General features: G+C 35.7%; 3 protein-coding genes across 6 annotated transcripts; 2 read left to right on the forward strand and 1 right to left on the reverse strand.

Annotated features, from left to right (window-relative positions):
* The first annotated feature begins 28623 nt into the window (after window positions 1-28623).
* On the forward strand, window positions 28624-31374 carry LOC132034074 (NAC domain-containing protein 2-like). Of its 2 annotated transcripts, XM_059424299.1 has the most exons (4): window positions 28624-28904; window positions 29449-29726; window positions 30435-30608; window positions 30682-30973. In XM_059424299.1, exons 1-4 carry the CDS (start codon window positions 28742-28744, stop codon window positions 30739-30741), a joined length of 675 nt encoding a protein of 224 aa, XP_059280282.1. In that variant the 5' UTR covers window positions 28624-28741; the 3' UTR covers window positions 30742-30973. The 2 variants fall into 2 exon arrangements, with proteins under 2 accessions (XP_059280282.1, XP_059280281.1); XM_059424298.1 differs by having other exon boundaries at window positions 28625-28904; window positions 30435-31374.
* Window positions 31375-34531: 3157 nt separating this feature from the next.
* Window positions 34532-48499, reverse strand: LOC132034073 (protein CELLULOSE SYNTHASE INTERACTIVE 3-like). 3 transcript variants are annotated; one of them, XM_059424296.1, is made up of 8 exons: window positions 48395-48499; window positions 47899-48047; window positions 46850-46951; window positions 43395-46455; window positions 40142-42686; window positions 38547-39001; window positions 35267-35383; window positions 34532-35154 (listed from the first exon to the last, which is right to left on the reverse strand). In XM_059424296.1, exons 3-8 carry the CDS (start codon window positions 46912-46914, stop codon window positions 34993-34995), a joined length of 6405 nt encoding a protein of 2134 aa, XP_059280279.1. In that variant the 5' UTR covers window positions 46915-46951; window positions 47899-48047; window positions 48395-48499; the 3' UTR covers window positions 34532-34992. The 3 variants fall into 3 exon arrangements, with proteins under 3 accessions (XP_059280279.1, XP_059280280.1, XP_059280278.1); XM_059424297.1 differs by lacking the exon at window positions 48395-48499 and adding an exon at window positions 48223-48276; XM_059424295.1 differs by lacking the exon at window positions 48395-48499 and having other exon boundaries at window positions 47899-48262.
* A 12517-nt stretch (window positions 48500-61016) lies between these two features.
* LOC132034963 (uncharacterized) lies at window positions 61017-65589 on the forward strand. The gene is made up of 6 exons (XM_059425287.1): window positions 61017-61250; window positions 61407-62150; window positions 62574-63076; window positions 63223-63340; window positions 64649-64844; window positions 65267-65589. Exons 1-6 carry the CDS (start codon window positions 61017-61019, stop codon window positions 65587-65589), a joined length of 2118 nt encoding a protein of 705 aa, XP_059281270.1.
* Window positions 65590-72089: the final 6500 nt, after the last annotated feature.

A 72089-nucleotide genomic window follows, 5' to 3' on the forward strand; every position in this document is an offset into this window, starting at 1 on the left:
ATAAGTCCATTATAAACGAAAATCAACTGAAGAAAATCCACATATGAACAACTTGTTAAAGAACAACTTTAAAGAAAATCTGAAGAAAAAAATGCTGAAGAAAGATACGAAAAAAAATAAGGATGAAAAATCTAATCTTGTTTTTTTGGAGTTATTTAAGAATTTATTAAACTCCATTGCTAAGTCTGGAGACTAAGAACACCAAATGGGAATTTTTGAAATAATCAAATTAATGGATGAACTTTGTTCTATTTAGTGTTCTCTTCCTATTCACATTTGGGTTTGTTTCATTGAGCAAGTTGTGTGATTTTTTTTTTCAATAGTTGATTTTGATGATAACTGTTGATAAATATCCTTTGGGAATCCTTAAAAAAAATGGAGTATGGAGAGATATTGGGGGTAAATAATTTGTGCCATTTAATAGGGGTAACATATGCAAAAAGGGCCATTTTGTTGCGAAAAATTAACGAGACCCAAGGTTATGTAGTTGGCATTTTGGTCAAACGTTGGGGGGTATTCTCTATTTCTCAACAATCATTATACCAAATCTTTTACAAAAGAGCTGCAGAGAACACCCTTGCAACCCAAGGGGATTGGATTAGGATTCACATTGAATGCGAACCAGTATAAAATATCGGTGTCATTTAGTTTTTCTGCAAATTTAGCTTTACGTTACTTTATAGTCGACTAGTCTGTTCGTATAGTCCGCATAACGAAAAAAAATTACAATTCACCCTCCCTCCCTCTTGCACTTTCACATCTATTTTTCAAATGGACATACTCAACATAGGTGTGGGATAAACTACTCACATGGCAAGGTATTTCAAAAGGGACACTAACTTGGGCTGAAGAAGTTAATGGAGCTGTTAGATATGCAAAAAGGATAAGTTCTAAAGCAATTTTGTGTAGGACGGTGCTGGCAAGAGTAGTGTATCACCTATGGTTAGAACGGAATCAAACAATTTAATTTCCAGCAGAAGAGTAGACCACATGATGTTTTAACATGGAGGATTATCCACCAAATTTGAAAGTGCAAGAGGGGGAGGGGGGGTGAATTGTAACTTTTTCGCTCAGACAGTCGACTAACTTGGAACCCTAGTCGACTATAAAGCAATGCAGTAATAAAAGTGCAGAAAGTAAATGACACCAAGTATTTTATACTGGTTCAGATTCAATGTGAATCCTAGTCCAGTCCCCTTGGGTTGCAAGGGTGTTCTCTGCAGCTCTTTGTAAGTGGATTGGTACAATGGTTTGTTTGAATGGAGCTCCTATGTCTACACTCAAACACTCGTGATCTTTTTGATACAATGCCTCACAAACTATACTATATCTCTCCTTTCTTTTTTTGTTTACACTATATCACTCAAGAATACAATGTTTGTGAAAAGTAAAGCAGAGAGCTTGAGAGTATGAGACCAAAGTATGTTTTTCTTCATCTCTAGAGTCTTGAATATATAGTCTTCAAATCAACTAGCCGTTTAGACTCTTTTTCAGCAGAGATGTCAACCCAAGAGAATTGATCCTTGTAAATTAGGAATATTGAGGATCCTAATTTCCAAGAATAAAGCAAGAGCTCATTAAGTCTGTAACATTTCTTTCCTTCTGTGGCATCACCCTTATTTGGTAGATACTCGTTTCCTTGTGCGTCCTTGATAGATAATCAATGTTGTACAGCTGTCTTCCTTATGCGTCATTTGCCTTGTTGGAATGGTACTTGTTTCCTTGTATATGCAGATTTGATTTAATGCTTGATTTTCATGATTGTGCTGATTTGATTGCTTGAGTAAAATCTAATCCTTGTTCCAAAAATAAGCAATAGCTTATTTTCTTCATGCCTTGAATTACTTTCCTTATGCAGCTAAATTGGGCTTGTACTCCTTTGCAGCCGACTAAACTCTTTTTGTCCATTGGGCTTTTCTGTCCAATGGGTTTGGTTGAACCTTTGAGTATAGTACCTACACAACAATTTGTCATCATTAAAATCATAACACTAACAATCTCCCCCTTTTTGATGATGACAAAAAAATACTCAAAGTGAGTGTAAGTGTAGTCAACTTCCCTATTTAACTTGTTGATTCTAATCCATGAATAATGCTCCCCCTGAATAGTTGAGTAGTTGACTTCTCCCCCTGAATAGTTGACTCATCCAGACTAGACTTTTTCTCCCCCTTTGGCATCAATCAAAAAGAGAGACACACAGCAAACCCAAAATAATAACAACACACAGAATGGAGTGATAATAGGGTTAGATCAGATGGCTGGATAGACCAACACCAAAGGAGTCCAAAAAGGGCTGATCAAACAGCCACAAACTATAGTCTAGTTCTAGTAAGGACAAATAAGCAAAAAGAACATAGTCAAGATGGACTTATGTCCAAAACCAAAAGATTGTCTTAAACAAATAGGTCATAACATAACTAATCTGCTGCCCCTTCCTTCTTATTGTTCCTCCCTAGCTTTTCAAAGAGCCGAAGGAGAAATACGCTAAGGTGTTAACCATAGCATCCTTCATGGCATCCGAGTTTCGAGTCAACTTAGCGGCAAAGACCATCAACACTACCTTGCGGTTTGGTAGCCAACCCACTTTCTTCCCTTAAGCCACCATCAATCTTTATACGATGTCGAGCAACATCAGCACTTGCTTCCTTAGAGACATCCCTGACTTTTTCCATATGAAAATGAGTGGACACAAGGAGATCTTTGAGGGAATCAAGTTTGTCATCAAGGGCTGATAGTTTAGCAAGAATATCAGAAGAGTGATCAGATGGGAGGTTCGAGGAGGAAGGTTTGGATTGTTGGAAAACAGGAGGACAGGGTTCTCGTGTTCTTATCCACGTCCTTTTGAGAACCCACGCATCATCCATACAAACATATGCCATACTGAAAAATGCTCTAGAGCCATAACATTGTTTAATAGAGATAGGAGGATGGTCATCAAGATTAACATGATAGGCTTCCATAATGCGAGTAATGAGCATACCATAGGGCAAATTAGTGGGATCAGAAGCAGATTCTAACATGTGGTTCATGGTAGGGAGAGAGATTGAAGCTTACGTTTTTTAACCAGACAATAAGTAAGGAGAGTATCACGCTGAGTAAGAGTCGACAAAGAGCCTACACGAGGCATGATGGTGGTGGCAACAATGTGAGCAAGTACACGGGTTTCAAAAGACAAAATTTTGGGGCCTAAGTGAGGGGGCAGAGAACCAGTTGATTCAAGAGAAATAGACCGCTTGGCCTGTTCATAAGAGACCTCAAAATCAGACGGCCATGAGTTACGAGGTAAAGCAGAAAAACCAGAGCTTTTGATATTAAACATTTCATCAAAGCCAGAATTGTCAAACAAAATACGAGTGCCAAAAACAAGGGTTTCAAGTTCATCATCCTTTGTAGCTCTAAGATTAGCATAAAACATGCGAATATGGTGTTCATAAACTCGAGGAGGTGCATAGGAGAAAAGATTTACCCAGCCTTGAAAGTCAAAAAACTGTTGAATATGACAATGCAATGAAGAGATGACATCAAAATCCACAATTCGACCATGAGCAAAAGATTTACCTTTAAGGGAGTGAAATAGGTCAGAATTTGGGGTGGACCAGAAGTTTCGACGGTCAAGAAAGGCATTTTCATAATCGAACTTAAATTTCTTGGAAGACTCACCACACGCTTCATCTGCATGGTCACATTTACTGGAGGAACGAAGAGACAACGAATTTGCAGAGTTGTGAGGAGAGGAATCAGAGCCATCAGAGTTTATCTGAATAGGGGATGAGGCTTTACTTTTGTTCTTGTTTCTCGAGCTTTTGCGAGTGGAAAGAGAAGAATGTTTTTGTGTTTTGGCCATGGTTTGAAATGAGTAAAAAGAGAAGAAGGCTGTTGAGTGAAGAAGAATGGAAGGATGGACGGTTTTAATGGAGTTTTTGGGGATAATGAAAAGTCATGGAAGAGGAAAGGTTTATGGGGAAGTGGGAGACGTGGTGGAAGAATGAAAAGACGGTAGAAAAGAGGGAAAGGGGTAATGATGATATTTATGAGAAGGCGTGAATTGGGGAAAGTTTAGGAGGCGGTAATTAATGAAGGGACTGAAGCAATTCAGTGAAAGGAAAATCAAACAAGTTACCAAAAATAACGCAGCTATATAGGTTTATTAATAATTCCTAGAGATTCTCTAAGCATGCAAAATCTTTCCTCAAGTAAGGGTTTTGTAAAAATATCAGCAAGTTGATTTTCAGTGGAAACAAACTGTAATTCAATAGACCCTTTGATAACATGATCTCTAATAAAATGATGTTTAATATCTATATGCTTTGCTCTAGAATGATGCACAGGATTTTTAGACAGACATATAGCACTAGAATTATCACAGAAAATTTTAACAGGCTTAAATAATAGATCATAATCACTTAGTTGATGCACCATCCATAGGAGTTGAGCACAGCATTGCCCAACAGCAATATATTCAGCTTCAGTAGTAGAAAGGGAAACACATCCCTGTTTTTTGCTATGCCAAGAAATTAATGATTTTCCAAGTAGTTGACATGAACCACTTGTGCTCTTTCTATCATCTTTATCACTTGCAAAATCAGCATCAGAGAATCCTTCTAGTTTGAAGGGATTAGTTTTGGGATACCATAATCCATAGGAAATTGTTCCAAGTAAATATATAATTATTTGTTTTACAGCACTAAGATGAGATTCCTTAGGGGCTGACTGAAAACGAGCGCATTTGCAAACATTAAACATGATGTCCGGTCGACTAGCAGTAAGATACAGTAGAGAGCCTATCATTCCTCTATATTTAATTTCATCAACTGCTTTACCTGTATCATCTTTGTCAATGGAACATGTGGGACTCATAGGAGTTTTCATAGCTTTAGCATCACTTAAGCCAAATTTGTGAACAAGCTCCTTTGTATACTTACTTTGACAAATGAATATTCCTTTGTCAGATTGATGAATTTGAAGTCCCAAGAAAAATGTTAGTTTGCCCATCATACTCATTTCGAATTCACTTTGCATGAGATCAGAAAATTCCTTACACAAAAAGGGGTTAGAACTTCCAAAAATAATATCATCTACATAAATCTGTATAATTAGATTTCCAGAGGAAGATCTTTTAATGAAAAGTGTTGTATCAATCTTTCCTCTAGAGAATCCATGTTCCACTAAGAAGGTGCTTAGTCGATCATACCAAGCTCTAGGAGCTTGTTTAAGACCATATAAAGCCTTACTTAGCTTGAACACATGATATGGGAATTTGGGATTTTCAAAACCAGGTGGCTGTTTTACAAAGAGCTCTTCTTCAATAAATCCATTTAAGAAAGCACTTTTAACATCCATTTGAAATAGTTTAAAACCTTTAAAGGCAACATAAGTAAGAAAAATTCGAATAGATTCTAACCGTGCAACAGGAGCGAATGTTTCATCATAGTCGACTCCTTCCTGTTGTGAGTAGCCTTGGGCAACCAGTCGTGCTTTGTTTCTCACAACTTCGCCTGCTTCATTTAACTTGTTTCTGAAAACCCATTTTGTTCCTATTACTGATCCTTTTTCAGGCCTGGGAACTAGATTCCATACTTTATTCTTGTCAAACTGATCCAGTTCTTCTTTCATCGCCTTAATCCAATGATCATCCTTTAAAGCCTCATCTACTTTCTTTGGCTCGAGTTGAGATATGAGTGCCAAATTTGCATTATTTTTACAAGATGCTCGAGTCTTCATTCCTTCATTTATTTCCCCAATGACAAACTTTTTAGGATAATCAGGCTCACTCCTCCATTTGTTTGGAACAGGTCCAATTGTAAGATTAGTCGACTCATCAACAGAGGTAGTTTCTCTTAATGAGAGATTTTGATCAGTTGAAGGAGTAGTCATAGTGACTGAAGGTTGGCAAACATCTTCATCTGCAAATCTTTCTTTCTCGACCAAACGGTTAGTATCATAAAAAATAACATGAACAGATTCTTCAATAGATTTAGTGCGTTTATTGAAAATTCTATAGGATCTGCTATTATTTGAGTAGCCAACAAAAATACCTTCATCACTTCTAGGATCAAACTTACCAATGTTGTCCTTTCCATTATTGTGCACAAAACATTTGCACCCAAATGAGTGAAAATAACTAATATTGGGTTTCTTACCATTCCATAGCTCATAAGGGGTTTTCTTTAGAATAGGTCGAATCGGACACACATGTTCAATACATGACATCTTTTTATGCTTTTCTACCCAAAAGTGATGTTGTAGATCATGTTCTAAAATCATTGTTCTAGCCATGTCTTGTAAAGTTCTATTCTTTCTTTCAACGACACCATTTTGCTGAGGAGATCTTGGTGAGGAAAAATTATGAGCATAACCTTGTTCATTGCAGAAATCCTCAAAGGCCTTGTTTTCAAATTCTCCTCTCCATGATCACTCCTTATGGAAGTAATGTAGTATCCTTTGTCACGTTGAACTTTCTCACGGAAAAACTTAAAATTCTTTAGAGTATCATCCTTATGAGCAAGAAATATAACCAAGTAAAACGAGAGAAATCATCAACGATAACGAAAACATACCTTTTTCCTCCAATGCTAGCAGTTCTAGTAGGACCAACAAGGTCCATATGTAGAAGCTTCAATGGTTTAGAAGTGGATACAATATCTTTGGAATTAAAAGAACTTCTTGTTTGCTTACCTTTCTGACAAGCATCGCATATATGATCTTTTGAATAGTTTATTTTAGGCAGGCCTAAGACCAAATCGTGTTTGGCTAATTTTTCAATTGCTAGCATGTCTAAGTCTCTTGTGCCAAACCCAAGGATCTTCTCCCATTGAAGCCAAACAAATGTGTCCAGCTGGACTTTTAACAGAGTCAAGCACATACACATTTTTTGTTCTGCTGCCAGGAAGAATTTCTTTTCCAGTTTTGTCTTCTATGACACAGCCTGTCTTTTTGAATCTTACCTCTAAATCAGAATCACATAGCTGACTGATACTTAAGAGGTTATATTTGAGTCCTTCAACAAGATAAACATTAGTGATATCACAAGAATTATTAAAAGAAATAGTTCTTGTACCAATTACTGTTCCTGTTGAGTTGTCACCAAAAGTAACTAGTCCTCTATCAAAAGTGCGTGATTTGAACAAGCTTTTGTGCTTTGTTATGTGACTGGAACACGCACTATCTAGATACCTTTTCCCTTTTGATTTCTTCTTGTGGTGTTCCTGCAAAACAAGGTAGTTACTTTCTTTTAGGTACCCAAGCTTCCTTGGGTCCTTGAGAGTTAATGCTTTGATGATTGGTCTTGGGCTTCCATATCCAACTTGGAGAAGGTGTGTAGCGAAATCTACATTGAAGATATTTATGACCCGTTTTTCCACAGCAAAAACAATTTTGAAAAGAGTGTTTTTTTAGAGAATGACTGAGTAGTCAACTTATGAATGTTTCTTGGAGACTTCCTTTCAGTTGTTTGAAAGCTTTTATTAGACTGATCTGTCTCCTCATAATTGGTCGACACACCCTTAGATTTTTCAAAGGTATTACTATCACTGATAGGTCTTTTCCCAGTTGACTTGTTGTTACGAGTTAATTTGTTAGATCTAACATAGCTATGACTGGTGGACTTACGCAACCCATTAAGCTGCAATTTCAAGTCCTCAACTTCTTCTTGAAGAAGATCCCTTTCTATTTCAACTACTTCTAGTTTAAGTTCCCAGTCCCTTCTTTCTCTCTTAAGTTTCTTATACTCATTAAACACTCTATTTAAATCCTCAAGTGTTTGATCAAGCAATTCTTGAGTTTCACTACAGTTAGAACAGTGATAAGGTCTTACCTCGCTAGTTTCGCCAATTGCCATGAAGCAAATGTTCTCCATTCCTTCTTCATCATCTTCAGAGACTTCATCTTCACTCTAACCGCTGAATGCTCTTTGTTTTTGATAGTTTTTTGATGGTTTCCTTTTTGCCTCAGGGCATTCAGATGCAATGTGACCATATTTTCCACATTCGTAGCATTTTCCATCATTTCTTTGAACAGTGGAAGTTTTACCTTTTCTGAAATTTGAACTTCCTTTTCTATTGTTTCTAGATCTTCTCATGGCTTCAATCACATGCCTAGAAATCATGGCCACTTCTTCTTCCTTAAACTCATCATCAGATTCTTCAGCCTGAGATTTGAAGGCAACCATTTTCTTCTTTTCATCCTTCTGATATCTTTGAATATGGTTCTTTTCAAAAGCCATCAGATTTCCTCTTAGTTCGTCATAGGTAAAATTGTCCAGATTTCCATCTTCCAAAACAATCGCCTTGGTTTCCCAAGTCTTTGGTAGACTTCTGACAAGTTTTCTCTTTGTTGAGAATTGGTGTAAGTCAACTCAAGAGATTTAAGTTCATGATGATCTTGCTAAATTTGGTGAACATTGATTCAATGTTCTCATCATCCTTCATGCTAAAAGCTTCATAATCATGCCTTAGTGCATCAATTTTGGTTTCCCTCACTTTTGATGTTCCTTCATAAGTGACTTCAAGTTTATCCCACATTCTTTTGGTCTCACAGTTGGATATTTTGGCATACTCTTCTCCGTTGGATCACGATGCACAAAGCTATTGCTCTAGCATTTGTTGATAGAGTCTCCTGTTGTTCTTTAGTCACATCATGTGACTCCAGATCAATTTTTGTATTTGTATCCTTTGCATCCACATTTGGGATAGGCTTAGGTCCTTTCTTGATCACGATCCATGCTTGATAGTCTGTTGATTGCACAAAGATCTTGAACCTTTCTTTCCAATGACAGTAGTGTTCACCATTGAAGTAGGGTGGTCTTGTTGTGGAGTGCCCATCTTGTAAGATTGCTCCAGGAATTTGATATGCAGCCATTTGATCTTTTCTCACTTGCTGTTAAGCAATGAAGTGTGAGACCTTGCTCTGATACCAATTGAAAGTGCAAGGGGGGGGGGGGGGGGGGGGGGTGAATTGTAATTTTTTTGCTCAGACAGTCGACTAACTTGGAACCCTAGTCGACTATAAAGCAATGCAGTAATAAAAGTGCAGAAAGTAAATGACACCAAGTATTTTATACTGGTTCAGATTCAATGTGAATCCTAGTCCAGTCCCCTTGGGTTGCAAGGGTGTTCTCTGCAGCTCTTTGTAAGTGGATTGGTACAATGGTTTGTTTGAATGGAGTTCACTCCTGTCTACACTTAAACACTCGTGATCTTTTTGATACAATGCCTCACAAACTATACTATATCTCTCCTTTTTTTTTGTTTACACTATATCACTCAAGAATACAATGTTTGTGAAAAGTAAAGCAGAGAGCTTGAGAGTATGAGACCAAAGTATGTTTTTCTTCGTCTCTAGAGTCTTGAATATATAGTCTTCAAATCAACTAGCCGTTTAGACTCTTTTTCAGCAGAGATATCAACCCAAAAGAATTGATCCTTGTAAATTAGGAATATTGAGGATCCTAATTTCCAAAAATAAAGCAAGAGTTCATTAAGTCTGTAACATTTCTTTCCTTCTGTGGCATCACCCTTATTTGACAGATACTCGTTTCCTTGTGCGTCATTGATAGATAATCAATGTTGTACAACTGCCTTCCTTATGCGCCATTTGCCTTGTTGGAATGGTACTTGTTTCCTTGTATATGTAGATTTGATTTAATGCTTGAATCTCCATGATTGTCTTTGATTTGATTGCTTGAGTAAAATCTGATCCTTGTTCCAAAAATAAAATAGCTTATTTTCTTCGTGCCTTGAATTACTTTTCTTATGCAGCTGACTTGGGCTTGTACTCCTTTGCAACCGACTAAACTCTTTTTGCCCATTGGGCTTTTCTGTCCAATGGGTTTGGTTGAACCTTTGAGTATAGTACCTACACAACAATTTGTCATCATTAAAATCATAACACTAACAATTCACCGTAGAGGTGTTTCATGCCCTAGATTAGCTAGTTTAATGCAGTCCTTCACCTATTATTATCCTTTTAGTTGTAGTGTTACACAGATGAACATGGCACGAAGTTGGGGTTTGTGTACTTCAATTGCCAAAATTATATCTGTACATATTTGCACTAGTACTAGAAGGATTGCGACCACTCAAAAAAAAAAAAAAAAAAATAATAAAAAAATTGAATCCATACACGGACATGGTCCCTTAAATTTTGCCCGGCATATATGCTAAAACTCGTAACTACTGAATACTTAATTTCTACTAAAAATATGCCAATTAAACACCTTAAAAAATAATCAACCAGAAATATAAAACGTGTGGATCATATGTGGATTTGAAAAAAAAACACCAAGCAAGAAAAGACATGTCACAAGGGAGAAAAACTGAAGAATTTTTTTTTTTTCTTTTAAAAAGAAAAAAAAACACCAAGCAAGAAAAGACATGTCACAAGGGACAAAAACTGAAGAATTATTATTTATTTATTTTTTTAAAAGAGAGACTAAACGTATGGATTAAGTCTTGGAGCGACTCTCCGGCCATGTTCCACAAATATTCTTCGATGGTGCTTCTGATATCCCTGCTTTGTCTGCTAAAACAGAAAGGATAGACATTAGGAAAAGGGGGTAGGTTAGAGTTTAATTATTGCCATTTATAATATACTTTTTTACATAATTTTTAAATATATAAATTTTGTTTTTAAAAAATTTAAAATTTTTATGTTCGAATTCACAGTCAAAATTTAAAAATTTGAATATCTAAATTCCAACGGTCTCACATAGTTGAGATAGAAAGAATATATAATAATAATTGGGTTCACAATAAAAAACTAATAAATATTTAATGATATACATATTCAAGATATGGACAAAAGCAATTGATCAATCCACCTCAATTTGTAACTTATATGATAGATTCGTCCTTTAACGGGAGAGGATGTTTGAAATCAAATATTCAATAGGCACAAGTCAAAATTGAATAAATTTAGAGATAAAAAAACAACTATCACTTTTTTTTTAGTTACCTAAACTATCGAAGGTTAAAACCTAAACTATCACTATCTGATTTTGAAAACACAACTCAAATTATTCTTGAATGGCATGTGATCTAAACTCTCGATTTTATATAAAAATGTTGCCCAGTGTTATCCATGTGGATAAATAATGTCACAAAGGCACTTACATGGAAATTTTTTAAAAAAAAAAAACTATTTGTTTTGAAAAAACAAACTGAAAAATAATAACTTTTGTAAAAAAAAATTCAAAAAATTATAGAAATTAAAAAAAAAAGTTTAAAAAATGGAAAAGTTATTTTTTAAAAAAATAAATAAGAAAACTGATTATTTAGTTTTCACATTTTTTTTTTCAAATCAGCTTTTCCATTTTTTAAATCTTTTTTTTTTCTTTCTGATTTTCTAAACGTTTAGATATTTTTTTACAAATTTTTTAATTCATATTTGTTTAAAAAAATGCTGATTTTTTTTAAAAAAATAATGCAGTTTTTAAAAAAATATATATATAGTCACTTTTTTTATAAAAAAATATTATTTTTTAATTTCCATGTAGGTGCCACCATAGCATTACTTATGCCATGTGGACAATTTTTTAAAGAAAATTTCAGCTTCACTTGCCTTTTGGAAGCGAATTCACACATTTAGTTTAGGTGTGTTTTACAAACTAGATAGTGATAGTTTAGGTAGTTTTCTCAACTTTCTGATAATTTAGGTATGAAACTCAAAAAAAATGTTATAGTTGAGGTGTGTTTTTGACCCTTATCTCATAAATTTAAGAAGCCGCATATATTTAGTGTGGCAGAGTCACATTGAAGCAAAGGAGTTCATATGATACTTTGTTCAAATATTTACCTATTATACATGTATATTACAAGCTAAAAATAATAACATACATGGTAAACACAAAAATTGAATCCCTTTAATAAAAAATATAAGCTTGATTTAGTTTAATTTTATAAAAGTTGATCTGCTTAACGAAAACTCTCTTAGCTCCATCATTACTCATATATGTCCAACCAATATATATATAATATAAAGTTAGGTATAAACCGTGTGATGTAAGACCTGTAATTACGCCACCATTCCTATTTATCGTTTTTCTTCTTTTGGCTTTTATATTATTTTTCTCAATTACTAGTGAAATTGCTCGCGCTACACGCGGTCTTTAAAAATTTAGTTGCTATTGAAAAGTTAAAAATTTATTAAAAAGTTAGCAAATAAATATAAAATATGAGATATACATATGCAAAATATAAAATCAAATGATCAAATGTATAAGAAAAATACATATAAAAGAATAGAAGTGCACATAGTTCTCGAGAAACAATCCTTTCATAGGAAAGAGAAGCTAACATTTCATGTTATAGGAAAAACGAATATGTAACATAAGTATTCTAGCCTGTCCTTACTATTTATATTTTGCCCACAAATAATTTAATTATTAAAATTAATAACCATTATTTAGTTAATGTATTTAGAGGTAATTTTTATTCATAATAAGAGACATATTTAGCCCCAAAAGAAACAGAGAATTTTAGTCCAACAAAAGAAAGGCAATCTTAAATAAAAAGTAGTAATTAGAGGAAGATCAGAAACAGAAGAAAAGAATTACTACTTGTAATTGTTAAATAAAAACCACAAAAAGCCAATGCATTCATAGAAATCCCATATACAATAAGAAACAATTGAAAGCCGGGAAATTAATATAACAACATAATACAAATTATGTTCAGGAGAATAGGAAATAATCTTAAAATTGAAAGTCCAGAAATTAATAAAACGACAGAATGAAAATAATGTTCAGGGAAATAAGAAAGAATAGAATTTATCATCCTGTTATATTACATAAGATCATAGTTACATTAATATATAAAGATGTAGATTTAGTGGCCAAAATAATAGTCTGCATTTGTATTTTTTTTTTGTAAATCATTGAGTATTTGTTATCCTTTCACCGGCTAATTTGTACTTCAATCATTGCGTCGCGAAAGACCTTCTAAAGAAGTTGAAGAAATCCATACATCCACTCCCACCAGATTCCTTAATCGTAATAATCTACATCAATTGTCAAATAAGAAAGGAGTATACAGAGCTCCAGATTCTCCACTTTGCACAAAAAAGAAAAAGATGTCAAGCACAAAATCTTCTAGTTTCAAGTTTCTACATTCTTCCACAAAGCTATGAACCACACCTTTTACAATCAGAATTCTTGCCCGTGAAAGCATACAATATTACAGGAGGCATAGCATTCAAAAGGCTACAAGAAATATGTCATGTCAATTATTCAAGTTGTACTTAATTAAACACAAGATATATCCGTATATAAAGCCTTTTATAAATAAATCATCCGGTGTTTATAGATATTTGACAAAAACTATAAGAAGTCCTAAAACTACTCATGATTATCGAATTTCATGAGCCAAGAAAATCAATTTATGAAAAAAAGAAATTAAGTTACAAACGTACAAAATTGAAGAAATACCTTTTCACATCCAATTTTCCTTGAAATTGAATTAGAAATTGTCAAATATTTTATCCTAAAAGAAACCTTGTTCTCACACGAAGTTCAAAGGAAGCATCTATATATAATGTATTCTCCATATACATCTCTGCCTTTCTCTCCTCGTAGTAGAATTAACATTATCTACACAATAAGATCAGGAAACAAAAACTATAAATGCAGAGGTAAAAAATTTAACACTGTCAACCCATGTTTTTTTTCCAGACACCAAATCCAACCATGATCTTTAGTTTCTTGAGAATCCACAAAGAGATTGGAGAGAGCCAAAGTTATTTCCTTGCTTGCAGAGATTATGATACGGAACTGATTTACGGACAGATTAAAAAGAAAAAAGGACCAAGAAAAAAAAAAAGAAATCATAACTAACAAATTCATTAATTACAAATATGAAGATAAAACATGAGGGAAAAGAAAATTATGATAGATGGATTCGTTGAGTCATCTGAGATTTCTCATTTAACAGTCAAGCCAATGAAATGTATAGATTTCTTCACCACGCCATCTTCAAAAACTTCTATATCTAATGAACAGTAATTAAGGAGACTCTCCGATTTATTGACAAAACGAAAAGGAAAAAAAAAACGCATATGTTAAGTAAGAGGCGTCTCCTAGTATTAAGAAACGGTGGCTATATTTATTTTCCTTAATTGTAGTACAGCTACAATCCTGGAATGTTATACGTACTTTTATTTCCTAAATTATCATGGAGCTACAATGAAGCAATAATAAAGGAATACGTGGGCTTTATTCAATGCTCATATTTATTTTGTGACTTGATCACAACATTTATTGAATAAGTGGTATTTAGTACAATATTTATTTTGTGAGGCTTTTTTAAGCCATTTAATTAGTAAATTATGTTTAAAAAACCAAAAAAAGGAGAACAAAAATAAATAGCAATGAACGCCGAAGAGGTGCCACATTAATTTGAAAAGTCATCTACATAACTCACACTCCCTTCATCTTCATAACTTCTACTTTTAATTAGTATTAGAATTTTGACTGATTAGTAATATTCATAATTCTCAAGTCTTTTATATTCATAACCCCCTAATTATTTAATGTGTAAGTTTATGACACTTAATTGAAATCACCCCTACATGGTATTCTCAGTCCAATAAATGGAAGGTATTGTAGAACGGAGGAGGAGAGATCAAAAGCCTAAATGAAAAATATGCTGATGGAGAAGGAACTATCCCTTATGTCAGGTATTCAAATACTATTTTTAGCAAGTGTCTTGGTACTTTTAGCATGTGGTATCTTTGAGAAAGTTCAATTTTTCCATTAGAACTTCTGCAATTGATCATTCCCTTTTTTGTTTGTTTTTTACTAAAAATCCTTGAGAAGGATCATGATACCATAGTTTAGTCTAGAATATTTATACTTAATACTCTTTAATATATGTAAAATATATAGACTTTGTTGCTTAGATAAGCCAAATAATTCTATCAAAGTCTACTACCATTTTTATATTGTTGACAACAATTACACAAGAAGGTAGGGTTAGTTATTTTTCTATTTGGATTTTCATTTCTATTTTAGAATTTAACAAAAACTTTTATAATATATGTAGAATTCTATGTGTCTATGACTGTGTGTTGTATAAGGATGCTTTATATTATTTGGTGTCAATGTAAAGTTGGTCATTTTTTAGAGTTTGAATTATAATTGTTGTAATCTATTGTTCGGGTAATTAGCAATCCTGGGGAGATTATTCAAATGGTCACCGATTAAATTAGAGTACATTCGTTTTAGCTTCTTGAATGACATGAATGAAAGGGTTAAAAAATGATTGTAGTTTTTCCTTCCCTTTTATTTTTTTTTTCCTATTTAAGAATTTGGTTACATTATGTTTTGACAGTATAGTTTTTTCCCTCTTCAATTCATAATTATAGCATTATTTAACGTTTACATTTGCTTAGGGGTTATGAAAGACTTGAGAATTATGAATATTGCTAATTAATTGAGGAAAATGATATATTAAATAATTAGGGGATTATGAACATGAAAGACTTGAGAATTATGAATATTTCTAATTAATTAAGAGTAGAAGTTACGAAGATGAGAGGGTGTGAGTTATGGAGATGACTTCTTAAAATAAAATAATTGAGAAAAATGATATAAAAAGCCAAAAAAAAAGGAAAAATAAATAAATAAATGGACATAAAGCTACGCATAAAGTATGTGTATGTGGCACCTCTTTTTTGCCTGGATTGTTATTTATCCTTTTTATCAATTTTTGGGCCTTTTTGTTTTATTTTCAGCTCAAGATATTGCTTAAAATAAAAGAAAGACCCTCTACTAATTTCTTCCATTAATTTATTTATTATTAGAATTTACATGGATTTTACATTGTAGCACGATCGAAGAAACAAAAGCTTGAAATTTTGTTCTTATTCCTAAATATCATTTTATGGCTTCACAACTGATAATTACTATTTTTCTTATCTTATTCCCTAGTCTAATGTAATTGTCCCCTCAAATGCTTTATGCTTTTCCTTTTACACGACATGTTTTTCTTTTGAGCTTATGCCTTCTGGTATTTAATTTAATTTGATTATAAGCAAGGATCAGAAAGAGATAGAAAAGGCAGATGAAATTGATAATTATAAGAAGTTAGAAACATTCTTCTCTTTTTTTTTTCTTTTTTTTTTTCTTTTGTATGTTTGTTACGTAATAAGAATTATATTCAATGTTTTCAAATTTTTACTAGGCATGACAAAGACAAGATATTAAAATGCATGATCTTGCTTATTCTTATACATATCATTTTCCAATCTTTCTAAGGTTTGGTGATATTGAATTTTCGGATATAAGTGATGCAACAAAATTTGCATATCACTAAAATGTAAGAATAAGCCATTTTTATCTGTTTTGCAGCAATAATTTTAATGCCTTAGTGTCATTCTCTGTGTCAGCCTACATCTATAAATGTGCTTTTATTTTTTCCCCCTTTTAATTTTGCTAATTGGAAGGTGATTATCATTCCTTCCTCTTAAAATTTTTTACTTTTATGCTTATGGGGTTGTAATTTTTTTTATTTTTTTTTGAAACTTTGATCATTCTCAGCTCTTCAACAATGTGCGTATGGATTGTAAATGTTTGAAAGTTTAATCTTTTCAATTCTTTCATATTGCTGTTATGGGTTGTACGGTTTTCAATTTTGAACTTCTTATTTTTTTGTTTCAGGTAAATGTAGTCAAAGAGAGTGTTGAGGTTAACAAACAAGGGGTAGGTTAGGTTCTTATTTCCTTTTCAATTCCTCCTCTGTGTTTCTTTCTTCTTCATTTTTTCAGTAAGTCCATGAATTTCATGTATTTCACTGTTCTACTATTGACACATTGACATAGTCAAATTTCATTTTTTTTTTTTTTGGTAGAAACAAACTTAAACTTTAAGTTAAATGTTGGAATTAATGTCTACCATGAACATATATTTTCTTATTATTTTTAAGTTAATAAAATGATGTATTTTTATAACACGTGAAGGGCGAATAAATTCACTAGTTATAATAATTTAAAAAAAAAATCTGGAAAGATGAATTGCATTAATGACTTAACGTGGAGCTGACGTGGGGAGAACATCCAAGGCTTATTGTCGGTAGAGTCTGATAGAGTATAGTTTTCTATAATATAACGTGACTAAATGGAATGCCAGCTGTCTTTTCTCTTAGGATCCTTTTCACAAAACATAAAATTCAAATGTTCGAAAATGTCAAAATGGAGTGACATGGATTGATTAATTTGATGCATGTGCTATTGTACAACTATAGATTTTCAAAAGATCTTGCGGCTTGATGATAAGATAATCAAATCTTTTGAAAAGCAAATGAAAAAGATGATGTTCTAAAAATTATTAACTCGTAGTTCTATTTGCAATTTCACGAACTATAAAGTTCAAGAATTGCTTGAACTTCAACAACTACAATTTCTATATTATCCGAAAGCACTTAATCAACACACATCATCCTCAAAACAAAATTTTCATGCAGTAATATTATTTTAACAAGTTCATAACATGTTTCAAGTCATAACTAATAATGGCACTCATACTTAAATTTTGATATTCTCTTGTATAGTATTGTTTGAGCCGTTAAGAAATACAAGAAAAATGGATTAGCTAATGTTTAATTTTAAATAAAACTTCATCGAGTTCAGCCTTAAAACTCAATAATATATTGTGGAATAAAAACTCATTAATCATCTATTTTTGCTCTATCGTTTTAAAAGTTTAAAACATACTCATTTTGAATATAATATTTTTATCTAGATTTCATTATTTTGAATAATAACATACTGTTTGTTAAAAACTAGAAATTCCTCCATATATTCTATTTTATATGATGATATACGTTATTAGGCACAAAATTTAAATATGAATTTCATATTTCATTACTGAGCAAGAAATATTAAAGTAATGAAAATATCACATCATCAAAAAAGGATCAGAGCTAGTAATTAGCATGCACCATATAAGGACAAGATCATTGAAACTTATCCATAAATCTTACGACAGAAAGGATAACCCCTTCTCTGTTGTTCTTTCCAGATAATATTGCCACAAATTTTGTCACGCCTGTTTTTTTTCCCAGCAACCCAACAATAACATAATCTTCTCAAAAGTTCGAAGTCAGTATACATACTACTTATTAGATCTTACAATGTGCGATGCAAAATACACAGAAGTTGAAGGCGCGATTGTGGGCTCTCATTTGTCCCAAAGGAAAATTACTCAGGGAAAAAACAAAATCTTGAAATAGGTTGAGATTATGGCATTATGCATTGAGGATAAAATTGATCAACCATCAACGTGTCGTGAGGTGAATGAAGTTTCTCATTTTCAACCAAAATATCGATCAAAACATTGGAATATAATAATATTTTGGTAAGAAACGCTTTTTCCTCGAGCAACACTTACACGATTGAACTAAATTAGTAAATTTAGATACCAAAAGAAAAAAGAATGTCATTTGACCCAAAGGAAAATTACTCAGGAAAAAAACAAAAGCTTGAATTAGGTTGAGATTATGCATCGAGGATAAAATTGATCAATTACCAATGTGTCATGAGATGAATGAAATTTCTCATTTTCAAATAAAAATATCGATTTCAAACCATTGGAATATGATTACATTTTGATACGAAACGCTTTCTCCTCGAGCAACACTTACACGATATTGAATTATATAGTAAATTTTAGATTTTTTTTTTTTTAAATTGTCATTTGTCCCAAAGGAAAATTACTCAGGAAAAAACCAATATCTTGAAGTAGGTTGGGATTATGACACTATGCATCAAGGATAAAATTGATCAACCATCAACGTGTCATGAGATGAATGAATTTATCTTTTTAAACTAAAAATATCAATTTCAAACAATTGGAATATAATAACATTTTGGTAAGAAACGCTTTTTCCTCGACTAACACTTGCACGATACTGAACTAAATTAGTAAATTTTAGATACCAAAAGAAAAAAGAATGTCATTTGTCCCAAAGGAAAATTACTCAGGAAAAAACAAAATTTTGAAGTAGGTTGAGATTATGCATCGAGGATAAAATTGATCAACCGCCAACGTGTCATGAGATGAATGAAATTTCTCATTTTCAACTAAAAATATCGATTTCAAACCATTGGAATATGATTACATTTTGGTAAGAAACGCTTTCTCCTCTAGCAACACTTCACGATATTGAATTAAATTAGTAAATTTTAGCTACCAAAAGAAAGAAAAAAATGTCATTTATCTTACATGAAAATTACTCTGGAAAGAAACAGTATCTTGAAGTAGGTTGAGATTATGGTTATGCATCGAGGATAAAATTGATCAAGCATCAACGTGTTCATTTATCTTTTTAAACTAAAAATATCGATTTCAAACCATTGGAATATAATAACATTTTGGTAAGAAACGCTTTTTCCTCGAGCAACACTTACACGATCTTTTTGAACTAAATCAGTTAAATTATTAAATTTCAGATACCAAAAGAAAAAAGAATGTCATTTGTCACAAAGGAAAATTACTCAGAAAAAAAATAAAATCTTGAAGTAGGTGGAGACTATGTAGCGAGATAAGATAGATAAACCATTGACGTGTCATGAGATGAAAAAAATGTCTCATTTTCAACTAAAAATATCGATTTCAAACCATTAAAATATAATAACATTTTGGTAAGAAACGCTTTTTCCTCGATCAACACTTACACGATATTGAACTAAGTTAGTTAGATTAGCAAAATTTAGATGTCAAACGAAAAAAAGAAAAAGAAAAAGAAAAATAATGTTTTGTCACAAAGGAAAATTACCGAAGAAAAGAACAAAATCTTGAAATAGGAGGAGACTATGCAACGAGGATAAGATTGATTAATCATCAACGAGTTGTGAGATGAATGAAATTTCACATTTTCAATAAAAATATCAATTTCAAACCATTGAAATATAATACTAACATTTAGTAAGAAACACTTCTTTCTCGAGCAACACTTACACGATCAAATTAAATTAATTAGATTAGTAAACTTTAGATACCAAAAAAAGAAAAAAGAAAAGATAAGACTAATTTATTCCACTTTCTTGAATACATGGCTGTCAAAATGCGGCGAGGGTTGCCACATTTTGGAAAGACTATGCAGCGAGGGTAAGATTGATCATCAACCATCAACGTATCGTGAGATGAATGAAATTTCTCATTTTCACCTAAAAATATCAACTTCAAACCATCAAAAATTTGGAACTTAACAACATTTGGTAAAAAACGCTATTTTCGTCGAGCAACACTTACACGATACTAAATTAAAGTAGTTAGATTAGTAAATTTTAGATACCAGAAAAGAAAAGAGAAAATATAAGATGAATTTATTCCACTTTCTTGAATAGTGGCAAAAGTGTGGCTGTCAAAATGGCGGCCAGGGTCGCCACTTGGCTGAACTTGAATCTGTTGGCATAATTATGTCGTGGGAAAATGATTGGTTCGTTTCACGTAGACGGATTTTTTTCTTGCAACAAACTTGGAACATTCAATTCCTAGTGTTAACTAAAGAGTTTTGCCAACCCCACCATTTGTTTAGCTCACTTTTCCTCACGAGTTTCCTTTGTACTCCACCACCACTTAATCACTAATAAGTGAGGTTAGGTCTATTTTTACAGTCACAAAGATAGACTCAATTTTCCTTTATTAGTTAGTGACAGAGGCTTTCTATATCTGTCCTTAAACTTTGCGAAATGATTTAAAATTGCCCTACTTGCACATTCATTAGAAATGATCCAAATTTCAGTGTTTAGGTCGTCGTTTCATTCTTTTTAATCATTACCACCGTAACAATCGGCTTTCTCCACTAGAAAAATAGAAATTCAAAATCATTATTACTCCACCACCACTTAATCCAATGACATTCATAAAAATCACAAACAAAAGTTCCGTACAGAAATCACTTCATTTAAACTATTCTCTGTCATCTCACCTACATTTTTATCACTTTTCCTAGTGATCATTTTACCTCCACTGAAATACTACCGTCCATCAACTACTATAACCCCACCTTGATCGCCACAATACTATTGCAATTGACTTAGCTGAAAATGTGCATATGAGTTTGATTTTTAATCTATTCTAGTATTCTTTATGAACTTTAACTTTCTTCTTGGGAATCAACAAAACAGATAGTAGGTTATTAATTTGAACAAGTGCTAGAGTGTAGTCTCCACTTATATATTTAGTTCATTAATGGAATCGTCATCCTCAATTTCATCAGCATAAAATGCAACATTATTAGGTATTAGGAGAAACGTAAGTGCATAACTTGTGAATCTCATAGAGATGAGTCATTGATCGAACGGCAATAGAACAACAAGAGAGAAAGCTCTGTCACTATATTGGCACAACAATGGAACTTTAAGGCTTACATATAAACTAAATTAATACAAATAGGAGAAAGGGAGGTCCTAGCTAGGTTAGTTGGTATTTGCTGTATGAAAAATATAGATGAACGCATTAATAATGATCAATTTATTTTGGGTGTAATGTATTCTTCATTTTATTAAAAGTATTCCTAGGTCCTTGGCTTTACATGCTTTATTCCGCAGCATATATCCAGATTCCTTCCATTGCTTTCTAAACAACGTAACATCAAAATCAAGAATTTGATAAAGTTTATGTTCTTCTCCATGTTTATTTTTGGGAAATGATGTAGACGAGTATTGGAGTCGCGCCAAATCCCCCTTCATCTCAAGCAATAGCCTGGTTGAATGGTTTTTGCTAAAAAAAAAAAGAAGGCAGATAGCATCAAAACTTGGTGTCCTTATCTTGACAGGCTCGGTTTCTTCAAGTAGAATTGTAAACTAACGTGGAATAACCGCCTAATCAACGAATATCACTCCATTTCCCTCTATTCTTAGAAATAAATGACAAAGAGTGATCAATAAGAACTACTCTTCAAGTAACACCAAATTTGTTGAACTTTATATTTTCTCTTTGTGAGGGGTGAATGTATATAGTTTTTCCGTGTAATATTGAACTTTATATTTCGTGTCCCTTTGGGGATCCCTATTTTCTCGAAGATAATCTGCTCTGGGTTAGAGCAACAAGAACCTAATTAGGAAAAGCGTATTTCACGGCTAATTGAACACACAACCATGTTTCCTAGAGAACTCTTCTGTTGTGTTGAAGTGGTGTTGTTAGATTTTATTCTCGTAAAAGGAGTGAAAATTTGGGGGGGGAAAATCTGAAAATATTTAATTTAATAGGAAATTTAAATTATTGATGGTTCTTTCAATTGGATGGTATTATGTATCATCTACCACCAATGAACCGGTAGAATATTGTGATCTCTCATCTTGTCGTTCACTATGAAGAGTTTATCTCAATATTACTCAAATTAGATATTGGTTCTTACAAACTCATGTAAGAGTATTCCAAGTTTAAAAAGGGATAATAAAAAATAAAAACCATACACCATAGCCATGTATATTTATCTCGTATCCAATTTAAATATAGTGATATGGTGATTTGAAACTCGCAAAAAAGTGATAGTTCACTTTGTTTTACACCATTAACTCTTAAATTTATGACTTGGAACATATTGTAATATTGTTCCATAGTAAAATTTGCCCGGACAAAAGATGAGCACCGACGGAGTTAAAGAGAAAGCAAAGGGATTCAATTGAATCCTCTTGACCTAAAGATTATATTATACTGTATAAATAGATAAAATTATTTTTACCATTTTATATAAATTGTTAAATTTCCTTAACATAAAGAAAAATTCTAATATAATGGCAAGGGGAATTCAAGTCTTATTTTAAGTTGCAAGTCCAAATCCTACGTGCGACACTATGGAGCCGTATGGACATGGTTTCAAATCATGGTTTCAAATCATGTTTGGGCATGTAATTTGGATATTTTAAGTTGTATTTTCTCTTATAGACATAAAAACCTCAAAAGTTGTGAAAACTATCAAAACATTCTCAATTCATATACAATCTTACCAAATGGGCAAGTCATAGTTCATAACAAAATTAATATGTTATTAGAAGGCCTTTCTAAAAAATACAACATCGATCAAACTTTAGTTTAATAAAAACGAAAATTTAACATGAATAGTAATGTAACTACTCTTAAATATAATCCTCCCACATGGTAGGCATAATTAAAGGTTGGTGGAAGTTAATGAGGTTGGTAAATGGTTGGTGGGAGTAATTATTAAAAATATTTACCAACTTATGTTTTTTTTTTTTATAAAATATAAAAACATTACGTTAAGTTTTATAAAAATTTAAAAAATTTTATAAATTGCATAATTTGGATGATCTGGGATCAAACCGCATGTCCAAACGCCTACTATATACTACATGTTTTTTTTTTTTTTTTCTTGTAACGAAATTCCTTGATCTGTCATTAGAGATGAGTTCCTTTTGTCTTGCATGTATTATATTTTAATGAATTCCCAGTGCAGTGGTTCAATAATGATGTGGAATCAAATGGGAATGACTGCGCCACTTCTCAATTGGACACATAAGTGAGAGCACCTCCACTCTTAGCATTTCGAATTTTTCCTCAACATGAAAGAAGAGCATATTCCTTCTATCCCAATTTATGCGAAAGAGCTTGAAATACAAGGGTGAAAATATTTAAGTTTAACTATAAATTTGAATATCCTATAAAAATAAAATTAACTTATTTAAAAACTACATAAAAACATTTTAAGTTAATATAGCTAATGATTCAAAATTAAAAAATTATAATTAAATTAAAGAAAAAAATTGACTCCCCAAATAATAATACTTCGAATAAAATGTGACAGGAAGGAATACAAGCAACACCTACCTTTACAAGTTTGACAATGATAAAATAGCTTGGACACGTGAAATAAAAATAGAAAATAAGCTTTTAGCCGTGTGGTGGAGTCAAAGTATTTGACTTAACATCATTGTCCAATAGCATTGGGTCACGTTAAAGTGAGTACCACTTCATGTCAACGTGGCAGGAATATGCTCCTCCACAATTAAGCACAGTGGGTTTAATGTGACCAAAAGTAATCGTAAACCATGACCTAATCCAATGCGTAAGTCTTCCTTATTATTGGTAGCTAGAGCCATAAAAAGGCATTGAAGCCCATAAAAGTGCTTTTAAAAAAAATCTTGTTTTGAGACTTGTTATTAATATTTGACTAATTAATTTGAAGTGTATTTTTTGTTAATTAATAATTCTTTGTTCATTTTTATTTGTTTATTTTTAACTTTGCATGCTCCTTAAGAATTAAAAAACTGAAGTATATATTTACGATAATATTCATATTAATTTAATGTATAGTCTCAATAAACTTGCAAAAGAATTGAATAATTAACGTCAGGGGTAAAACAAGAAAAAATAAAGTTTGTATTTCTCTTGATATGTTAAAGTGGAGAAGTAAAATTGAAAATTTATTTTTGATATAGTGGACAAGTAAAAGTGAACAACGGGGGAGTATTATTAGAGCACTATTTTAAGCTTAACCGTTGTCATAAAAGGGCTTCTGGAAAAAGTTACTTTTTTTTACTTTTGAAAAACTATCTCTGCTGCTACTTAAATACTTATTTTCCCCCCTAAAAGGGTCAAACACCTTAACATTCTAAAATAAGAACTTTGTCTCCATAGCTTGGCCAAACAAAGTACTAATCAAATTCAATCCTACTCACACGGGCAATAAATTTTTAGGAAAAAGTTGAATCTTTAACCGTTCGTCAAAAATATTTATAGTCACTAATCAATATCATATATTATACATTAATTATAAAATTTTCGGCTATTTTTTAGACATACGACTATTTAAGTTATTTTCTTAAAATTTTATCAGCTTAACTCATCATTTTCTTTTTGGTTTCTCACCTGGTGTCCGGTATTCCTTTTGTGTCCGACTAATTCAATATATTCGCGCCAGTAAGTCTCACTTTGGGAGGATAAGCGCTCCATACAAAGGCGACTCGATACACAAGGCTCGAACTCGAGATCTTTGGTTAATGATCGATGAAGGAGCACTTACCACCCCACTACAACGTTTAACTCATCATTTGAAAGACTTCAGGATGTTAGCTAACATGGAATGGATTAAACATACTAAATTCTACCTATATGTGAAAATAGAAAAATAGTTGCTAGCTAGTAGAGATGCATTTTTCGTATTAGGACATGATCCTCTTGTTATGAAAATACTAAAAGAAAAACCAATAGACTTAAAATTTTGATAAGTCTGAGTTATTAAAAGGGGTCAAGATAATTATGTCTACAGTAGTATTACTTTGCTATTACTGGCAGTCTGGCACTATCGATTTGTTGATCTAAAAAGTCTCAACTCAAGCAATATTGTTTCAACAGCTACAGTTGTAGTTTATAACTGAAAAAAATTAATGATTGATGGGGAAAAAAGAACATTTTAAGCAACTATCTTCTTATACTTGCAATTAGATCTTTTAACCTTTGTTTAAAAAGAAAAAAAGGTATCATATTTTGTTTTGGGTCATCCTAAAATGATCTCCAACGAGGATCTGTTGTCTAATATTTTTAACTTTCCAGATAAAATTTTATTAATTTCAAAATAATTTGAACCCTGTTACCTCCAATAATACCATAAATTAAAATCTAAAATTATCTTACAAAAGTTTATGCAAATAAAAAAGGGACTAGCAAACTGGAACAGGAGAGCTTTTTGTAAGATACAAAGAGCGCAACTTAAAAAGATGGTACTGAAATATTCAGTTATTTTTCATCATTAATCAAAAAGAAAAGGGCAATATTAATTGAAACAGCACATTCTCTGACAGAGAAGTAGCCAATTATATGAGTTAGGTAGATATTAAAAGACAGTGTTGACGCTATTGAGAGTAGGGGTGGGCGTTCGGTTTTTCGATTCAGTTTTATCAAATTTTGGTTTAATTATTTCGGGTTCGGTTTTTTGAAGGTGGACACCGAACACCGAACCAAACTAGTTCGGTTTCAGTTTTTTAAAGTTTGGTTCAGTTCGATTTCGATTTTTTTGATATAATATTAGAAGAGATTCCATTGACACTAATTCATATTTTCAAAAGCAATAAAACATAACATTGATAAATTGAAATCAAAATCAAGCAAGCAAGGATACGAAAACTATAATCATGACATAGGATTACTAGGTGTTATATACATACGATAAGAATAATTAAGAAAACACATAAAGGACATATATTAATCCTAAAAGAGCATCCTGAATTCCTTTCTTTATTAAGGATATTTGATTTTTTCGATTGAAGTGGAAAATTAGGGATACAAATGCAAAGAGGACTTATTACAATTGGGTTTTTTGCTTTAAACTTAATAGGCTGGACTATTTTAATTTTTTTTTTGGGTAATGTATTAAATTTCGGTGCGCGTTCGGTTTTCGGTTTTGGTTTATCGATCTTCGGTTCGGTTATTTCGGTTTCGATTTTTTTTACGGCGGACACAAACACCGAACCAAACTAGTTCGGTTCGGTTCGATTTGTTGAAGTTTCGATTCGGTTCAGTTTAATTTTTTGGTTTTCGATATTTATGCCCAGCTAACTAAGAGTGATAGTCAAAGAGAGTAAGAATAACCCAATGCGTGCAAGCCAAAGAGTAAGTTTTAAAACTAAAATTTGTGATAGATTTCAACAGAAGTCTTGTTCCAACTTTAATGAGTCAATTTATCTTAACTTCCTTAATTTTTTAAATTAAATTTTAACGAAAATAATCACCTATTCATTTTTATATAGGACGGAGAACCCTACTGACCCTAAAGTCAATAATCAAATTAGGATACTGATTACCAAACTGTCAAAAAAGTCAAGGCATGTGACCTGAATAAGCTTGGATCACATAACACTTCGTAAAAATAAAAAAAAAATAAAAAATAAAAAACTTAAATAGATTGTATTTACACAATGAGTCAAACTCTTGTCAGTGGATTCAAACATACAACCTCGTTTTGGTATTAAAACATCATGATTGCTTAGACTAAGAAGCATATGTAGTAGTAAATTTTCGCTCATTGTAAAGAAATATTACTAGACCAAATTAGGAAATTTGTAGAGAAAAATTAGGACTAATTATTAGGAAATTTGTAGGGAAAAACTTGTTAAGAACAATTATATTAACGTATATTCGATGAGTTGCATTATTGATCTTATTTCTTTTTCCACAATTTTTTCATTTGATTATTTATTTAAATATCGTCACTGTGATGGTAATTATACGTACGTCACGACTAGGAAACCATAGTTCCAGCCTTCTCTAGTTAGAGAGAAACCAAACAATATCTCAAAAAGCTAATAGTACTTAGTAGTATAAATTTAACTTCAGAGAAGTCATAAGATAATAAAATTAAAAAAAGTGGGGCCCACGTTGTTTTGTCAGCTTAAAAAAGTAATGTTGGTCAAGTCAATCCCTGAATGTACCTCCACCACACTGAGCTTCACTCCAAATCGAAGTTTTTGCACGGGTTCCCTTTCCAACGCACTAGTCTTTAATTTTTACTCTTCTTATCTGTGGTCAATTTTTTTTCCTAGTACTCATTTATTGCAGAAATATCCAAAGCTTTCGCTCGACATAAGTAACATTTATCTCGAGAAACTGAATTTTTGTTTTGCTTAGCATAAATTCGGTAGGAATTAAATTCTCTCGAGATAAGTTCTGTTTTTATAAAGTTTAATGTGGAGTTTAAAATTTTGCCGTGTCCGACATAACTTGTGTGATATAATCTAAATTATACAGAATAAAATATAAAATTATGCCGCGCGAAAAATGTTGAAGGACAAAAAAACTATTCCCTTCGTTCCATTTTATATGAAGGTGTTTGACTAGTACAAAATTTAAAAAATAAAGGAAGATTTTTAAACCTTGTGATTGAAAACAAAGTATAAAAATTTGTAGGATTAGAAATCATTTCATATAAACCTAAAGTTCAATTTTACCGAATATAGAAAGGTATTTCTTTTTATGAATATTAAAAATGAAGAATTCGGCAGAATACGCCTTTATTTTAAAATTAACAATTTTATCTTCGCTTATCATGATTTTTGAAGCTCGGTTCGATAGAAAAAAGTGTAAAGATTTACCTATAAAGAACCAGCCTATTCGGATTCAATACTCCTCCGTCTCGCAAATATTTATAGAGTAGTTCTTAAAAATATCAGTTCTTCAAATTATTTATTTTAGGAGCTTAAAGACAATTAATTAGTTTTTTCTCATTTTATCTTTAGTAGGATTTTGTTATTAGTATAGTTCAAATATAAATAAAGTAAACATTTAATGGATAGAGATTATAATTTAGATATAAATAAGAGTAAAATAAGTAAAAATATTCCTTCTAATTAATTATTTTTAAGGAGCGAGTACACAAATGCCCTGGAAAATCAAATGCTCCTTCCCTCATATCAGTATTTCCGCGTAGTTTCTGTTTTACCACTCTCATCCAAAACTCCATACGTAAGCAGTGACAATATCCCACCCATTTTGGTTATCAACACCACCACCACCCCCACTTCAATTCGTTGACACGTGTCCACCTTATTTTATTGCATATTTAATTATTTTTTCCTGACATTATCACCCCCACGTTTATTCTAGAACCCGCCGTCTTCTTTAGCCACGTGTCCTTCACAACTCCTATATATTCCCTTCTTCCTCTTGAGTCTACGTTTCAACTTTCAAAGCACCTCTCTTAATATAATCATCATCGGTATTTACACATTCCACACAAGAGAAAAATAAATTATTGCAAATCAGAGCAATTCAAATCAAATTATTACAAAAAAGAAAATGGGAGGGATGGAATTGCAATTTCCAGCTGGATTTAGATTCCATCCAACTGATGAAGAGCTTGTGATGCACTATCTATGTCGAAAATGTGCGGCACAGCCCATTGCTGTTCCCATTATAGCTGAAATTGATTTGTACAAGTACAACCCATGGGATCTTCCTGGTAATTTTCTGCAATTTATTCACTCTGTTCTAAAATTAAAGAAATTTGGTTTCTGATAGTTGAAAACAGGGGCGGCCGAATTTACATATGTAAATTACGGGGCACGGGAACCCATACTCTACCCGTAAAAATATATATTTTATGTACGATATTTTTTAGAATTGATATATCCCTCTGTCACTTTTCGCTTCTGACATTTAAACTGTATAAATTTTGATTAATATTTATTAATCGATACGAGAAAAGTTGTAACTTATATTACTACTTTTTGTGCAGTCTTAAAAATATTATATTAATTTAATCTAATTTAGCTTTAAAATTTAATCAAATACGAGAAGTATTACATATATTGCAAGAGAGGAAGTAATATTAAATGCTGACACTCTAAGAAAGCTGAATAGTATATCTAATTGAATGCTGAGTTATTTATTCAGAAAGATTAGGAAGCAATTCCACTTGCTTTTTTTTTTTAACTTTTTTTCTCTAGAAATTCTAAATTCACTTCTGATAAAAAATTCTAATAATGAAGAATTTATTGTTTCAGATTTGGCGTTGTATGGGGAGAAAGAGTGGTACTTCTTTTCACCGCGAGATCGAAAGTATCCAAACGGGTCACGCCCGAATCGAGCTGCAGGAAACGGGTACTGGAAAGCGACAGGTGCGGATAAGCCAATTGGTCGTCCGAAGGCGATGGGAATTAAGAAAGCATTGGTATTTTACGCAGGCAAAGCTCCCAAAGGAGAAAAGACTAATTGGATTATGCACGAATATCGCCTTGCTCATGTCGATCGATCTGCTCGTAACAAGAATAATAGTTTAAGGGTGAGTAAATTAACCGAATTAGACTTATGATTGAGTGGAATTTAACTTTCTTATTATGGAAAATTATTACTCCCTTATTACAATTCTTTCCCTTTTAGTTTTGTCATAAAATGTCACTTATAATTAAAAATAATTTTACTTTAAAATTCCTTTTTATTCATTTATAGTTATATAAATATCTAAGGTTTGTTCTAATCGTATATGTCAAAGTATTCTTTTCCTTTTTAAACATTGTGTCAAGTCAAACATATAAATTGAGACAAATTGAGACAGACGAGTATATTTTTCGCTCTTATCTCCAATGTGAGAGAGCAATTGAGAGTGATTTAAATGAGATAATGAACTATCCTTTTTTGCTAGTTTGACACTTCAACTATCATGTTTTCCTTTTCCCAACTTAACTATCACAGTCAATGTATTAAATATACTTTAATTATCCATTGTTTTCTTTTCCTACAGGAAAATTTAAATTCTATCTGATAGAAAAAGGAACAGTTGAAAATTGAATTTATATTTTAATACATAGGTAGTGATAATTTAAATAGAAAAAAGGGAACAATTAATAGTTAGCGGGGTGAAAGTCGTGAAAAAAGTGATAATTGATTTATGTTTTTTACCACTAACTCTTTAATTGAAACTTTTTTGACGGTTGTGATTTGATCCTTTTGACTGATCGAACGGCTTTTTTGCCCTTTTTCTTTTTGACAGCTGGATGATTGGGTGTTATGTCGAATATACAATAAGAAGGGTACAATCGAGAAGAAACAATTCAATCCTCAAAAAACAAATATCGGAATGTCGCCACCTGCAAGCGAAATAGATATGAAGCCAAAAATTCTTCCATTTCCAGTCTCAACAAGACCACCGATAACGTCACAGCAGGTGTACAATGATTTCATGCACTTCGATTCATCAGATTCTCTCCCTAAACTTCACGCTGATTCAAGCTGTTCAGAACACGTGCCTTCGATGGAGGTCACGTGCGAGAGGGAAGTTCAAAGCGAACCGAAATTAAGCGAATGGGAGAAAACAATAGCCCTTGATTTTCCGTTTAATTACACTGATGCCACCGCGGATAACAGCTTACAGAGCTGTTATGAGATGTCGCCACTTCAGGATATGTTCATGTACCTGCAAAATCCCTTTTGAGAAATAGCCAAGGATGATGGTTGATTTACAAGAATAGCCTTCAGGAAGGCAGGAATTTTTTCCTTAATGGTCAAAAGTTTGAGATTGCACATTTACGAGGTTATTGGGTGTAATTTGTTGGAGTGATGAAGTAAGTGGGGGTCCCTGCTTCAATTTTTTGTCGCACGTGCAAAAGAGACCGAGGTCAATGACAGGGCATGTGCGGATGTTTGTACAACGTTTGGCTCTTCTTTTGCTTTCACATTGGTGATTGCTTTAGAAAAAGAAAAGAAAAAAATTGGTGTATATTGTTAAAAAAAACGAAGAAGAAGAAGTTGTAGAATCGTATATTTATTGTATTTTTTATTAGAATACATTAAGTATAACAGTTTTGGATGTACTCCCAATGGGAATTTGTCATTGTCATCGTAGTAAGTGATCTCGTTGACTTATTGGACTAGCTAGATTGTACGAACATGCCCTTTCCGTTTCAATTTATGTTAATTTATTTTTTTATTAATTCATGCTAAAAAAAATAATTTCTTTTTGTACTTGAAAATAATTTGTCTTTATACAATTTATATTCACATAAAATACATGTGATTCGTTTAACATTAAATTTAAAAATCTTCTCTTTTTTTCTAAATTTCGTATTCAATTAAATGGGTTCTATATAAATTGAAATGGGAAAGTAGTTTCTTTGTTTTAAGAGTACACGGTAGGATATGATTTCAAAATGCCGTTGTTATATACCTTTCAATATCCAGCTAATGATCATGATATCATTTCATCTCTACCATTGTCGACGAAGAAATTAATTGACACGTGGTTTGTTGGAAAACCTATTAGTACTATGTTAGATGGTGCACTGACAGGGAATACCTTGAATGCAACAAGGGGTGGCAAATGGCTGGGTGGGATTGGATTTGGGGCATGTTGAAAATGATTTGAATAAAAATGGATTGAGTTTCAGCCCGCTCATATTTCATGTTGATAAACTATGGGTTGGGTGGTAAATGGGTGAATTAGTTATGGATTAGCCCATATTATATAAGTGTAATATTTTTTTAATTATTTTTTAGATATTTTTTACGCTAAGCTGGAGGATTGGAGACAGACGCCGGAGTCTAACGGATTCAAGTTGAGTAGGATCAAAACGGAGTACTTGGAGTGCAAATTTAGTGATGTACCACATGAGGCTGACGTGGAAGTGAGGCTTGGTACCTAGGTCATCCAAAAGAAAGAGAGTTTCGAGTATCTTGGGTCTATTATACGAGGAAATGGGGATATCGACGATGATATCACACATCGTATTGATGCAGGGTGGATGAAATGGAGGCTCGTTTTCGGAGTGCTGTGTGACAAGAAAGTGCCATCAAAACTTAAAGGCAAGTTTTACGAAGTCTTTGGTTAGACCGACTTTGTTGTACCGGGCGGAGTGTTGGCCAGTCAAGAACTCTCATGTTCAGAAGATGAGAGTCGCGAAAATGAGATGTTGCGGTGGATGTGTGGGCACACTAGGAGAGATAGGATTAGGAATGAAGATATCCGAGACAAGGTGGGAGTGGCATCAGTAGAGGATGCGGGAAGCAAGGCTGAGATGGTTTGGGCATTGAAGAGGAGAGACACTGATGCCCCAGTGGGGAGGTGTGAGAGGTTGGTTATGGACGGTTTCAGGAGAGGTAGAGGTAGGCCAAGGAAGTATTGGGGAGAGGTGATTAGACAGGACATAGCGCGGTTTCGAACTTCACACGAGGACATGACCTTAGATAGGAGGTTGTGGAAGCTCGGATTATGATAGAAGGCTAGTAGGTAGTCTCGCTTATTCTTTCGTACTAGTATTCGTAGTCTTGCTCTATCGTTTATTGCCCTTTGATTTCCGCTTATATTTGTTGGTTCTTGTCTTTCCAGACTGTTTTATCATGACTTTCCCGCTTTTGTTATTTCTCATTTTTATATTGCTTTGAAATGCTTGTCCTTATCTAACTTTTTTGTCTTGTTTTCTCTTGAGCCGAGAGTCTTTCGGAAATAGCCTCCCTACCTTCTAAGGTGGGGGTAAGGTCTGCGTACACTTTACCCTCCTCAGACCCCACATTGTGAGATTCCACTCGGTATGTTGTTGTTGTTGTAATGTTTATAATTTTGTTCTTGTGTCAGATTAAATTAACATTTCCATATATTCATTATTGTCGGCATAAGTTGGCTCTTTTTTGCTTTCACATTGGCGATGGTTTTAGAAAAAGAAAACAAAAATTGGTGCATATTGTTAGTGGAACGAAGAAGAATAGAAAACAAGTTGTAGAGTCGTATATTTATTGTATTTTATTAGAATACATAAGTATGACAGTTTTGGATGGATACTCCCAATGGGCATTTGTCAATGTTATCGTAGTAAGTGATCTCATTTGCTAACTAGCTAGATAATACGTGTATAGTTTCTTTCACTAGTGTGCATGTTTCCTTTTTATCTCCATTCATCAAAGTGAAAAACATGATCTATATCATGTGCTGTGTTTTCATGATTTAAGCATTCATCCCTACGAAAGGGCTGCTATAAATTTTAAATAAGCATCTTCTGTATAATATTGTAAACTAAGTAAGAAACGTAGAGATTAGAGAATGATGAAGTCAAGATGGACTTCAATTTCAAATACTGAGTTCTAACAATCGACTCCCAATGCGTTCTCTTATAAAAAAAAACTTGGTAGTTCTTTGGTTCCTAATTGGCCTGAGGTTCTTGTGTGAAGTAATTTGTTTATTACACAACAAGTCTCTTTCAGTAACTTCCATATTAAATTAGTTCTATCTTCCAAATTCTTGCTTCTGTGTGCCAAATCACTGTTGTCATAAAGTTCTCTCCTTACCTACAGTTTTCTTTGGTTTGTTATCCAAACACTCATCTGGAGCAATCTCTTCCGACTCAGCAGTGCTTTAGATATGACATTTTGCTTCTTCTTGCTAATGGTCCTCTAGAAATGGAAGCAATTGATTTGAGTTGATTAGGTCCAATAGGTCATTTCACTGGCATAACTAGTGTCTACCCCCTTTTCCATTATCACTATTGGTACATGACCCCATTCGCTCACACTTTTGCAAATATCGGCCCTTCACTCGATTGACAATTCAATCAAATTTTATAGTTAAGCTAATTAACCTGCATTATTTGACTCAAGAATTTTTAGCTAGCTGATCTCTATCTATTGAAATTGTTGTAGGCAAAAGATAGGCTTCATCTGGATAATGACACTGTAGTCATCAATTATAGTGTCAAACTTTTTATTTTGAGAAAAGTAAGGTGTCGTTTAAACACAAAAAGAACTGCATGATATCCTCCAGGGAGACCCTCTCATTATTCTCCTCTTTCTAATCTTTTCTTAGGCATATTAATTAGATATTCTTCAGTATTCCCTTCCTGGATGGGCTTAACCTGTTCACCATTTTGGTAATCTGGATTGAGAATCTAATTACCACAAGGCTTCCCTATGCATAAGATTACATTTCTGATTTGCAGTTATCAGCTGAGCTTGGTTGTAACGACAATTCATAAGTTGCAGTTTGGATCACTGGCTCCTGCTTTTGCACTAGTTGTTGCTGCAAAGTAGTCATCTTGTCATGTTGATTAAGCTAATCCCACTTCACTCCTCGGGCAGAAAATCGAGTTGAATGAGGCAAAGAAGTAAATATGAAAAGCATGAAGCAAAACTAATATAACTTTAATGCCAGGCCTTCTGCACAGCAAACCCTTTGGTACTTGCTGCTACTTTGCATCACAAATACACTGCTGGGATTTGAAATAAACATTACAACATATTTTAAGTGGAAAAACGGATCCTCCGTTCTTCTCAATGTGACTATTTGATATTGATATTTCTTAGAACTGCAGAACCTGTACAATTTGGTGCTTAAAATCTAAGGTGTAAAACTTACCTTGTTCTGTGGAAACCTTTCTCAACTTCTCTGTGCTTGCAAATATCTTACTATTTTACAGTTACACCACAGGTAGCAATGCTTTAGATACAACAAAACTTGGACTTTACCCCTCAACAGCTCTTGCAGTAGGCTGGAAATGTGAAGAGATTGTTCTTTACCAGGTCCAGCTCCGTCCTCAAAGTTGGAATTATTTCTGTCTTGCTTCCCTTCACTCACTATCGCTAGGCGTCCTACTGGACCAGGTAATCTCAATCTCTAGAGTCCGTGACGAGCCATCCTTGTTATTGTCATGGCTGATGCTGAAAAGACCACTATACATCCCTTCACTAACAACTTTATCAATTTGGATTGTTACCCTCCCGATAGTAGTCTGAAACAAAAGTATACACATCAGAAATGCTGAGACTGATGTTCTAGCTGGAAGTTTATTGGCCAAAGAATATAAACTTCACATCGGACATTCAGAATATAAAGCGACTTACCTTCCCAAAGGTGTTTTTGCTTCTGCACAAGATATGTAACTTTTGTCCCTTGGGTGGTACCTCAAAAGCCCATGTGAAGCCTTCTTTCCATTCTGGCGATGTACTGTTACTCACAACCTAATCATAAACCATGAACTGTTAATATGAAATATAGCTCATCAGAACAAGAAGCTTCTTTATATATAGGTTCTTTTAACACATTGCTAAACCTAAATATTTTTTAATAGGTAGACTTGATATTTGTCTCTTGGGAGTTCCGATGAAGTATAATCAAGAATCAAGTAAACTGCAAGTCAAATTAAACATTAAAAAAAAAAAAAAAAAAAAAAAAAAGGACAGAAAGGGGGGGGTTTAGAGAGAGAAAAGAAGCCAACCCGAAAATATCGCAAAAAATATTCTTAGCGTGAATATATCTTCTTTCAATTGTTGGATGAGCTTAATATGATTATCTACAGAGATCCATGGAATTCAGCACTATTCTTGTGCAAAGAGAAGCTATATAAGACATCATGTAATTAAACATTCAAGCACACAAGCAATGTTTATGTAACACCACTATCGCGGGCATAAATTAAGTAACTTCAAAGTAACGTGTCAACACCCAGAGCTGAGAATCTGAGACGACATTCTATTTCTTCCTCACAAGAAAAATCATATTATATTTCTTTTTCTAATTTGGAATATAATGACACGATAAATTTGCTATATTGAGATTAGATTTGTAATGAGAAGTTGATCTTGGATACTCTTTAACATTGTCTCAAAGAAATAATAGGAGAGGTTATGGTACAAGGATTACATTGTAAAGGATTCACAATCTGATAATTATTGTAATAGATAAAAAACTAGGGAATTATAATATTTGAAGGGGATAATTAAATTCTTTAATATAGTATATCCCAGATACAAATGTTCCAAGCACCACTGACTTCATTGACTTTCAAATAGAATTTCTAAGTCTAGGATCACTTAGATTTTAAGCAATTCTAGAGAACCCTAAACTGCCATTACTCTACCAATTAAATAAGCTTTCAACCACCACGTCCCCACCTATATAGAGACATGAAAATCAAACTAAAACTTCAAGACGTAAAGTGAGCAAACAACACCATCTTCCAAGCTTGGTTTTCAAGCATTTGTAGTGCTAAATATAATCAGTAAGCACTTTTCAAAATCGTACTTCATTCCCGTGTGTTCTTTCATTCCTTTTTTTTAATAATCGTTATGTCCAGGCCAGCTTGCGTTCACCTCGACTAATTTCACGAGGTAACCTGCCACCTCCCACCGGTTGCTCTGCCCACCAAGGCTTGAACAAATGGGAAGAAATCACAGTCTTTTTTGCCTCTGTTAGGATTTGAACCTGAGACCTCATAGTTCTTGCCCCACATAATTGACCACTAGGCCACACCCTTGGGTGCTAAACTCATTTCTTGTTTAATTTACTTTTTAACAATGACAACACTATTTCTATTACTCCACACAGAGCAACGCATAAGAGGCATTTCAGAGAGTTGAGAGATTCGCTGCCAACTAAGTCTCCAATAATTCAATACTTCAAAAATTCAACACTCCAAAACCTTAAATGACTATTAGTGTCCACTCAAGATTGACTGCGGTAATCGAATACAGAACTTAGCATCACATCTTTAATCTAAGATAGCAGGTAAGTCGAAACCTATCCCTTCAAAGGTTTATTCCCTCGATCCTTTCACGCTTTATGAGTTTTAAGTGCATTAAAAGAATTTATTAAAATGTTATTTTGTGCTCTCGTGCATGTAGGGACGAGCTTGTGCTAGTTTCACCATGTTTATGTATTTTATGACCACTATTTGATTCAACTAATAAATGATTGTGTTTATACGTTTTACAACTCCAATTCATGTTATTAGAATAAAAGAAACAAGATATGAATAATATGATGTTTACCTGTGACGACTAATTCATGACTAAGCCTGAGGGCTGTATTTGTGATTTGAAAGATAAAACGCATGTTTTTGGAGGAACCGTCAAATGAGTGGGTATTTACCCCATGTCGTTTGGTGTTGCCCCAAAACCAAACGTGTCTGTGTGGGATTATGACTAAGCCCATGACTAGAGATGTATTTGGATTTCTCTTCAGTCTTCCTAGCATTCCATATCCTACTCATACGATATTACTGTTTGGTGCAGATTCCTTGTTGATTGGGAGAAGTGTATTGCCCCATGATGTACACATGGTGTATTATGTTAGTGTCTAGATGGAACCTCCCTTGTATTAAGACATATTCTGTTGATAGCCTACTGGCAATACTAGAGTAAAGAAAAATTATTTCTAAATAATTTACCATATGTTTATTATCATTTTGAGATTTTATCGATACACAAGAGGAATATGGTTTGATATTAAAGTGTCTGTTACTTAAGATACTTGTCCCACCTTTTAAAGGGAGGTCAATTAAGCTTCTTGTACCACTTGGCTTCATGTCCCAAAGTTCAGCTAGAGACGCCATAGCTTGACCACCACCTACATACTTTTGGTGTCGAGCCCCACACAATTATTTCTAAATAATTTACCATATGTTTATTATCATTTTGAGATTTTATCGATACACAAGAGGAATATGGTTTGATATTAAAGTGTCTGTTACTTAAGATACTTGTCCCACCTTTTAAAGGGAGGTCAATTAAGCTTCTTGTACCACTTGGTTTCATGTCCCAAAGTTCAGCTAGAGACGCCATAGCTTGAGCACCACCTACATACTTTTGGTGTCGAGCCCCACACTAGGCGTGTGGTGGCTTCTCAAGTCATTTTCTTCCATTAATACATGTTGGGCCATGTCCCATTCCTACATATATGTACTGTATTCTATAGGAGGTCCACTGACTAACTGTGGATAGGATTATATGGACTTGGCATTGTATTTGAGCTCTGTCTCACAAGACTTAATTCAACTTTGTGATCGCTTTGAGCATTTCAACTTTGTGATCGCTTTGAGCATTTCTACAGGATGTTCATTATTTATAATTAGTTGAAAAGGGTTTACTCAGCGAGCGCCAGGCCTGCGGGTGCGGGTCACTGCCCCTAGTTTGGGCCGTGACAGTGCAATACACATACCGTACTTTACTCAAAGTAGGGTGTGACGGTACTTGGTGCATATAACCCTAGTATAGTTGGTGTAGGCTGTGATTGTACAGAACAGTCATTCTCATGATAAGCAAATGATTTCAAAGTGAAAAACAGACTTCAGAATAACAAAAGCCTTTGTACCTCATCAACAATTATAAAGTGCTGGCTCATTACCTTTGTTTGCCGTGATGGACCATTGCCAATAGTCAATTGACAAAAAGCATTAGTTCCTCCCATCACCTGCTTTAAATTGTTAGCACGGTTGATTGTGACTGTCAAACAACCTGGTAAGCAATGCAACAGGCTGTCTGCTCTATCATGGAAACTTGGTGGGCAAGTCTTCATTAGCATCTGCAATATTGGAATGGCTTCAGCTGCAACCATTGCTTGGGACTTTGACACATCCATCGGCATGGTTGACCATGATTGCTTGAGTAAGCATAGTGTGGTCAATACTGAATCCTGTGCAGCCTCATTACCAGCCTGCAATGCTGCCACCAGATGAGGGATACAAAGCGTAGCAGCATCAGAAACATGGAGCTTGGGAAAATTAGAAAATATAACATGAATTGTCCGCAAAATCTCCTCATTAGCAGTTGCTGTGGCCCACAATTCCTTCTCCAGTGCAGCTGCATTTCAAGGAATTTTGAAGTGTGTTAAGCAAATAAGAGGAAAAGGAAATACTTGCACCACAGTCCATGACAAGAAGAAAGGAACAAGAAAGAGATGAGAACAAAAAGAATGCAACAAAGATCTAGGATTTGGTAGCTTAAGAAATTAGATCATGGAAATATGAGCTTCAAAATTCATAGATCAGAAAGATTAACTGCTGCATTGAAGCGCCACAAGCAAAACTAGACAACTGGAAACAATAAGCATAGGATAAACAGTTTGACATCTTGTTACTTTTTTTTTTTTTTTTTTTGATGAAGAAAATGAAAATACAAATTTTTATTTTTTATAAGTAAGGTTGTTTTAATTTATGGCACTATGGCGTTAGGTTTTATGTTTATCAATCTAATGTGCTTATGTTTCCTTTTGGCTGCTGGCCAATTCTTTGGAGCACTATCTTTAGCTTACAGATCTAGCTTCCGAGAATGACTGAATCTATAGCTTTCAATTAAGTGCTAGCTCCTAAAGTGACATTGAAAAGCTATAGCTTTCAATTTATTGTTTCAAGCCTTACCGTACCTTCAACCTGTGGGGACAAAAGAGAAAATTATTGCAGCATAAACTTCCAAAGGGTAAAATATTGGAACAGAGATTTACATCTGAAGACTTTTTCTAGGGTTTTCAGCAGACTACATGTAACATTATTTCCGGGTAGGCTTTGGATGGTTCATGTTTGTTTCCATAATAGTTCTTCACTGGATGTGGGTGGCGTCGTCTTCAACATGCTTCCAAAAAATAAAGATGGAAAAAAAATATGATAAAAGTACTCCCTCTGTCCCAATTTATGTGGCACACTTTTCTTTTTAGTTTGTTCCAAGAAAATGTCACCTTTAGAAACAATTGAACTTTAAAATTCTCACTTTACCCTTAAATGAGATGATTTATAGCCATAGAATGTCTTAAGGCTTGTCTTAGATCACAATTGAACTTTAAAATTCTCATTTTACCCGTAATGAGATGATTATAGCCACACAGATGTGTAAGGCTTGTTTTAGATCACAAGTTTCAGAAGTCTTGCTTTCTTTCTTTAAATTGTGACCAGTCAAACAGTGCCACACAAATTGGGATCAGGTATACTACTTTAATAAGCAAGTTACCTGTCAAAGATCTGATAAGCTCGTTTGATACATATTCTTGAAGCGTGTGATTTGAGAATAAAAACCTTATGAGCATAGATGCCTGTGCTGCAATTTCTGAATTAGGGGCTAAAAGCAGTTCTTGAACCATTAAAATTCCACCTGCTTCTGCAACAGCTCTCCTGTTGGTTCTACTGCGCATTACAAAATTTTGCAATGCACAAATTGCCACCATTTGCATTTCTTCTGTTGGTTGATCTTCAAGTAAACTTATCAGAGCTCGACAGGCTGAGACAGAATCACTCGCTCTAGCTAGTCCTTCATGCTGAGAGAGATCACCAAGAGCAAGAGCTGCAAGAAGCCTACCGTCTTGCGATCTAGACTGTGGATCCAACAAATATTGTGCCAGAGGAGCAATTGCATACTTAGATACCTTCAACTCTCGAATCCGGACATTGTTGAAAAGAGCTTCAAGTAATCTTCCGGATGCTTCTTCACACTGGTGAGATCTTAGCAGATCCAGAAGGGCATCTATTGCACCTGCTTCAGCCATCAGTTCCGCACTTGAAATATCAGCCTTTTCATGAACTAAAAGTGCATCTAGTGCAAGAGTAATGGTGCTCTCGACTATTGAACGCAGCATCTTTACAAGAACCACCAGGGGAACTTTGAAGTAGTAATCAGAGTTAGAGCACAGGACATTGCAGAGAACCATAGCCGCTGACTCCCACAATGCAACAGGCGGTACAGGGTCATCTTGAACAATAACCTTTGCAAGCTCAAAGATACCACCAGCATCAGCAACTGCTTTTGGCCAGCTTAATGAGATATTTTCCAAAGCCCTAATTGCCGTCTGTTGCAAGTTCAAAATACCAATGCCTGCCAGCTGCACAAGAGGCACTACTGCATTTTTTGTAGTTATGTCCTGCTTAAAATGCTCTTGTGCAAGGAGATGAGATAACAATTCGGTTCCAAGTTGCTGGATAGCTTGAGCTGGGGATTCAAGAAAGGAAATCAGAGGCTCAATTACCTGGCTAGGAGAAAGATTCAGAGTTGCAAGACTTTGTGGCTTCTCTAGAATGTTTACAAGAGTTTGCAAAGCACTGTGCTGTCCCCACAGTCCAAAATCTGACCGTAGCAAAACCATAAAGAGAGGTTCTACAATTTTTGCAGCAGATGGGCTTCTCGAAATAGCACTACTGTTTGTCAATATGCGGAAGAGTTCTGCAATAGTGGAGCATAAGGAATTGGATGCAGTTGGGAGTATCTCAAGGCAATTTTCTATTATGCCTGCTTTGACCATATCCATCTTGCGGGGAGTTCGATCTTTACCCAACTTAATAAGTGCACAAATACTTGCGTCACTGAGGCGGTGGTTTGAGCCACAAATCAGATGAACCAGAAGATCAACAAGATCATAAGCTGATGCAAGCTCCACTAGCTGCTCATCATCCAACAACCTCTCAAAAGCACAAACTGCTGATTCCACAGCTCGTTCTGCGTCAGATTGCATTAGCATTACCAGGGGCTCTACGCATTTAGAAGCAATTGGCAATGCTCTGATTTTTGGATCACCAAAAAGTACAAAGCATAACTCGGCAGCATCACTTTTCAGTTCCAATGAAGAAGGTGAAGCAAGAATCCTATGTAGACTCCCAAGGGGATTCCTTTCTAGATCAGCCATCAGTGATGCTTTTGAATCACTTTCTGAGGTCAACTTAATCAAGGCGCTAAGAGCAACTTGCTGTTCACTTTCTAATGCGGAATCAAGCATGTCAACTAATGGCTGAATGGCTTGGATTGATGCTTCAGAATCTCGGATGTTCTCAGCATCAAAAAGTTCATTTAAAGCCCTAGCAGCACTCAGCCTTGCACTTCTTGACCCCAAATGAAGAACAGCAATCAGTTGTATCGTGCAACTAACTGCTGCTTCATGCCGGAGAAGATCAGAATTGCTGAATAGTATTCTCAGTAGCTCAGAAATAGTTGCCTCAGTCAAGTCTTGAGGGCTCAGAGAGAGGTACTTTGTTAGAGCCTCCAGCACCCCAGCTTCAGCCATGATTAACTTGTTTGCATCATTACCATCTGCAATTTGTATCAAGAGACGCACAGCCAACGGAGGTGCACCTGGTCTATCAGGAAGTGGTTTTAACAGATCTACCAGTAGAGGGATAGTCTTGCGCGCAGTGGAACCAATTCTCACGTCGTCAATTTCAAAAAGATTTTCCAGGGCAACCTGATCAGGGTTTCTTACCAATAAAAATTCTTCAGAGAGAGCAACAAGATTCGGCATATCTATTTCAATGTGACCAATCAAGCTCACCAAACCAGCAATTGCACCTGAATTCGCAATACTAAGATTTATTCCCTTGTCCCTCTGACAAACAAGACTAGCTATTGCCTGAGCAGCAAAAAATCGATCTATCATTTCATCAGATTTCAGAAGATTTGCAAGCAAGGGTATAAAACGCATGGATGTTGGAGAGGATACTATATTGGCATCTTGGAATAATATAGACAAAAGCAACGCACTGATCCACATGCCCTCTGCATCTTCAAACTCTGCCTGCCATAACAATTTTTTCTTCAGTTCACTTGACCAGATGAAAACTTCAAAAAGAGCCATGTGAACCATCATCACTTCCGATGATTGCATACAGCAAAGGTGACAATGAATCAGTTACTTGGTTATCATCCTTTTCTTTACTTTTTAATTATATTTTCATTAATTTCATCTCTGTTGCCAAAGATGAGAGGGTGGTGCTCGTTTTCCATTTAGCAACTCAAGTGGTTTCTATTAAGAGCTAGCACATGTAAAGACAAAGAGAAAGCAGTCGAATAACAGAAGATGAGACATGGCACTTCAAACACATTCACTTTTATCGTGATCCGAAAACATGAAGCTGGACATAAATGCTGGCCCTATTCCAGAAGCACACAATTAATACAGATAATACACCTCACAGCCACCGGAATAAGTCAGGTAAATGAATTATTCAACTGTTTTGAATAGTTTTACAGTACTGGCCATCTGGTATCCATCAGTCTATATAAAACCCCACAAGAGAATAATAAACAGAGCTAAGGTCCAAAAAAGAAAAGTACTGAATAAAATTAACTCTTTGGGAAGAGGCGTGCAGCACAAAGAGCAATGATGCAAACGGGGTATTTGTTTTGTTTGGGTTGCGTGGGTGTGGGGGGGGGTGGGTGGGGGGGGGGGGGGGGGAGGAGCGGAAAGCATAAACCACAAGGGTGAGATTTATCCAATGTCTACCTGTAGATTGGAAGTGTGTCTTGCAAGCTTGTCAGCAAGGGCCTCAAGTCCCCCTGCTTCCAGAACAGTAGATTTGCTATTTATATGAAATGATGAAATTATTGATAGCAGCCAAAGGGCAACAGTACCCCCCAAGACCATTGCTGGATCTGGAACTTCAAACTCATTTCCTTCCCCAAATGGAGTTCTTTCTGTGAAACCCCTAGGGGTTGCGACTTCAATTTCTAGGGAAGAACAGTTGGAGTTTTTCTTCATCATATCAACTAATGCATATATAAGAGGTTTCAAGTATCCAGACGCATAAAGTGCATCCATTGACTGAACTTTGTGTTCCTTGGCAGCACAAATAACCAATGCTGTCCCACCAACTCTTACTTCGAGACTGCTGGAGTTCATTACTCTATCAGCCAATGCACCTATTGACCTGGATCTTGACACTAACAGGTCACCTAGCACAACTGGTTGATCTCCACAAAGCCTGGATAGAATTTCTATTGCTTTATCCTGGACCAGGGGAGATCCCTCACAGAGGCAATGTATAAGAGACTCTAAACTAGATGGAACTTCAGCCAGGGCAGTCCAGGGGTTGTATGTCGAATGTGTGCCTTGCTTTGCCCTAGCAAGAAGTGCAATAACATCTAAAGCGTCTGCAGCATCAGTTCCGTCTGCACTCATTGCTTTTAAGGATTCCGCAATAGCAAGAACAGCAAATCGACACTGAGCGGTTCCTGTCAGTACATCTCCCACTGGAAAATGCCTCAATAGTTGATGAAGGCCACGTGATGCATTTTTCTTACCTTCTAATGATCCTTCTCCTAAAATTCGAGTCAAAGCTGAAACAACATCTTCAGCCAGTGCTTCCGCTGCTATCTCCGGATCAGACAACAGATTGGCTAAAGCAGCCATTGCAGTCTCTGCAGAATCAATAGATGCAGTTTTAGCCAACTTAATTAGTGGTCTTACATCCCCTTCAGCAATATAAAGCATCTTATTTGTAGATTTCTCTTTTGTTGGACGGGACAAAGCACCCAAGGCTCGAGCTGACTGTATCGCAACAACTGGAGTATTGCTAGTCAAAAGCTTCATGCATTGATTAACCACTTCATCTGTTGCGAGGCTATCACAAATATCATGTCGACTGCTGAATAGGTCTGCCAGGACAGAGGCAGCATATTCTTGAGTCTTTTCATTAGAGGAATTTAGTACTTCGACAAGTGATCTTAGCCCTTCGTTAGCAGCAGCCCCTTTATGTACAAGGTCATCCTGAGATGCCATGGTAAGCACATGACCTAACACCTTAATTACATGGGCCTTTGAGCTTGGTGAATCTCCCTTCAGCAACAGTAGCAATTGATTTATGGTAGCCGAATCAGCAGTAGCGATTAGTTTTGTTAGGGATCTAGCTGATGCTTCTTGTCCCTTTGGTCCACCATTTTTCAGAAGCCACAAGAACGAGTGTATAGCTCCAGCACTCTCAACACAGGCACGGATGTCTTCACTATGGCAGCACAGGTTATACATAACATGTGCTGCATCTTCCTTAGCCTTCTGAGACCCCATTTCTAATAGCTGAACAAGTGGCGGAATCCCACCAGCAGCAGTGATTGCCCACTTGCTGTCATCAACTTGGTCAGTTAGGATTGCAAGCATCGCAACAGCATACTCTTGATGTTGCTCACTGGATAAGCCCAGCAGTGATATCAGTAACTGAATTCCTTCTCTCTTTCCAATTGCATCCCAGACACTCAATCCATCACAACATAACTGTATTAGGGAGAGTATCAGATACTCCTGTACATCACCACTGGCCATTGTTATGAGGCCCGTAAGAACCTTCTTAGATTCTGATTGATGGACCAGATTTGAAAGATAAGCATTGCCATAAAGACTTGCCAATGCCTCAAGGAGACGTTCCTGGACCAACTTATTATCTCGTGGCTTTAAAAGCATTATTAGAATATTCTCAACCTTTGCTGCATCAAAACGCTCTTCTGCATTGAGCTCAAAGACCATAAGAGCATAAGCAAGTGCTCCAATTATATCAGCAACAGGAGCAGCTAACCTCGGGGACTGAGAAAGTTCACCAAGATACAGCACGAGAGCACACATTCCACCGCATAAATTGGATAACGCTTGTATTGCGTGCCGCTGCAGAAGCTCTCCTCCTTCGCCTTGCATACATTCTTTGGATGGAGCTACGACAGCCCCTATGAGAATTGGCAAACCCTGTGACTCAACAACAGCTTTCTTTGCTTCGGTTGATTTGAGAGAAAGAACCTCTAAAGCCTCAGCTGCACTGGCACGAACACACACATCATTTTTCTGATGTAAGAGGCTTAGGAGAGCTTTGATTGCTCCAGAATCAATTATTTTTGGAATGCTATCACTGAATGCCAACATTACCCGGGCCAATAGAGAAGCTGCATTTGATTGAGCTGCAGCATTATCAGAAGAGAGAAGTCCTACAATAATGTCAACTCCACCACCCTCAAGTGTTGCTCTCCAATATCCATCTTTATCACCACAGAGATTTTTCAAAGCCCCAGTCACAAATCCTTCTACTGTTTTATCCTGTTTCTGCTTTGGGTTAAGCTGCTCCCACAAAGTTGGTACGACACCTTCTGTAACAAATATTTTGGTGCCGATAGGATCATCGGAAAGTCCACTAGATGACACCTGAAAAATTGCTTCTGCAGCTGTCTTCCTTGCTTCACCGGAGTCCGACTTCAAAACTGAAAGTAGAGGTGGAATACATCCACCTAGAAGAACCTTCAACCTTAAGTCTTCATCTTTACATAATATAGATAAGGTTGCAGCAACATTTACTTTTGCCAAAGGAGTGCCATTTCTGAGAATGAATATGAATAGTGGCATTGCTTGGCCATGTGAACAAATAAGACCTCGTGCTTCCTTTCTTGCTTTGGTTATGCCGAGCAAGCGTGCTGTAGTAAGTTCTTTTTCATGTGGGGAAGATTTATTTGCATGCAGCTGCTCAATAAGTTGAGCAACCGTTGACATCGTCTTTTCCTGATCATCCATTTCAGCAGTTCCATTGGCCTCGCTGGAAGTAAATAACATCTTTTATTGTCAATATAAATCATAGTATGCCTCATAAATTGATGCAAAAAGTAAAGGATAAAGTAAAATCAAGCAATGTGCAAGTGACTTCTGTCATTAGACAATTAATGATAGGCAACAAATAAGTAATTTTATATGCCAGATAATCCACCCTGGTCCTCCCGGTGTTCTGTGTACGGAAAAAATAAAAGATAAATGAATTCAGAAAAGCTCAGCAGCCAGGAAGTAAAATACTCTACTTAACTTCTAGCAAAAAGATAAATGAATTGTTCTGGACCAAAAAAAATCTCTGATTGGTAGTTGTACTGGAACACATTTAAACCAACCCAAGCAGCACATTAACATATCTAACATGCACATCAAAGTGAGGAACAGACCTGTTCTTCTGAGAAGAGGATGAAACCTTCCTGTCCCTCAATTCAGGGAAAGAAGATTTTGACATTGGCAACAAGACTCCACTTTGACACTCTTCTTGCTTCCTACACAATGTGACTACCTTACATTAGTGTGGCATTCAGATTTGCTTGATCTTTTACTTCAAACATAAAGAAATGAGAAAAATTCATAGAATAAAGGGACAATGTGGATAGATTTGATCCCTGGTCTGCTTCACTTGGAAAAAGAATCAGGAATAAGGGTGTGTTTGGTATGAAGGAAAATGTTTTCCAGGAAAATAAGTAGGTTTCTTACTTATTTTTGCGTTCGGTACGTAAAAAAAAATATTATCCTAACAGGATTTGTATATAATCTAGACAAATATTATGGAGGGTTGTTTTGGGGGAGGGGGAGGGGGGGGGGGGGGGTCTGGGCTGATGGGGGTGAAGATGAGGTGTGTTAGAGGGTGGAACTTGTTTTTCCTACTTCCACTACGGAAGTTATTTTCCTCAATTTTTAAGGAACTTTTTTAAAAAAAAAAAAAAAAAAAAAGGTCGACCGAGCATGGGAAAGTTGGAAAATGTTTTCCTCCATACCAAACACACCCTAAAGTCTTTCTAATTCCAAGAAGATTCATCTAAAGTTTTACAGTCATTCTTATCCCAAAAGTTTCATACATATATCCTCAAAGCCTTTCCTTTCTCATTACAACACATAAAGTTTCTAACTTTACAGTCCACTTTGCTATTTTGGTTAAAATAAACATCCTAAGAGAGAGAAGCTCACTCCCAAAATTATGAAAATGATTCAAATTCCCAAAGTCTCCTCTACCTCACAAGTGAGGTCTTAAGTCATACATCCTACCCTCCTGCATTCCACTTCATGGGATTACACTTATACGCTGTAATCCAATTAATCCACAGAAGACCACTTCACAAACTTAAACTTCAAGAAGCTAATCTATAAACAAAAGTAAGATACCCCAGGACCCAAATTTGCAGAATATACTCAAACAAACAAAAAAACCAAAAAAAAAAAAAAAAGTATTTACCTTTGCCGCAAAATTCGTCTCAATGCTGCCAAATTCAGCTCGTCTGTTGCTCTCCAAGGTTGAATATTAACAATTTAGAAGCTGGGAAAACCCCATTTTTCACCTAAAAATCTTTATACATAACTTTACAAGATTTGAACCAAGAAATTCTGCATAAACCCCAAAGAAAGATTAAAAATCATACCCAGATCTCCATTAATGACGTGTACATGCATACATTATATACGTATATGTACTACATGCATATAATTTGGAAAAAATGAAATTGAGAAAAAAATGAATTAATAAAGCTTTTAAAAATACTGTAAAAAATTAACAATATACAGAGATCGGATCAGAAAGGAAGCATTGCAGAATCTTGAAAAGAGTCATTATAATGAAAGTGAGATAAAATGACAATAGATGTTACATAAAGGATGGACCCACAATGACTTGTTAATTTTTTTTTAATGGGAAAATTAATTAAAGTAAAAAAAAGAGTTAAGAAAAATTGTACCTTTTTGTGTGAAATTTGAGTGTTTGGACAAAAGAAGAAGAACATCATCAATGGAGGTGTATAGAGAGAGAGAGAGAGAGTGAAGTCTCTCTTGAGATGTTTTTTATGAATTTATTTTAATTGATACTTGTATTTCTCTTTTATTTATTTGTTTGTCATAGTATAATTATAGTGTAAATTAAAATGTCGTATTTAGTTGTATAAGTATAATTACAATGTTAGATATATATTTTTTAAATAAAATTTGATTGTTTTAATTTATTATAAATTAAAGGTTAATATCATAAAAATAATATTTTTTAAATAAATAAAATTTTAATTTTAATTAATTTAAAAAATTTCAGGCAAATTTATTGTTTACCAACTTATGTGAATATAATAGGAAATTCGTAATTTGTTGTACTTTTTAAATTTAAAAGAAACGGATGGATTTTTGCAGGCAAAAGGAAAGAGAAATCGAGCGAGACAAAGTGGAGCGAAGGGGAGGGAGGATCTACTTGGAATCCCAAGTATGGCATAGATACGGGAAATAACTGAATTTTTTAAAAACATGATCAGAAAAATGATAAAATGGGGTTTTTGAAAAGAAAATGAAATCAATTTTATCATTCAAAGAGAAAAAAGAAAGAGTTCAGAAAGTACTTTTCTACAATAAATATTTATTCTAATGAATAGAAAATTAAAGAGTTAAAACTACCTATTAAAAAAAAATACCAACGCCTTCTATCAATCAATCTACAACAGAATTTATATGAAGACACATTATAATAAAGCTAGTAATAAACCATAATATTATATTTAAACTATTATAATCATGATCAAAATTTATTTAATAAAATAATTATTTCAATAAAGATTATAAAAGGGAAAGAAATAAGATATTTAGAATATTCAAGTTCATAAAAATAAAAATAAAAATAAAAAGATAATAACAATTATAAATCATTAAGTTCATTACCATTACTAAAACGTCAACCTATAAAGTACTAATAATAGTGTTAGTGTAATTAAGATTGCATGCATATGCAATAAAAGATTTAAAAACATATATTTAAGGAGATATAAGGTACTAAGATGTATAATAAAGCAATAAATTGGTTTCACATTGAAATAGAAATTTGAGAAGAGAAGGAAAAAAAAAAAAGGAAGAAAAGAGGTTTTTTTTTTTTTTTTCACTAGCACTTTTGATTAATTATCAAATAAGATTTTTACAAATCCAGTCAGAGTATAACATAGGCTGCTTAGTCAAAATTTTGCTAGCAAACTTCTATACAATCAAAACTAATTGATGAAACGACTAAGAAATAGAAGCTCACCTCCTAAGAAGTGTTGCCTCTGCATTCAATATTTCATACACTATTCAGAAACTTGGAAATTTGTTTATTGAAGGATCAAGCTAAGAGTGGCATTAGCTTTCACATTTGCAATACAAGCTATTTATCTAGTTAAAACATCTAAAGTTCTCTCTTTCTTCCCAAATATTCTTATATTTCTTTCAATTCAAATTGAATGAATGAATTTTGTGTAAACCATCTTAAGGATTCAAGCTTGTCTAAATTTACCCCTCGTGTGCTGAATTATCCATGTTTGCATGCGGCTCCAGGTAGATATGATTCGACAGGTTATTCATAACCACGGCATAAGTCTAAGCCATAAACTTCTGGAGTTGATACATTCAGCAAATAAATGTAGGAATCTTAGAGGAAGTTGGGTTCTTGAGAGCTTCGCTTTCTAGAGCAAGTTTTTGTATTTGGGTGTGGGTGTGGGGTACGACCTAGGTTTTTAAAATGACTTTTCCCTGTGCGTGGCCGCACAGCTGGCAGGCCCAACCGTGCAGAGAATGCACACCAAAGGCAGTAACACTGCCTCCAGTGCACGGTCGCAAATCCTTACAGTTTTCTCCAATAACAGTGAAGAAATTACGGCTGCAAGTTTTGGTATCAACTGGATTGATTTTAATAACATCAGCAATAGTATTTTGGAGGTCGACTCGATTCTGGTGGTTAAATGGCTGGATGGATCATATGATATCCCCTGGAAATTCTTGAAAGAGGTGGAGCACATGAAGATAATCATTGACAAAAGAAATATCAAAATCCAACATTGTTTTGGGGAAGAAAACACAGTAGTTGATAAATTGGCAAAATTTGGAAGTAGTTCACAATTTAGCCTGATAGCTAACTTTTTCAATTCAATGCAGGAAATTCCAAGAGAAGTTAGGGGAGCACTCAGGATGGACAGAGCTTAACTGGCAAACTTCAGAATCAGACATACAAGATGAATATGAAGCTGAAGCATAAAAAGGAAAGGAGAAGCTGCATGTAGAGGAAGAAGAAAGAGCTCTATAACAAAAAGCAGCATGATCTTTTGTACAAAATGATAGTCAAGCTCTGCCGGACAACTGATAAAACCTTCATTCTGAATGTGTTGCAAGTCCACTGTAAAAGGAGTAGGCTTTTGTTTTACTTTAGTTATGAGGTCCCCTAAGTATATAGTCTCTTTTTGTAATGAGAACATAGTTAATTAGAACCTCCCTTCTAATTGGTAGTGCTCTCTTTGGTTCTAGGGACAAACTGTTAAGAGAGGTATGTTTCCTCACAAGTGTAAAAAGGGAGTCATGGCGTAGCTCTCCTCCCGTGTATATCTTAATGTTTCAATTAATAAGGTAGGAGTCAATGTCAATCCCCCCCCCCCCACACACACATTGGCCACAGACAAACGTAGTGTGTGGAATTGGCTTAATATAAAAAATAAAAAAAGCGCGCCGCACCTGAAGGTTGGCCATGCAGCCGACCTCATAGACTTCATAGTGCCCAAGAAATGAGCATAACTTTTTTCATAAAGATCCTTAAAGGTTTACAACTTTCATCAAGGAAGCTTTCCAAAATTCCCAACTAATAAACGGGTTATACTCGCTAAAAGTGAGGCCCTGTGCAAACTCACTTGAAAACATGGTCCGTAGAGTAACTTCCAGCTTTACTTTGTCCTAAGATTCTTCTTATACTTTTTATAGGTTTTAAAACACTTCCCTATCTTGGTTCGATTATATACTCATCTTACAAGTCAAACCTTAGCTCGATGGTACGAGGTGTTATAGCCTGAATATCTTAGACAATTCCTTTTGGAACAAAAGATGAATTAGTGTAATGGATACACAACAACTATCAGAGCAATGTGAGCTTACTAGAAGAGGTACCTAAATAAGATTTCTGGATTATTCAGAAGATCCTGCAAGCTAAAAAGTACTTCACTCAAGCTGGTTGTGAGATGTAGAATTGATGGACATGCAATGATTCTCAACTAAAATGTAATACCAAAGACTTAGAGGGTAGTTCCAAAAGGTATCATTGGATGAGGTTGATTTGCAATAATTAAGACCTTCATAGGTTGATATTCATTCTACAAATGACTGCTTATGGCAGACTATCCATCAAAGACAAATGCTAATGGGGTGTGACAATAGAACAAATATATACTTCTTAAAAATGACAGATGAGAGCATATCACATCTACTTTTTGTCTGCTACTGAAATGGTTGAATATCAAAAGAGCTCCTATGTGTTGGGATAAGGAACTTCATTGAGCTATATAATTGGTAAATGGGAAGTCCTCAAGAGCATAAGTCTATTGATATTTGGCACAAATAACTATGTTTCGTGTCATTTTACATCCTATTCTTATGACTTTTGTCGCTTAATCTATGATGAAATCGTCGTATTTGAACTTATGTCGTTATATTTCATGTGTATAGGTACGATGAAGACAAACGATGGAAAATCGGGCTAAAAGTGATTGACTTTGGAGCATATGATGACTACACGAGGTGACAAGTCGAAGACCACAAGTGATGAACTAAAAGGAAAAAAATGGAACTGAAGGTCTCGCTTTTCATCCGCATCGCGTGAAGAAAGCGGACAAAACCCAGCTCCAGTACCATCAGGCTTTCCTTCCGCATCGCAGAAGGAAAGCGGGAGGCCTCAGGACATTGCGCTTTTCATCCGCATCGCGGAAGGAAAGTGGGGTTCTGCGTAGCTTTCCCGGTTCGACTAGGATTAGGTTTACTTATTTTTTATTTTTACCCTAGACTATATATAGACGTTTTATTAGCTGAAAACGGTGTGCTGAGATTATTCAAAGACTTGTAAGCCACCGTTCTATTTTCTCTCTCTAGGTTTATTTTATTTTTCATCTTTTTCAACCCTAGATTATTCATGAATTCTTTTGTCTATGATCGAATCATGAGTAGCTAAACTTCTTAATTCTAGGGTTGTGGCGAAAGACTTGAAAGTTGGTTTGATGACAATTATTATCTATTGATTTTCCATTTTTTGGGTTGCTTATTTATTCTTGATCTTAATTGTTTGATTATCTGGCCAATAGTTAGACACTATTTGTGGTGCGCGAATTGGACTTGAGAAAGGGAATTCACGTACGTAATAAGAATAAATAGAGTTTGTTCGATTTGATCGTTTCGCTACTGAGGATAGAGATATACCCTTTAGCCCTACTTAGTTGAATACGGAGAAATAAATGCGTTCTTGTTACCTCTGATGACCATAGAGATATAGGCATTACAGTAACATCTACAAGCTTGTGAGTAATTCGAGAGAATATCATAAAGTATAATTAACCCGTCAACTAGTAACCCAGGAAATAAAATAGGTGGATTGTCCGAAGATCAACTGGATTGTCGAAAGCCATGACCCTAGATCTTTCTCTCATCTGATAATTCTTAAAATCTTTGTCAAGATATTCCCAGTCACAAAAACACCCATCACAAATTGTTTACTTTTCAGCCTTTAGTTTAGTACAATAAACATCTTGATTTTCACTTTCTTGAATAGTTTCATCCGAATTTAAATTAGCTTAACAAAGAGAATCTAAGTCTCTCGTGGGATCGATATCCGGACTTAACAAATATATTACTTGTACGTCCACGTATATTTGCGTGTGCGTTTGGGAGCAACAAGTTTTTGGGGTTGCCGTGACTTAGAAAAATTTACCGTTTTTCTAATTTGAGTTTTTGTTTTTCTATTCAAGTCTTTACTTTTTCGTTGTTCTACTTGTGTCACTTCAAAGCTTCTCGGTTTATGCCAAGCACTAGAAGTTCGGAAAATCGTTAGTTGATCTTGATCATGAAATCGAAAGAACTTTTCACCGACAGAGAAAAATGGCTAACGAAGCAGCAAGACTTGATCTTGAACAGGCAAAAAAGGATAGAGCCAGAAACTGCGATGAACAGGGTGAAAGAGCAGCTACGAGGGCACAAGAACAATAGATTCTTTTATCTAGTTACGCTAGGCCTAGTCTGGCAACTATTGCTAAGGCTATTGTTAGGCCTGACATTACTGGAAATTTCGAGCTAAAAGAAGGAACAGTGCGGCCGGTGCAACATACGTGCCGGCAAGATATATGGGTAAGTCTAGCGAAGACCCGCATACACTTGATGCGCTTCGTGGAGTTGAGCGAGAATTTCCAATATAGAGATGTTCCCGATGATTATGTGAAGTCGTCCTTATTTCTCGTTCTCACCGATTGGCGAAGCGAGGGAATGGTTGACGAATCTACTGCCTGTGTTCTATCACTTTCGGGAGATATTATCAAATAAGTTTATCGACGGTGTTCGTCTCTCACCCAATAATACAAAGGAGCTGCGAGGAAGAATTGCTAACTTCACTCAGAGAGATTCCGAATCTCTACCACATGCTTGGGAGAGGTATAAGGGCTATTTGCAAGATTGCCCCCATCACATGCGCCCAAAGGAGATCATTGGCAACTTTTCGTAGAAGGGCGTCTTAACCATGAATCAAGGCCGCAGTGTTGAATGCTTCTTCACCAAGGCGGCGTATCTTAAACAAAACATATGAAGAGATGGAAGATCTCCTCGAGATAATGTCTCGAGGGTCATCATGAGTATCACGAGACTAGCGGGGTTACCACAAAAAGTCGCCGGGGGTTCTTAAAGTTGATGATGTTGCGGTATTCGGCCGATATAGGTACTCTTACTAACGTGATGTTGAGGGTGTTTCCTCAAGCTTAGCAGATTCAACCAGTTCAACATATTCAGCAGGCAGCATGTGTAAGTTGCGGTGAGCCTCATGATTATAACAATTGTCCATTGAATCCAGAGTTCGTCTATTTTGTGGGACAGCAAAATCGTGGTATTGGAAATCGGGGAAACTATTATGGAAATAATTACAACACTCCATTTGGGAAGCAGGATTTCCTGGTCGAACAATTATCGCAACCTCAAGCTCGACCCTAGCAATTTAGAGGAGATGATGAAGTAGCTCATTGCTCAAAATCAAGTGACGCGAAAGAAAATCGGTAAAATTCGAGTGAGATGCGAGAAATCTATTCACGAGCTTGAGCGTCGATAGGCCGGATAGCTCTTATGCGAATGTCGGACCTCCGGTGCTCTTCCTAGTGATACCGAAAAGAATCCAAAAGAATGCAAGGCGGTCACCTTGAGGAATGGCAGAGAGGTAGTTATGCCGTGCGAAAAAGAAGAACATAGCAGGTAGGCGAACTTATCCCTACTAAACGAGCCGGGACTAAAGCAACAAGAGAACATGTAGAGGAAGTGGTACGACCACCCTCCCCCCCTTTCCACATCGATTTAAAACGAAAGCGTATTCGTCTTGCAAGAAATTTCTTGAACTCTTAAAATAGGTACACATCAACATACCTTTGGTGGAGCTTTTGCAAGAAGTCCCAAAATATGCTAAATATATTAAAGATGTGGTTACGAACAAACGGCGTTGGACGTAGTTTGAGGCCCGCACCATCGAGGAGTGCGGTTCTAAGAGCGAGAGTAAAATTCCTCTAAAGTTGAAAGATCCGGGCAAAATTTTCACAATTTCGATTACGATTGGAAACATTGAAGTTGGGCTAGCATTGTGTGATTTGGGTGCTAGTATTAACCGATGCCCACCTGTTCCGAACGTTGGGTTTGGGAGAGGCCAGGCCAACCACTATTACGTTGCGCAGTTGGTCGATCGATCTCTCGCTTATCCGATGGTATTATCGAGGATGTTCTCGTGAAGGTAGGCCCATTTATTCCGCCGGTTGATTTTGTGATACTTGATTATGAGGCAGATAGGAGTGTTCCTCTCATCATGGAGAGAGGATTCTTGGCCACTGTTGATGTTGTGATCCTAGTGAAAGATGGGAAGATGTCCATAACAGTTGATGGACAAGAGGCGACTTTTGATGTGTTTAAAGCTACCAAGCTTCCAGCCCATTATGAGGAGTTGAAGATGATTTTCGTGGTGGAGCCCGAGCTCACTAATGCCGAGTTAGATCACTTTCTAGCTTCGGCGAGATCCGTTGGAGACGGCTTTGGTGTACGGGGAAGATCCGACAATTGATGCGAAGTGGAGGAGTGTCTTAGCATTCTTGACACTTCACGCGCTTATCTACAAGCAAGTACACGGGTTGAGGAGCTAGACAGGACCGAGTCATGGAAGAAGCCGAAACCATCTATTGAAGAGGCTCCGTTCTTGAGTTGAAACCATTACCTCCTCACCTTCGCTACGCTTTCTTGGGTAGTGGAGACACATTGCTCGTAAACCTCTCTGCTTATTTGACTGATGTGCAAGTTGAACGTGTGTTACGAGTGCTAAGAGATTGAGTTCGAGCCCTTGGGTGGTCGATAGCTGATATTCTAGATATTAGTAGCTCGTTTTGCATGCACAAAATATTATTGGAGGAAGACAGCAAACCTAGTATTGAGGGCCAGAGGCGACTGAACCCGATCATGAAGGAGGTGGTGAAGAAAGAGGTAATCAAGTGGCTTAACAGCATTATTTATCCCATCTCTGACAGCAATTGGGTGAGTCCTGTACAATGTGTCCCGAAGAAAGGGGGCATGTGGTTGTTGACACCCAATTTTGTCCCGCCTTTCTTCCAAAATATTTATTTGCGCTCCTAATATTTTGACAACTTGAGAATAGTTATGCATACTTTACTATAATTATTAGCTTTCTATTAATATGGTAGTTTTCCACTGTCCAACTATAGTCGTCGCCTATTATCATTATCATTTTATTATTATTATTATTATTATTATTATTATTATTATTATTATTATTATTATTATTATTATTATTATTATTATTATTATTTATCATACTGCAAGCACTTAATAGTATAATCGCGATGGTCACTCTTAACATTTCTATTTATCGTCTTATGCAAAACGCACGACATTTGTTTTATTGAGCGATAGCGTTCCTTTACTTTTAAACCTTATAAATACTACTGCACAACTATTATAATATATATATACATATACACATTTATTTTATTTATTTGAGTACTAATAAATATATTAAGTAATATTGTTAACGCACGTTACTATATAATTAAGTAAAGAGTGTTCGTCATTTAATTTTGAAATTCAAATTTGCATAAAATCCGGTCCTAATCGGGTCAACAATAGCCCAATTCCCATATCCCATTCCATTCAACTTTTTCACATGGATGCCACGCAAGCGCCACGTCTGCGCCAAATGGTTAAAAACACACTACCAGCACACACTTCCCATACTACCAGCACATGCCTCCCACCCCCCCCCCCCCCCCCGTGTCTTCTCTTTATTGGCTAGTTAATTAGAAAATACCATTCTGTCCCCAACCTAACTATCCTAAATGACTAAAACACCCCTCCACCATATATGAAACCCTAACCTCGTCATTTCCGCCTCCTCTCTCGTTTTCTCCATGGCAGGAGACGTTTTGTCTCCTTGCTTGGTTTTGGAGCAAATCCTCTCCTCTCACCGTCGAATTCAGGGTGTGCCCCCCCCCAATTCGGGTAAGGGTTTATCTTTTCTGCCCCATGGCGGTAACCCTGCAGTCTCTCTGTCCTTTTTTCAGCTACGGTTGCCATCTTAATCGGTCATGGCAGAGATAAGTTTTCCATTTTTGAGCAAGGACCAAGGTGGTGACATCCCCTCATCTCTCCTCTTTAATTGAGTCAACACAAAAAACCAAAGTACTTTTCAAATTTCTGAGAAAAAAATCAATCTTCAGATATCGATTTTGACTTCAAACGACTCTTGATTTTCGTTTTGGAGCCAAAAAGGGTTTGAAATCCAAAAACCCTAGTTTACAGCTATAAAAAGAGCTCGTAGCATTCATTTTGGGGGGAGAGCCCTAGCCTTACTATAGAAAAAAAAAGAGAGAAAAGAATAGCCAACAGATTACTCTATTTTCATTTTTTGGTTTGGAACTTGGTTAATCCAAGCGGATCCGGGTTCGTCGTGTTTTGAGTGTGGATCCGGGACCTAAAAGCTCTAGTTCGCTGCACCCAAAAAAGGTAATCTTCCTTTCTTGTCTTGGTTTTATTTATTTTGAATTTTTCCATAATTAGAGTGATTTAGTTTATCCTAATGTTAAGTTGATGATTTATAATGCAAATTTTCCTCCTCTTGGTTTAATTTTAGTAATGTTTGATTTTCTGCGATTATATGTGTTCTTATGTGCTTAATTTAGTCTGAGAGCTTAGTTGGTTTCATTTTGGTATGAATGTGGTGTCTAGTTATCATGTTTAGCTTAAACTTGATTAGGATTTGATGCCTAGCATAAATCTGGGCGTATGGAGGGATTTGCTTAGCATGTAGGAAATAATGTTTTACCTTTTGATTGTCTCTGAATATTTAGGTGCCTAACTGAGCAGTTTGCTGTGTCACTTATGGATTAATTGAAAACCTTATGCTACTTGCTTGTATATGTTCTTACTAGTGATGGTCCAGTATAGTTATTAAGGTTTTTATTATGTTAGTTAGTAAGGCTCGTAATAGTGTAAGGATTTGAAAGGCTCATCATTTAACTGCATAGTTGAGTTTGAGTGTTATTTTTTAGTGTTTTACTTGATCAGTGATATTCTTTTGCTTAAATTGTGTTCATCCATAAACAAATTTAGGTCACAGTATCCCTCCCCTTCATGATGTTTATGTCTCATATAACCTTAAGAACAAGACATTAATTTAAACTGCCTAAAGAGGACTTGTTGAAAGCATACTCACCTTATTATGAACATAATTGTTTAATTGTTGTAGTGAATGGATCTGTTTTAATTCCCTTTTGTAAATGCTAAACTATGTTATTGCATACATGAACTAATCTTCTATGAAACTTAGCTAAATGCCTGTTTGTCTAAGTGAATAATGTTGCTGGAGTCTAATCCCTGTCTATTTGTTCTGTGAAACCTGTTTCCAAGCCTAAGCTTTTTGTCTCTTTGTATGTTCATAAAAGAAGGATGAAAGTGCACACTAATGACTTTTTTAAAAAAAAATATATATATTTGTTCATATCATGCCGATGCCATACCTCTAACCCTCTCATATGTTTTTCTTTTAAGATTAAATTGCATGATTTCTCCCTGTTTGTTGGCCTGTTGAGGCCTCCAATCATCATTGTCCTTTAATGTCCATGGTTTGATGAATAGCTTAAGTATATTGCATTCAAGCATGTTGAGTTTATGATAGATGTTTAAGTTTAGAAGGTGTATGATTAAGAAGTCTACATGCTATGCTCAAATCTCAATGTGGTAGTGCAGTCTTGTCAGGATCTGGTTTAAGCCTAAAGTACAGTCTGTTTTAAAAGGTTTGGTCATAATTTGAAGCTTGAAAACATGCTATACTTAGTGGATATGCCTCTGTCCAAGTAACCTGCAAACAAATGAAATACTTGAATACGCTAAAAGCTAGATGGAATATTGTATGTGTTCTCATGAAATGATCTATGCTAAGATAGGTTTCAACTTGATGGTACGTTCATAATTCATGTCTTCTGGTAATCCCATACATGTTTAAATGTATCATCTTTGGTAGAATGTTTGTTTAGGTGGTTAAACTTGTCTAGAAGGTCGAATATTGGTATTTTGTCCAAAGACTTATGCGAGAATGATAACATCGTATCATATCACTGCATAACCCTCTTTTCTACCCCCTGGCAAGTTAATTCAAACATATATGGTCTGTCTATATCTTTGTCTGATAAAGATCAAAGGTCATTAAAGCTAAAAGAATATATTTGCACATAACCGAGGCTAGCATTACCTGTTTGAACGACCTGTGGCCTGCTGTTGATCATTTAAAGATAATGTAAAGAGTGAACTCGAAGATCGGCTTAAAGTTCCTCGGAACCTCGAGTTTTCTTTGATACGTATATATGTGCTACAATGACATGTATGTTCTATGTATTATTAATTGGGATTGTGTGCTAATCTTTATCTTTTTTTTACATGTACACACCTCGGAGCATTCTTGAGTCGAGCGAGACTCAAAACTTTTCCGATAAACGAGAAATCTGCGTTTCCTCCTTCATACACATGTCGCGCCTACCTCGCGATACTTCCAAACAGAAAGGCGAATTGGAAAAGGGCGAGATGACTTGCCATCTCTCAGTATCCATAATCTTCACCCTTTTATCCGAACATAAAACGGGAGCGAGGAATAACTTTGTTATAGTCTTCCTGTTATAACTTGGTTATGTTTTATTTGTTTGCTATGCTCTGAATATTTTGGTTTTTTTAGAAGAACACGACCTAGAACATTATGAGTTTAGAAAGGGTAGTTCATAAAGGGAAAGTTAGTAACCAACTATTTCTTATTTTACAAATCTCCGCAATGTTTGGAGGTTATTAGAACACAGGCATATATTTATAATCCCTTTTATTCACTGGTAACCGGTAATGTTTTAGACACTTTGAGAATTCAAGCATATATTCATAGATGTGATTTAATTCGTGAACCAGCGCAAACGGATTTTAAGAGTTTAAACCATTGCCTTAGAGTTAATAAAAGTTGACTTTCTTTATCGCCGAACCTTTTCTTTAACTTAAAAAATTATTATCAAGTTTCTTATATAAATGTGCAGCTCATCATTGAATTTGGATTCCAAAAGAGACTTTCACAGATTATTTCTTATGGTATTTTAGGCTTTTCCCACAACGAGTAAAACAAATTTCAATCCTTAAAGTTATTGAACATTTTAATTATTTTCAATACAAGGTCAAGTTTTCGAATTATTATTATTATTATTTTATTTTTTGAGTGCAAATACTTAAGTCCAGAAAGGGCGGTGGTGTCTTCCCTTAATTAAAAATAGACGTCACAGTATTAGTCACAAACTTTTTTTCTATGTAAACTATTTAAGTATTTGGCCATGAATACTTTTTCTAAATTACTTATAGAATATTAAAATATTATTTTGTCAAAATTCCTTATGTTAACCTAAGTTTGGTCGGTAACCATATTTAATGGATTCTAATGGATGCTTAACACCTTCCCATTAGGATATTTAGAACCCTTACCTAGAATTTATTAGGTTTGTAAGACCTTAAAAAATGGAGTTTTAATTAGGCATTTCCTTAGTTAAAATTGGTGTCCTAATTCACCGTTAAAATAATTAGGTGGCGACTCCTTAAGTTAAATAATTAGGAATCACCAATATGTTGTACTCCGCTTTGACCCGGTTAAAATGGGGTATAACAACTGTGGTGGAAAACGAGAAGAATGAATTGGTGCCTCAAGGAACTGTTACGGGTTGGAGGATATGTATTGACTATCGCAAGTTGAACAACGCCACTAGAAAAGATCACTTTCCTTTGCCCTTCATGGATCAGATGCTCGACAGATTGGCTGGGCACGATTATTATTGCTTTTTGGATGGTTATTCGGGTCTACAGATCGATCATGATTGCACCGAGGATCAAGAGAAGACCACATTTACATGTCCATATGGCACGTTTGCATTCCGGAGGATGCCTTTCGGTTTGTGCAATGCTCCAGGTACTTTCCAGCGATGCATGATGGCTATTTTCACCGATATGGTGGAAAATTATATGGAGGTATTTATGGATGACTTCTCTGTTTTTGGAGATTCTTTTGATGACTGTTTAAATCATCTTGATGCCGTGTTAGCTCGTTGTGAAGAAACGAACTTAGTACTTAACTGGGAAAAATGTCATTTTATGGTTCGAGAGGGAATCGTTCTTGGGCACTAGATATCGAGCAAGGGAATAGAGGTTGACAAGGCGAAGATTGAAGCAATTGAAAGATTGCCACCACCCGTTTCAGTTCGGGGAGTGCGCAGTTTTCTTGGGCATGCAGGATTCTATCGACGGTTCATCAAAGACTTCTCTAAAGTTGTTAATCCAATGTGCAAGCTTTTAGGGAAAGATGTGAAGTTTGTGTTTAATGAAGCCTGTTTGACGGCTTTTAATGAGCTGAAACGAAGGTTAGTGTCGGTCCCTATTATCATCGCACCTGATTGGTCTCTGCCATTTATTTTGATGTGTGATGCAAGTGATTTTGCTGTGGGAGCTGTCCTTGGTCAGAAAAGGGATAAGATTTTTCATCCTATTTACTATGCTAGCAAGACACTTGATGCAGCCCAGATGAACTATACTGTCACAGAGAAGGAGTTATTGGCGGTTGTCTACGCTTTTGACAAATTCCGATCATATCTTGTGGGCACGAAGGCGATTGTATATACTGATCACCTTTTAGTTCATTATTTGTTTGCAAAGAAGGATGCAAAGCCGAGGCTTATTCGTTGGGGTGTTCTTCGCAAGAGTTTGACATCGAGATTCTTGATCGAAAGGGCACGAGAAAATCGGAGTAGCAGATCACTTATCGAGATTGAAGATAGGGAACATGTGGATGAAGTAGTGGCGATTAAGGAGACTTTTCCTGACGAACAACTCTTTGCTCTTCAATCAGCTGAGGTGCCATGGTATGCAGACATGGTGAACTTTACCCCCTGGTGTGGCACGAGAAGAAGAAACGGATTTTGCATGACAGTCGTTTCTATGTGTGGGATGAGCCCTATCTCTCTTAGGGTTGGCATAGATTAGCTGATCAGAAGGTGTGTTCCGAGAGGAAGAGGTCTGCGATTCTCGAGAAGTGTCACTCATCACCCTATGGGGGATATCATCCGGGTGACGAACGGTGCAAAAAAGTAACTTCGATTCGGGTTCTTTTACAATCGGCTCTTTAATAAACTTTGTTCAAAGATGCTCGTGAATTTGTGCGAGTATCGCGAGCATGTGATAGATTGCGAGAGAACCGAAATATCTCCAAGTGTCATGAAATGCCTTTGAAGGGCATCTTAGAAATCGAGACTTTGATGTGTGAGGTATTGACTTCATGGGTCCTTCATACCATCCAAGGGGAATAAGTACATATTGGTTCGTGTTGTAGACTATGTCTCGAAGTGGGTGGAAGCCATTGCACTTCCCACCAATGATGCTAGTGTGGTGGCACGATTTCTGAAAAAGAACATTTTTACAAGGTCTGGAACCCCTCGGGCCATCATCAGTGATCAAGGTACGCACTTTTTCAATCGGCTCTTCGATAAATTGCTGCTCAAGTATGGGGTGAAACACAAGATAACGACTTCTTATCATCCTCAGACGAGTGGTCAAGTGGAGGTATCGAACAGAGAAATCAAGAGGATTTTGCAGAAGACTATGAGCGTAAGTAGGAAAGATTGGTCATTGAAGCTTGATGATGCTCTGTGGGCATACAGAACAGCTTACAAAACTCCGATTGGCACATCTCCCTATAAGCTCATCTTTGGTAAGGCATGTCATCTACTAGTTGAGCTTGAGCATAGAGCATATTGGGCGATTAAGAAGCTGAATCTAGACATGGTTCAAGCTGGAGAAAAGAGGTCCGGTACTGCAGTTGGAGGAATTTTGCTATCATGCTTATGAAAACGTGAAAATGTATAAGGAGCGAACTAAGAGAATTCATGACGAGCGCATCCAATCTCGTGATTTTGAGCCTAGGCGATTAGTCTTTGTTGTATAACTCTAGGCTGAAGATTTTCGGTGAAAAGTTGAAGAGTAAGTGTGCTGGGCCATTCGAGGTAGTTCGTGTGACTGCACATGGAGCAGTTGAGCTAAAGAAACCCAACTCGGATGAGACATTCCTGGTGAACGGGCAAAGAGTAAAGCATTACTATGGGGAGGCCACTGACCGCGCGAGGTCCTCTATCGATCTAGAAGAGGCTTGAGGAAAGCCTACGTCGTGCCGCGACGTTAAATCAAGCGCTTCTTGGGAGGCAACCCGTGTGAAAAAAAAATGAGAAAAATACAAAAAGTGTCGTGCCACGACCTTAACTAAGGCGCTTGTTGGGAGGCAACCCAATTTTTTTGTATGATATAGGTCACGTTTGTTCATGTTGCAGGAATTGGGCGGAAAGAAGAAAATACGAAGTGCCCAGTGATTTGCGCATCGGTTCCGCGATGCGGACCAATCGCGCATGAAAAATCAGAAACCCCCAGTGATTTGCGCATCGGTCCCGCGATGTGGACCGATCGCGCAATATACTGAAGCCTCCTGCTTTCCTTCCTCGATGCGGACGGATCGCGCGGGTCGACCCGGGTTTGTATTTTTTTCTCCAACTCATGATATAACCGTGCCCCTTCACCCCTATTCCCTCACAAAAACATTCCCTTTCACACACACATTCCTTCTCACACAAAAAATCCCCATCCCCATTCCTTCTCTAACAAAAACAACTTCAAGTTGCTCCAATCTATCCCCCATTAACTTCACAAGGTAAGTGGGTTCATCTTCCATTTTTTTTTCTTTTCCCCTTTTCCCCTTGTTATTGATGTTTGTAGTTGTAAAGTAGGGATATGGGTATGGGCGAATCTTGGGTGGGGATTGGTATTGCTTGTGTGGTATGAGTTAGTATGGCTAGAATGTAACCCCCATTGCACAAGGGAGGGTTTCCAAACCCACCATTGTTGTCAAAAGTTAAGGGATGATTTTAGGCCCACAAGGTGTTCGATAAAAGTCCTAAACCAAGTTTTTGTGGAAATTGTGAAGTCTTGAGTAGCAATGGAAAATTAACCAAGCATAGGAACCCTTGTACATCTCCTCTCACCATAAAATTCGAATTGTGATGGAGAATTGGAGAGTTGTGATTTTCCATCCCAAGCCCTACAACATGAAGTAGCTTACTTTGTTTTTGTTTTGCTTTGTCATGTAGGAGTAGTTAACTTCTTTGATTTTGATTTTCGTAATGTAGTTTGAAGTGAGTGTGGGGTGAGTTCCCCAAATTGTAAAGAAAAAAAAAATTCTTTTTTCTCAAGGTCGAGGTCCGAAAAAAAAATTGACAGGGGCCACGCATTCTAGACTTAAGTACATGTAACATGATTAAGTGTGGGGTTGTGCCATGACTCCCTTTAGTTACTGACCTGTACTTCTCGTTTGGTAATGCGCTGTTTTGCAGGCAAAATGGTTCACGCCAAGTCCAAGGGCAAATCTGTCGCCTCCTCCTCCCAAGGCACAAAAAGAGGAAGAGCAGAAAACCCGTCCAAAGCGACAAAAGGGCAAACATCCGGAAAGGGCAAGCATCCCGAGGTTGTCATTCCTCAAGTGTCTAAAAGGACGCCCCACCCCCATCTCTCCAGGGATGGGGAAGAGTGGTATGCGGGGTTTGACACCTCAAAGGGATACAATCATGAGCGAGCGATCAGTCGAGTCCCTTTGAAGAAAAATTTTGGGATATCTACAACCGCATAGTCGCCATGGGATGGACGTCTGTGTTTGAACAACCGGGGCCAGTGAACATTGATTGGGTCATGGAACTTTACGCTAGCATGCCAAGCCACGGGAATCCCGATTTTGTATTCGTTCGAAAAAATTGGGTGCCGTTGACGGCTTCGACTCTGTGCGGGGCAATTGGAGTCCCGAATGTGCCTGTTGAACCATTGCTAGAATTCATCAAAAGGCCCGATTATAGGGCTATTCGGGAAACTCTTTGTGGAGCCAACTCCAAATCTTAATGGGCACGATACTCAGGGCCTCTTCGGAAGCATCGGAGCATGAGCATGAGTAATTTTTGTAGAGAAGCCCGAGTTTGGTTGCGCTTCTAAATGCCGAATCATGCCACTTGATCACTTCTCAGAGGTCCAAAAGGAGAGAGTGTGCATAGTGTATTTCTTGATGACAGGGCAGTTGGTGAACATTGGGTATTGGATGATGCAGGAAATTCGAAGAGTGTGGGCTGGCAAGTCTAAAAGGCTGAGTTATGGAAACACTCTCACTTCCTACTTAATGAGGCTCGACGAGGAGTTGGCATATGCTGCGATGGGAGTGCTGAGGCGCCCACTAACTCACTCGACATCTCAAATGTCATGGCCCCAGCGAGTGCATCCGGACATCATTTGACTCGACGGAGAGAGAGGTCCGCCCAATCCACGGTCTAGACCGACACACACGGGGATGATGGTTGCGGGTGAGCATTTTAACATTGATCTTTCAAGGGTCTTTATTCAGAACCCCCACACCCCACATTTTCGGGTACTTGTGGGTGAGGTGTCTCAGTTACCTGCGGATGAGGACGAAAACTCGATTGATCGAGTCGTATGCATTCGAAGAGGGGGGAGGAGGTAGAGTCGGAGGGCTTTTTCCCGATGACGGGAGGATGCAAGGGAAAATTAGCGCAGCGACAATGAAGAAGAAGAGAACGCCGAGCCATTGGATGATAGCGCGATCCCTCTGATGATGAGGACTACATCGATGAGGACGACTAGGCCCTAGTGGGCCCGGTGAGTATTTCTTACCTTACTTACGCTTTGTTTGTTTTCAAATATATATGCATTGAGGGCATTGCATAATTTTAAGTGTGGGGTGGGAAAATACGTCCCTGGTTTGTAACAACATGTTTTGAGGTTGCGGATGATGATTAGTATGCCTTAGGATTTTTTTTTTAGTAGTTTTGCATCTTAGTGTCCATAAAAAAAAAATAGAAAAAGTTGAAAGAAATTCAAAAAGATTTTATTTTCCTTATTTTTCTTTGATAACTTCTTAAGGCCCTCATTAGTAGGCATTCATCATCCACCCCCTTTGGTTTTCTTATGGCCTCGGTTCTTTCCCTAGAGGGGGGCCTTTGAACCGAGAATCGGGAGGCGCGGTAGATTTTTTTTTTTCTTTAGTCATAGAAAGGGCTTTTCCGATGACGGGAGGATGACAACCGGGGCCAAACATTGAGGCAAAATTAGTCCTTAGGATAGGTGTATTCAAATGCTAGGTGCACGGGTTAGGTGAAGTATTGGCATATGAGTGATCTTGAAATTTTTTGTGAAAACATGCCGTGAAATTGTATCACTTTTCTTGAAAGCACTTGAAAATGGTTTTTATGACCCACTTGGCATTGTTGATTTCCATTGTTGTTTGATTCGAGGGACAACCGGATCCCTCTTGCGTTGATTGTGTGCCATGTGTGAGTCAGGTTTTGCATTTGAATCCATGTTTGGTATTGACGTCTAGAACTTGCCCTGTGTGTTCACAAAGCAAAATGAAGTTCGGTTGAGCCTAGAAAATGATAGAGGCGTTTCTTCGATTAGTCACTAAAAAGTGTAAAAAAGTTATCCCACCAACTCGCAAATAGCACCCTAGTTAACCCTTTTGAGCCTTTAGCCTTTTCTTTGATAGCAGTTAATTAGCCTTTACCCCTTCGTTCGATAAAACTGATTTTTGATTCAAATACTCTATGAGCACTTTAATCATTTACATGTATAATGGGAGTTGGGATGTGAAATAAAAAGGGGAAATGGTTGTTAATTGTAATCTAGGAAGACAATGGGAGCACTGAATGAAAAGAAATAATTCTGTTGTTAGTTGTGAAAAAAAAAAAAAGAGAAAAGAAAGAAATCTGAAAAAAAAAATGTGTAGCGAAAAAGTTTTCCTTCTAACTTGTGTGACTTTTAAAGAGTGGTCCTTAAACAAAGAAAATGGGTGAATTGGGAGAAATTTAAAGGTTGGTTGGTGTTGAATAAGGGCTAATGAAGAAATTGTGCAAGAATGATAAAAGTATATGTATTATTAAAGTGCTTAGGGAGGTTAGTCACTATTATCCAAATAATTCCTACCCGTCCCTTAGCCTACGCTACAACCCTCGAAGTCCTACTTGATTCTAGGTTCGACTTACTTGTATTAGTGGAGTGGTTACACTAGGGGCAAGCCTATGGTATGTCGTACTTTACATGTGATATTCTTTGTGAGAGTGAGCGTACTTAATGATTTTATGTCCATTGATTTAAACATATGTGGTTCTTGAGAGATATGGACTACTTTATTTTGGTGAGGGCACATAATTAGCAATAGAGTGGTGAAGTGTTGATTTCTTGATCATAAGGTTGCTTACATGCTTTAAAGTGGTGTCGTTGGGTCAATTGGTTTTAAAATTGAAGTGTTTTTTAGGAAGGTGGTCCTTGGTGCTAAAAATGAGGGTTTTGAATCTTTGGCATGGCTTTCGCAACTTGGCTTATTGTTTTGGTTTTGAAAATTTTCTTTTGAGATAGTCATACTAGCCGAATCCCGTTGCAGTTGCTTACTGTTTGAATGAGTTGAGCTAGAAGTGTAGTTTGGTGTTGGTTTATGTTTGCTCGAGGGCGAGCAAAGTCTAAGTGGGGGGGTGGTGATATTTGGCACAAATATCTATGTTTCGTGTCATTTTACATCCTATTCTTATGACTTTTGTTGCTTAATCTACGATGAAATCGTCGTATTTGAACTTATGTCGTTATATTTCATGTGTATAGGTACGATGAAGACAAACGATGGAAAACCGGGCTAAAAGTGATTGACTTTGGAGCATATGATGACTACACGAGGTGACGAGTCGAAGACCACAAGTGATGAACTAAAAGGAAAAAAATTGAACTGAAGGTCTCGCTTTTCATCCGCATCGATCGCGTGAAGAAAGCGGACAAAAACCAGCTCCAGTACCATCAGGCTTTCCTTCCGTATCGCGGAAGGAACGCATCGCGGAAGGAAAGTGGGGTTCTGCGCAGCTTTCCCGGTTCGACTAGGATTAGGTTTACTTATTTTTTGTTTTTACCCTAGACTATATATAGACGTCTTTTAGCTGAAAACGGTGTGCTGGGGATTATTCAAAGACTTGTAAGCCACCGTTCTATTTTCTCTCTTTAGGTTTATTTTATTTTTCATCTTTTTCAACCCTAGATTATTCATGAATTCTTTGTCTATGATCGAATCATGAGTAACTAAACTTCTTAATTCTAGGGTTGTGGCGAAAGACTTGAAAGTTGGTTTGATGACAATTATTATCTATTGATTTTTCATTTTTTGGGTTGCTTATTTATTCTTGATCTTAATTGTTTGATTATCCGGCCAATAGTTAGACACTATACGTGGTGCGCGGGTGGACTTGAGAAAGGGAATTCATGTACGTAATAAGAATAAATAGAGTTTGTTCGATTTGATCGTCTCGCTACTGAGGATAGAGATATACCCTTTAGCCCTACTTAGTTGAATACGGAGAAATAAATGCGTTCTTGTTACCTCTGATGACAATAGAGATATAGGCATTATAGTAACATCTACAGGCTTGTGAGTAGTTCGAGAGAATATCATAAAGTATAATTAACCCGTCAACTAGTAACCCAGGAAATAAAATAGGTGGATTGTCCGAAGATCAACTGGATTGTCGAAAGCCATGACCCTAGATCTTTCTCTCATCTCGATAATTCTTACAATCTTTGTCAAGATATTCCCGATACCACAAAAACACCCATCACAAATTGTTTACTTTTCGGTTTTAGTTTAGTACAATAAACATCTTGATTTTCACTTTCTTGAATAGTTTCATCCGAATTTGAATTAGCTTAACAGTAGAATCTAAGTCTCTGTGGGATCGATATCTGGACTTAACAGTCTATATTACTTGTACGACCACGTATACTTGCGTGTGCGTTTGGGAGCAACATCTATATAGGATATTATTGGCTGCATCAATGTATCATCTGTGGAGGGATTCCAATTGATGAAGCAACATCTGAAAGTTTTGATTAAACTCATTATTCAAGAGATTCATATTAAAGCTGGCAATAGAATTCGTATTGTAAAGTGTCAGGAAAATTTTAATTTTTATCCAAGCTAGCCAACATTTTCCTATGCTTGTTTTATCTCCTTCTTGTTGTGCTAATCTGCGATGCTGGGACTTTGTCCAGAAATTAAATTTTTCTATGTACTGAAACATTCAATTTTGGTAATGAAACAAGTTAGTTGCCAAAAAATGTTTATTCTTTAACGTGTTCAATAAATATTTTGACGGTAATCCCTCTACTCAAAGGATCAACAATCATAATCCGATAAATGAAGAATAAATTGTCAAAACATCCTAGAAATAATACAAGCACAATCGCTCTTACATATTTATAAGGATAAAAAAAAAGTATATAGTGTCCCTAAAAATTTTGTAAGGTTTAAAGTATTTAAAGTGCGTTGACGAATATAAAAATACGACTTCACATGCCAGTAGTAACTACGAGTAAGTACAACATCACTTGGACATGATAATAAATGTACAATATGAATTAAAAAGATTTAGAGTTTGATGGCGCGCAAATATTCAAATGAGCACAATTCCGAACATATAAAGAATTATGTTGTGAATATATTGTATGTAGAATTAAAGTCCGCGTAGTCTAATTTTCAACTCTTTAAACTGTTCGTTAATAAGATCCTTGTATAAAAAAATTATGACCTTTCTATCTAGATAGTGCACATGCCTAAAGTACCGTCTAGGTATCACCACAGTGAAGGGTGCCCCAAGACAATGAGGATTGCTCTTGGTGTAATACCCTCTCAGCCCGATTTTTGCTCATTTTCCACAATTTCTTTTAAGTCTTTGGGAGTTTTGAAGGCCATCCGACTTAGGGTTTCAATCCATAATATAAGGTGAATTTTTAATTAAATATTATGTTACTTAAGGTTGTCTAACACCGATATTGTATTTATATCTTGATTAAAATGGTTGGATTTCAACAAATCTTCCAAAACTCAAACATCTCAAAAAGAGAGATTTTCAAGAACTGTCTTCAAGAGGTTATAATTCCACTACTTAAGTTTTTATTATAGTGTTTAAATAATCTCGTTTAGTATATTAGTGGTAGGAATGATAATTTACACGTGATACTGAAGTAGCCCTATAAATGAGATGTTCTTGACATGGATGGACCTAAGGAGGAGGAGGATGAATGATTTTTCCAAAATTTGGAAATGAGTTGTTTAATTATATAAATGACTTAAATGAATGATTAAACACTAATGCAAAGATTTCTGGAGCGAATTATGTCGAAAATGAAGAATTTGAGTTTTGAAGAGCTTGTAGTCAAAGGATGAACCACAAATAAGTTAAGTTGATTTTAAGTGAGCACAAATTGTTGGAATGAATTTTTTATTGTAGATTAATACTTGTTGGGCACATTTGACATTGTTTGGAGTATTGGAAGGGTTAACCTTTAAGAGAGGTGAATTTTGCCTCAATCTACTATAGGATTTTTTGATCAAAGCATTAAAATCAGTTTAGAAATGTATTTATATGTTCAGGAGGACAATCGGGCCTCCTGTTACAGTTATTACAGATAAGAATACTTTCATAAAGTATCATATATATATATTCATAATTATAAGTAGCTATGTTTAGAATTCATTCAATAAAAATAAAGGCATTTAAAATATTAGTATTATCTCACTCCAAAATTGGAGCGTGACAAAATAGTTAATATTAGGTAAATTTGATTCATTAGTGGATTAGTGCTCGTAAACAGATGAACTTCAAGTAACCCAAGTAAAAAAATTATCTTCCAAAATTGCTGACAAAATTTAATTGTAAATTTGATTCAATGGATTATGTAAACAGATGAACTTCAAGTAACCCAAGTAAAAATTGGAGTGCTGTCATTTAATTGAAATGAATAATGTTGGGTAGGATATTATATTAAAAAAAAATATATCGTCCATGTGTCAGTGGGTGGGGGAGAAGGGGAACCGAATGATAAAAGCAAATGGGGTCGTTCAAATTTCGTAGGGAAAAAAAAAAAAGATTTTGGGATTCGTGTTTTGTCTTGTAGGCATAATATTCCAATTCTGCCCCTAACTTTGTTGGATTAAGTCAAAAGCAGCCAAAAATTCTTATGGAGATTGGTATAATTTTGGATGTAGTCACAACAGTGCATCCAACTGAAACTTAAAACTTATACTCTCTCTGTTAGTAATTAAATAAATCAGTGCTAGCATTCTTTAACTTATACTCTCTTTTTGTAATTAAACTAGCAAACTATGCCCGTGCGATATACGAAGCCCAATATAATTAATTTATTAACTCAATTTAATTAATCTTTATGGTTTGTATATTTTATATAAAGGATACCGCGATTCTCCTTAGTGAGTCTTCATATTTTTTCTTTTCGTCTTACTTTTCCCCTTAATATCTCAGTATTTGTTAAAATTTGCCTTATTTTGGTTACGTCCGTCTCTTTTTATATTTCGTAAGTTGACAATTCAAATATCCTACATGTCAAGTTTACAATCACAAGATTCAAAGGATATTTTATTATATTATACACATTTTTAATTTAGAACTACAAGATAGTCTATCTTTATTTCTTAAATTCCGTGTCTAGTCAAACATAGACACTTAAATTGAGACAGAGGGAGTATATGCTAAATGAAGGAAATGAAAGGACAATTGAGACACTGCGGACACGTGGAGACTTAAAAAGTAAACACACAAGAGGTAGTATTAATGTTAAACTTCTGAAATGTACACATGTTAGTCCTGACTTAGAGTACAATTTCAGTTGCTTTTTGTACAACTTATTGTTGAAGTGTTCGTCCACTTGGGAGTTTGTTGTTAAAAA

The sequence above is a fragment of the Lycium ferocissimum genome, chromosome 10 (assembly GCF_029784015.1).
Source record: "Lycium ferocissimum isolate CSIRO_LF1 chromosome 10, AGI_CSIRO_Lferr_CH_V1, whole genome shotgun sequence".
In the NCBI taxonomy this organism is placed as follows: Eukaryota; Viridiplantae; Streptophyta; class Magnoliopsida; order Solanales; family Solanaceae; genus Lycium; species Lycium ferocissimum.

Excerpts from the sequence above, each read along its gene's own strand:
- LOC132034073 (XM_059424296.1), bottom strand. The coding sequence starts at position 46,914 with ATGTCAAAATCTTCTTTCCCTGAATTGAGGGACAGGAAGGTTTCATCC. Across the intron at positions 39,002-40,141 it reads GCTTATCAGATCTTTGACAG|CTGCACTGGAGAAGGAATTG; the intron begins GTAACTTGCTTA and ends CTTGAAATGCAG. Across the intron at positions 35,155-35,266 it reads GCAAAAACACCTTTGGGAAG|ACTACTATCGGGAGGGTAAC; the intron begins GTAAGTCGCTTT and ends CTTTTGTTTCAG.
- LOC132034074 (XM_059424298.1), top strand. The coding sequence starts at position 28,742 with ATGGGAGGGATGGAATTGCAATTTCCAGCTGGATTTAGATTCCATCCA. Across the intron at positions 28,905-29,448 it reads CAACCCATGGGATCTTCCTG|ATTTGGCGTTGTATGGGGAG; the intron begins GTAATTTTCTGC and ends TTATTGTTTCAG. Across the intron at positions 29,727-30,434 it reads ACAAGAATAATAGTTTAAGG|CTGGATGATTGGGTGTTATG; the intron begins GTGAGTAAATTA and ends TCTTTTTGACAG.
- LOC132034963 (XM_059425287.1), top strand. The coding sequence starts at position 61,017 with ATGGATCAGATGCTCGACAGATTGGCTGGGCACGATTATTATTGCTTT. Across the intron at positions 61,251-61,406 it reads TGGTGGAAAATTATATGGAG|ATATCGAGCAAGGGAATAGA; the intron begins GTATTTATGGAT and ends CTTGGGCACTAG. Across the intron at positions 63,341-64,648 it reads ACTCGGATGAGACATTCCTG|GCAAAATGGTTCACGCCAAG; the intron begins GTGAACGGGCAA and ends GCTGTTTTGCAG.